At 35.1% G+C, this 72,089-nt stretch overlaps 1 pseudogene; it reads left to right on the forward strand.

The window, feature by feature from the left end:
• Positions 1-27,494: 27,494 nt before the first annotated feature.
• LOC150039235 (ras-related C3 botulinum toxin substrate 1 pseudogene) lies at positions 27,495-28,358 on the forward strand (annotated as a pseudogene).
• The last annotated feature ends 43,731 nt before the right edge of the window (positions 28,359-72,089 follow it).

Genomic DNA, 72,089 nt, shown 5'->3' on the forward strand with positions numbered 1-72,089 from the left:
TGGCATTTTGGTGAAAAGCGATTATTGAAGCTATTTAATTAACCTCAGATAGTTCACTGGCATAAGAAACTGAATCATCTGCCAGAATCATTAGCAATTTATAAGCTGAGTTCAGCAGCAAATGGTCATAAATTCGATCGCACGTAACCTTTCCAGTAAATGACACCAGTCAATTGAAATTTATGATGGGGAAATCACAGACTTTGACATTTACACTAAATATCTAGAACATTATGACTCTGCTTGCCAGAACCCTAGACATCACTTTCAAGATAATGCACAAAATTTTAAGTGAGAGAAATGAAGAAAAGTGTGAAGTAGTGCCTCTGAGAGTTCTCAAGAAATATGAGAGGCTCAATATTTGCTAATACTTCATTTTCTTCCACAGGACAATCTCATACTAAGGGACCTAGAAAGATAACTGCAATCACTGAACAGTGGGTGTCATAAAACACTGAGACATGCATTGTAGTATGGTGCGTACTCTGGTGAGGGAGATTGTCCGGCAAGCTTCCATTAGGTACCCATGATGAATGTCCTGAGAAAGCAATCAAACTTCATTTTCCGCATCTTTAGTGGCTATATGAGGTTATACTTAAAGCAAGTAGAATGTAATTGATTTTAGAAACTTGATTAAATTATCAATAGCCTAGTATAAATATAGCCAGAAAGATTTTAAATTAAGAATACATTTGTTTCATAGTTTGGGAATTGGGGTGAAGTAAAGAAGGATTACATCTAAAGCATATTAAGAAAACTTATTGTCAAGTTATTTTGTAAAAAACACTACTTTGGTCATTTTGATTTCTTACATAGCAATATATTTGGGGGTTCTTTCATCAGCATAAATAGAAGAAATTAAACACGATTTACTAGGTAGGAGTATCGTTCCTATAAATCTTGATTAATATTGTTTTATAAATGCAAGATATCACTTAGTAGAAACTGCAGTCAGTTGGTAAGTAGTGATAGAATTTTAGAGTGAATTTTCACATACTTTACATACCATATACTTCCAATTTCCTGGGGAGAAAATCTTGTGGCCTCACAAACAACTGATATATCACTAAAATAGCTGAATTTAAAATGTGTATGTACGTACATCATAAGAGTTGATTTAAGTTGTTATTGTAGCGGTACAACTCACAGTCAATTCCCTTTAGTATTAAAACCACGGGTAGAAATACGGCTCATATAAAAGTGTATCTTTAATTATTATTTTGTATTAAGTATATACAAAGCCATTTTTTTGAGTTTTTTATTTTTTATTGTAATTAATAAAAGGGTTACATGATATTTGCCAGATAGAAGGTGCATTAATTCACATACATTGATACCCTTTCACATGTCTTGGTACCCATTACCCTCCCCCTCACCCACCACCCACCCCCCGTCTTGGTTTTCCCCCATTCCCTATCAAATTTCAAATAACCAAATACAAATAAATTCAATATATCAGATACATAAGGCCATATAACATGAAGCTAATTGAAAGGACCTCCAGGATATTGAAACAAAAGCCATATAACGAATGATTGTTGTCCTTAATGTACTATGTTATCTCTCATCTCCTTTTCTGTCTCTTGGGTATCTCATATTGTTACAGTATCTCACTTTGTTATCTGATATACAAAATCACTTTTATTTGTGAATTGTACAGCTAGTTATTTTCCTTGCTTACTTCAGGTAAACTTTTAATAAGAATTATGTTTGGACATTGCTCCTTTACTGAAAGGCCAATAATATTTTTTTTAATTTAAGCATCTTTAATTTGTAGAACAAAATGCTATAACATGTATCTTGCATGATTGACATTATATGCTGATCTTGTTCCATGTGAGTATACAGTAATCAAGTATTTATGAGTTTGCTGACACCCTCTTCAGGAAGGGTGTGTCCACTTTAAAAGGTAGCCATCTAGAAGGTAGCCAATATGGGACATGGCTTTGTGGTTTCCTTCATGCATGGTCCTCTATGGCTTCCTCTCCTGCTCTGCTTTCTGATTATCCTGAAGGAAAGAAACTCTGCCAACAGTATACTAGTACGTAAAGTCAAGAAAATATGGATTTGAAACTTCTGCTGCAGTTATATGCAAAATAAGACATTTATTCTGTAAAAATACTTTGCTCACATCTGTATAAAAGTAACTACCACAAATTCCAAATGGGAATAAGGTCACCAGCTATGCCTTAATAATAAAACTATCACTGAGGATTACACACACACACACACACACACACACACACACACACACACTTCCATTATATTCACTTTTAAAACTGAATCTGTCACGGAAGAAAACATTTCTTCACTGTAGGACATTTCTTGAACCCAGCTAGCTGTCTGGATGAGAAATGTTGACTTTTTATTTTCCCAGCGACCTATATATGTCACTGATCTATATTATTTTCACCAAAATGCTCCATAACTTTCCATTGTGCAATATTCCCTGAAAATTCTACTTTCCCTGCGGTGAACACTTCCCAATGTTAGAATGTGTTTAATGTATCTTTATGTCTCCAGAAATAGCTCCATACTGGATTCCCAAGCAAGTGCTCTGAGCAAGAATTCTAGAAGATGGATAATATGGACAGTATAAAAACAACCAGACACTACTGAAAGCAGTTTAGAAACTTATTTCATGAAGACTTTGCTACTTTTTTCAGTCAGTAATTCTATTTCTCAGGTTCTATTCTAAGAAATACTGAAAGTGTAACAAAAACGTGCTTTAAGGTTATAACAATCAAGATTTAAAATAAAAACTATTTAACAACGAAAATACCTACTAACAGATAAAGCATAGCTTAACTCTTATATTCATGCGAGAGTTCAGGAAGGATATTTTGTGAAATTTAAACACATAAGAAAATTCTCATCGCAGTGGAAACTTTACTTCTACATTTTTGTTCCTTGATCATAGTTTGCAAAATATTGTCTCTTTAATAATAAGTCATTATTTTATTACTCAGAATATTCATTTCTCCAAAATGTGCTTGAATATAATTCCCTATTATTATTTTTCAGCTGTTACAAAATAATCTTTGTAAACTTGCACCATCAGGCATTTCTCACACTCAGGAAAATTTATTTTACCTTAATTACTGTTTTATCCTATTTATTCTAATTCTATATACTCTAATATAAATTTATAATTTATATTTCCTCATGCTTAAATAGTTATTTTCATTTAGTTGTTTCTGCTTGTTAGCTATTTATCTCTGACTTCTGGACTCAATGTAATTGGAACTTAAATCAAGTTTTTATTTTGGCACAGAATCACTTCTACAAATAACAATTTCTACAAATAAAAATTATGCATGCAATTTCATATGTTTCTTTTTATATTATTATCTCATTCATCTTCCTTGTCCGATTCTACATTTCTGGATACTTTTTAATTTCAAACTATAACAGAATTTTGTTTATGTGTATTTTATATCCATAATGTATTGTTTTAGTGCAAATCAATCAAAAAGCAAACAAAAAAAGCTTATTCTTTCCAATATTGAAGTCTCCCATATTTTGTACACAGGATTTTCTGAGCTACTTAGAATAGGCTTTTCTTCTTTTCATATCTATTTATCTATGTATATATGTATCTATCCATCTAACTATCATCTCTAGAACTATATATTTGTATGTGATTTGTGAGTATGTGATGTGTGTGTGCATGTGCACTAGTGTGAGTATGTGATGAGTATATGTGCATACACATGCATATATACACATTGTGCCAGTCCTGTGGCTTTAACTCAGGGACTGGGTGCTTTCCCTGAACTTTCTTGCTCAAGGCTAGAACTGTCACTAGAACTTAAGTAACAATTTCACTTTTGACTTCCGTGATGCTTAGTTTGATCTAAGAGTACCACAGACTCTGCTGCTCGCCCTGACTTCAAACTATGATCCTAATATCTATGAGGCTTATGTTCCTACCATTTAAAAAGCAAAACCATGGTTTTATGTACAAGATTGAAGATGAGACTTTGGTCCTGAAGTCTACTGGAGGTCAATGAAGAGCATTTTATTGGTGGAAGTTTAGTGATGGGAGAGGTGGATGAAGGATTCGTTGCAAACTCCTTGTCCTGCCATGGAGGTGAGGAAGACTTGGGAGAATCTTAGTTCCTCTGAAAATACATCCCTAGTAATCTATATTATTTGGTTTATAGATCATTATTTAAAATTTCTGTGCTTTCATTTTGAAGAGACTAAGGAGATTTAACTGGATCCTGTCATTTTTCAAACTTTCAAAATGATTACATCACCCAAATGTAGCAGTTTTACAATAGTGAAAAATAATCAGTTAAAATATAATTTGTGTCAAGGGAAAAAAAGTCATGCAGTAGTCACCTCTGAAGCTTTCAATCTATAATTAACTATAAGTCAGTGTCAAAAAGTAATATGAGCTAAAATATTAAGTGTTTTATGATTGAAATTTGGGCCTATGCCTACATAGAGTAGGAACTAGTGGCTATAAACAGAGTACTTGCTCTGAATGTCCTTGTTTAAGGCCTTAAATACATAAACTGATATGAATTTCACTTTGGAAATTTAATTTCTTTATTAATAAGTACTAAAGTATACATAAGTTATGTGGCAGTGGTAGTGATGAATGCCTTGGAGGAGAATTATTTGAAGAATACAGTACTTTATAATATTAATGCTGAGTGTTACACTGAAAGCAAATGTGAGAAACACAGCTATGTCTTTCTAGGGACTTCCTATGGTATTTATTAATATAAGTGAGGAGAGTGAAGGAGAAAGGAAGGAAGGAATCATTTAAAGATAATTTCAGAGATAAACCAGAAGATAAACTTTGGAGAAAAGATTTGGTTTTTCTGAGAAATTAACATCATATTTTTTGGTTATTTGAAGACTTTCTGCATTTCTTTTTTCATATATTTTAATGTAATTAATAGAAGGGTTACATTATATTCACCAGATAGAAGGTGCATTACTTCACAAACATTGATACCTTTTCTCATGTCTTGGTCCCCATTTTCCTCCCCCTACCCCAGCCCCTCATCTTGTTTTCCCCTTTCCCTATCCTATTTCAAATAACCAAATAAACGTATATACAATATATCAGATAACAAGTTAAAATGCTGTAACCATATGAGATAACCAAGGGACAGCAAAAGATATGAGAGTACTGTCTAAGGCCATACCACCCTGAAAGCACTCGATCTCCCTTTCTGAATTTCTATATGAAGTCCAGGATTTGTTTCCTTATCTCTGTGAAGAATGATCTTGGGATTTTGATAGATAGTGCATTGAGTTTACAAATTGCCTATGGCTATATCGCTGCTTTCATTGTACTAATTCTGCCACTCCACAAAATTCAGTTCTTCCACCTTCCATTACTTCTTTAATTTATTTCTGCAAAGTTTTATATCATTCATTGTATATCATTTATCTTGATCTCCTTGGTAATGTTTATTCCTAGATTTTTGAGGCTATTTTAAAGGCTATTGTGTATGGTATGTGTGGTATGTATGTATGGCTAATTTCCATCTGGCTCTTTGTGAGTATACCGAAAAAAGTTTTATATCCCAGTACTTTGCTGAAGTTGTTGATAAACTTTAAAAGCTGAGGAGTAGAATCTTTAGGACCTCTTAGTCTATAAATACATCATTTGCAAACTGGTACAGTTTGGCTTTTTCCTTGTCTTGTTGAGTATCTTTTGTCTACTTTCTGATTTCAAATTGTCAGTTTAGTATAATGTTGGCTGTCAGATTATTACACATGTCCTCTATTATGTTAAAAGTGCATTCATCCTATAACTACTTTCTTCAAAACCTCTATCCTAAGAGAAAGATCAATTTGAAAGTAAACATTTTTAAGATATTTAAATGAAAGTGAAAATACCTGTCATACATTGACAACATTTCTTAAAAGAAGGCATAAATTTGGTTGTGATGGGCAATTCAATTGTACAAAACACTGTCTTGAAACACTAAGTTTAAATCTTGATAGGTAAACTAAAAATGAGATGAAGTGAAGTTATTCAGTTATGCAAGAATTTGGTGCATATAATACAGGAATGCTTCAGGTTCCTTTATGATGGAAACTGATAAAACACCAACTGGTAGTAAAAGTTAATAACTAAATTTAATGTTCTACTAGGAACTGGAAAATATAGAGTTCACTTGAAACTACAAAGAATACTATTGTGTCTGAAGTGTTATTTTCAACTGTTCGTGGAGCAGGCACAAAAATTCATATGTCTAACTTTACACTGAACGTTTTTTATCAAAATGTTAAATCGCTGGTGCTGTTCCAGCATTCCTGGAATCCTAGCATCTCAGGATGGCTGAGATCTGAGTATCACAGTTAAAAGCCAGCATAGGCAGGAAAACACCAGACTGTGCCACAAAGTGGTAGAGCTCTAACACTGAGCAAAAATGGTAATTCCAGATATTATATAATTTATATTTTGATCAGTATTAGGATCCAGATCCTAATATATTTACTTATCAATTAGAGTTGTATGAATGATCTAACAAAATGAATTATTTACTGTATTTCTAGGAAATATTCAAATCAAATCAAACATTACAACAAACAAGGAAACTTTTTTAATATTTTTATTGTAATTAATAAAAGGGTTACATGATATTTGCCAGATAGAAGGTGCATTAATTCACATACATTGATACCCTTTCACATGTCTTGGTCCCCATTACCATCCCCAACCCCAACCCCCCATCATGGTTTTCCCCCCTTCCCTATTCAATTTCAAATAACCAAATACAAATATATCCAATATATCAGATAACAAAGTGAGATACTGTAACAATATGATATAACCAAGGGACAGCAAAAGAGATAAGAGATAACATAGTACATTAAGGACAACAATCATTCATTATATGGCTTTTGTTTCAGGATCCTGGAGGTCCTTTCAATTAGCTTCATACTATATGGCCTTATGTATCAAGGTTTTGCTCTATTGCAAATCTCTGCTAGTAGAGCCCAAGGGTTCTACTGATTATGACAAATGAGGGAAACCATTGAGCCTAAGTTCCTTTGAGTCTGGCTTACTTCACTTAATATGATTTTTTCTAAGTGTTTCCATTTCCTAACAAATGGGGCGATGTCGTTTTTTTCTGACAGCAGCATAGAATTCCATTGTGTACAAATACCACATCTTGTTGATCCACTCATCAACTGAGGGACATCTAGGTTGGTTCCATATCTTTGCTACAGTGAATAATGTTGCAATGAACATTGTTGTGCTAGTGGATTTAGTATGCCCTAGTTTCTGGATGATTGGGTAAATGCCAAGTAGTGGAATTGCTGGGTCATAGGGGAGCTCTATGTTTAGCCTTTTGAGGCACTGCCATACTGCTTTCCATAGTGGTTGAACGAATTTGCACTCCCACCAACAGTGCAGTAGTGATCCCTCCTGGCCACATCCCCTCCAGCATCTGTTGTTATTAGTTTTCCTGATCCTGTCCATTCTAACTGGAGTGAGGTGGAATCTTAGCATTGATAGCCTCTTCAACAAGTTGTGCTGGCAGAACTGGTTAAGCACCTGCAGAAAACTAAAGTTGGATTCTTCTTTGTCACCCTGCACTAGAATTAACTCCAAATGGATCAAAGACCTGGAGGTAAAAGCTGACACACTGAAAACTTTACAAGAAGGAATAGGAGATACACTAGGCCTCCTTGGCAGAGGTAGAAACTTTCTTAATAAGGACCAAGAATCACAACAAATCAGAGAAAGGCTGGATAACTGGGACTGCATTAAACTGCGGAGCTTTTGTATGGCAAAAGACATAGCTAGTAAATTAATTAGGAAGCCTACAGAGTGGGAGAAGATCTTCACCAACCATACAGCGGACAAAGGCCTCATATCTAAAATATATCAACAGCTCAAAAAATTGAATCACTCCAAAACTAATCTCCAAAGTAACAACCATCCCTTTAAAAGATGGGCCAAAGACTTAAAGAGAGTCTTCTTTGAAGAAGAAACAAAAATGGCCTATAGACACGAAGAAATGCTCAACATCTCTGGTCATAAAAGAAATGCAAATCAAAACAAGGAAACTTTTTTTCAGAAATATATATTTAAGATGAATTGTCCCCGTTAGAGTCGAGCAAAAAGCATACAAAATATTTTTTTTCACAAGAGGATTTCTTATGTGCTCATCCCTGCTCCTAACTGAGCTTACTTACAGGTCTTATCCCGGCTCTTATATTTTTCTTTTTGTTCATCTTCTTGCTCTTTTTCTTCGGATTTTTACTAGATTTTGTTGTACAGACCATAAGGCTTAAACTCAGACTCTCAGGCTCTAAAATTTATTACTAGAGTCACATTTGCTTATAACTTCTTGTTGATTAGTCATGCACAAATCGTAAGGGTTTGTTTTCCTAGGCTGGTTATTGTAGGTGTTCTCAGAGTTCAGTTTAAAAAGTAGCTAGGATTATAGACCTAAACTCTCCTTGTCTCTGTTTTTCTACATACAAAGCTTCACTCACCCTTTGGAAAATCTTCCCCCCCTCCACATGAAGTATTTTCTCTTACAATATCCTCCTTAAACCTGAATGATAGTTGGGGAAGGAGAGTATTTTAATATGATTAGCAAGCCCTCCTGATCCAGAAATCTAAGTATAACATTCTCGATTTAATTAAAAAATGAAAAATGATTTACCCAGAGTTCTCTTTGTCTTTCTTTCAAACATCTAGGTCCTCACCTTCTTCCTGATGGAAACCATCGAGTCTTTCCTCTCCACTGTCAGTTATTTATGTATGTGCTGCCAAGATTGGAATTGTATTTTTCTCTCTCCTCTGTACATCCATATCTTATCAGGGAAATCATAATTTGAAGGATTTAAGCTCATATGAGATTAATTACAGTACTTTCTATTGTACTTTAGCAACAGATGAAGTGGTTCACATCAAATACACGTGTTTTCCATTCTTTACTCGTGGTCTCCAAAGGAGGCACTTTGAAGTGCACACAGCTGAAAAATAGATGAGTCCAACTTTGGCTACAAATGCTATTTTTTCTCATAATACTATATCAGCACTTAATGTGAATCTGCTTTCAATTAACTGAGAGATATTGGTAGCTTCCCTACTGGACTTAACACAAGTCTTAAGGGGACCTAAAGATATACATTGCCCCAAATTTTGAAATATCGCTGCAAATATTGTAGAAAATATAATAATTTCTTAATTTCTCTTCTGTCACCACACAGTTATTGAGAGTTTAATGCACCTACAGGGCTGACTAGTTCTTTATTTTGTCATTAACTTATGTAATTAATCTGTTCTTTGACCTACTGAGAAACTATTTTATAGACCACTCATTCTTTATAAATGAGTAATTTAGAGTAAAATGTCTCCAAAGTGTTAAATTTATTTCTCTGTGTAATCTTGCAAATTGATTTATGCTTTTTATCTGTTTGGGATCTTATAACACACATTTAGGATGTGCAGTGATTAAATCTTTGTTTTCATCATCAAACAGCCATCACAATCCTAGACAAATGGGACCTACATAGCCACAAAATATTCCCTCTCTTGTCTAGTAATTTCAAATCTCATTGACAGTAGACAGTTTGAATAGCTGAGAACAGCAGAAATGCTATATTCATGGAGCTTTTAGCTTATTTCCTATGCTACACCAAATGAGAATTTTGAATGTTTTCATGGTGTTCAGTGATTCCTAAACAAGTTTTTTAGGTAGACCAAAATACATAGAAATTCCCTAATATGATTTTTAAAATACAGGGTCTCAATATACAAAAAGTCTGGGGTATAGTCCAAGAACCTATACTTTTTAAAACATTTATATGCAATTCTGAGGCTAAGCCAATTTTGAGAACCTCTACTATACTCTGTTTTTTCCCATTATATAATCAAGAAGATCATGATGAGTTAAACTGCTTCAATATTTAAACTATATGTGTGCCCATAAATTTCAAACTTTGTCACTCACTGTTAATATAATCCTGGTCAAATAATTTAGTTTTTTAGTGCTCCAGTTTCTTCATGAAAATGTATTTCTGTAAAACAAAATCAGTTATAGATATCTAAGATGCTTAATTTAGAGTTATAACCAGATAACTTAGTTGCTTTTTATTCTTAGTTTGTTTTGTATTGCTAGCTTAATATCATTTTAAGACATGCAGCATCAGTTATCATGTAAAGCATCTAAAATTTAAATGACATGTAATTGAAAACATACTGCGGTCTCTAAGAATGTGTCAAACAAGAGAGATTTAATAATAAGCAATGCTAAGTATATGTCAGTGGCTCTCACCTATAAACCTTGCTACTTTGGATGTTGAGGAACCCTGCAGTCTTGCAGTTTTAGGCCAGCCTGGGAAGAAAAGCCTGTGAAAGTGCAACTCCAAAATGATCAGAAAAATTTCTAGACTAACTGTGACATCAATGATAGAGTGCCAGATCAGAAAACATATCCACATAGCATGAGACCCTGAGTTCAAAACCTGAAAAGTAAAAATAAATGAATATTAATAAAATAAATTAAAATGTTAAATTAAAATATTGAAGACCTAAACAGAAACTTTTAAATTTCTAAAACAGTCACGGGTTAAGACCAAGGAAATAGTGATTTTCTGAGCATGCAATATAAGGAGAATGGAAGATCTTGTGCATATGTGTGTATCTGTGTGTGTATGCACACACACGGGTGCATACACATACATTAACATGTTATTGTCCTGGAGCCTTAGCTTAGGATCCAGGGCACTATTCTTGAGGTTTGTGATCATGTCTGTTGCTCTACCACTTAAGCCACAGTTCCATTTCTGACTTTTTTTGGTTATTTGGAGAAAAGAATGTCATGGTCTTTCCTTCCTACCAGTGCCCCATAGATTTCCCATTTTTGAACTGACTTCTCTTTTCCTTGCAATATACTTGCCATACTTTGGCAAAATCACTTCTCTCAAGTCTTCTACAATTTTTGTCCATTCTTATTTTGCAAATTACCTTGTCCCTTTTTCCTGCTTAAGCCACTCAATTTGTTTTTCCTCACTATCATTTTTACCTGTAGCAAATATAACTTATTGAATTATTGAAATATTGTATGTTGCTTTATCTATAAATGCATACTGTACAGGCTTCAAGAAACCTGAATCTATATTCTCAAATCCACCTCCATGTGACCACAACAGGGGTTAATATATAACTGTTTTGAATAAAAAATGTTTACAGAAAATTTTAAAGTTATGATCTAGATATTTTATTTTTTTCTGAGAGAAAAAAAAGAATAGTTTAAGAGATATCTGTGTAATAGCAAAAACCTGAGAAAGAGGACAGAAACTCTGAACTTTAGATGCGGCCAACTTTTAGCTCAAGACATGGAAGCATTGAAGAAATAATGGTGGTTTATATATCAGATAGAACTCAAGCCATACAAGAAGGGTGGTGATGTTCTATGTCCTATCTATGCTACACCTGGTGGTACAGTACATGATTATATGTCTGCGTGGATTTTGCACAGCAGAAGTAGTTCTATTCCTCATTTACATTTCAGAATGTTGGAGACAAATTTTATCACTCTAAAGATAAAACAGCAAAAAGAAACTTTACAAGAAACCAAAGACAACTTAGGAAATCTTACAGAAATAATTTTTAGTTTATATACATTGACTGTTTTTCTTCTAACTTAACTTAAGGGAGAGCAACTTACTCAAAATGACAAGGAAAATCATGTTCTAATTGTGCTATAAAGAAATAAATTAAGCTGGGCGTGGTGGCTCATGACTGCAATCCTAGTCACTCAGGAGGCTGAGATCTGAGGATCATGATTCAAAGCCATCCCTGGCACTAAAGCCCATGAGACTCTTATCTCCAATTAACCACCAGAAAACTGAAAGTGGTGCTGTAACTCAATGGGTAGCCTTGAACTGAGGAGCTCAGGGACAGGACCCAAACCCAGAGTTCAAGTCCCACAAGCAACAATAAAAAAAAATTAAATACGTCAAAACAGTTACTTTTACATATGTAGGGGCTAACCTTACCCCATTGCAAATCTGTGTTATTCAGTTATTTTGGTAAAATGTTTAAACTCACCAAGATAAGTAAAAAATATACCACTATCATTTCAGCTGGAATGGTGTTTTATTGCAAGAAGTGCCTAGAAACATCCCTCTTGAACTTCTTCCAAGACAGCTTATTCCCCATCTTAAAGACTATAAAATGAAATATAAACATAAAACAGTTTCTATTGCTCCCTAGACAGAATTAAAAACAAAGACTATACACAATCAAAAGATGAAAGATGGCAATTACCTTGTTTAACCTGTCTAACAATATCATTGCAGCTTCATTCATTAGATGAGGGGGAAAACCAAAATTATTATTTCTCTACAAATTAATTTTGTTCATTCATAAAACAGTAACAGTAAGGGGGTGGGTGGAAATGGGGACAAAAACATGAGAAGGAATGTTTGTTAGGTAATGAACCTTCTATCTGTCAAATATAATGTAACCCTTATATTAATTACAATAAAATATATTTAAAAATAAATGTAGCTTCACAGCTAAAAAATAAAAGTAGCAATGTGCTGATTTGAAGCATTATACAGGGAGTAAGTGCAAGCAACCCTATCCCATTAGGTTAGCAGGTCATTAGTTGAAATCAAGAATACATGTAGTCTTTCAAAATCAGAATTAATTATCACATATACATCGTATTATTGGCTATTCTCCCAAGTAATGGCTAATACAGAGTGTTTTAAAGGAAAACAGTACTAAAAATCTTTGCCCATGATTTTTTTAATCTGTGTATCTTCATTGGTAGGATATCTCTACAGATGTTTGTTCATCTTTTTTAAATTAGATAAATATTTCCATTGACACATTTTAAGAACTCTGTATTTTGCATGAAGCTCCTTTCTCAAATATTATTTTGCAATTATTTTTTTACCAGTTTGTGGCATATCTTTATTTTTTAACAGTCTGTTTCAGGAAAATGAAGCTTTTAATTTGAATACACTCAACTATTCAACATCTTCTTTCCAAATAATCCCTTTATTTTGTATCAGAAAATCATGTTATTTTTATATCTGATCATACAAAGATCATTCCATATATTTCCCTGTAATTTTACAATGCTCACTTAATTTATGCTTCTGATCAATTTCAAATAGAGACATTTTATTATCATTTTATTATTGCTTATTAATTGTTATTATTGTTTTTTTACTGTTATTTACTTTATTTCTTTATTTTCTATTTATTTTTATTATAAATTGGTTTGGGTTTGGGTTTGGGTTTTGTCAGTTGTCAGCTTGAACTCTAGGTCTTTTCTTTGTCCCTAAGCTTTTTTGCTCAAAGCTAGCACTCTACTACTTAAAAAAAAAATAGCTCTAGTTCCTGTTTGTAAGTGGTCTATTGGAGATAAGAGTCTCATGGATGTTCCTGACTGAGCTGGCTTTGAAATGCATTGCTCAGATTTCAGCCTCCTGCATAGCTAGGAATGCAGGCCTGATTATCAGTACTGGGCTACAGCAAACACTTTTCTTACTTTGAATATGCTTAACTTTATTGCTATTTTTCACACTATAACAATTTTAAATATGCAAAGCATATGTCCTGAACATCTAGTTTGCCTTGATATTTATCATGGATCACTAGCTCACACAGGAAATGAGAACAATTCATTAGTTGGATGCATTTAATTATTATACAACTGTTTTGTTCCAGAAACAGTTTATCTATCATATCTTCCTAAAATCATATTATTTTATACATATGAAAAAAATTTAGTTACAATGTGAACCAGCTTTTTATTGTGCATAGAAACTCTCTTGCTACATTTCTTTTTGACCAAATACATGAACTTAGACTATCTTCTGTCATCCACTGCTGCTATGTTGAAAGTAACAGCCACCTAGGAGAGCTGTGTCTACCTATGAAAGACCAGGTCTCCTTTTTTGCTTTGTTTGATTTGAAATTATTCTTTTAATTGATATATGACAAAGTTATGTGGTACCACATGAAATTCACACAATGCATACATCAATTAATGTTCAAGTCAAAGTAAGCATATTTATCTATGGAACATTATTATTTATGTGCAGTATAAGCATCCTATATCTTTTCCCTAGTTAGTCCAAATATATATTATCACTATTTATATTGTACTGTAAAATAAATAATAGAATATAAAATATATGCTGTAGTGCCTATCTCTAACTTTTCCCCACCCCTCTCTCTCCAGTCTTGATTAACCCATATCCAATTCACAGTGTCTACATGTGTTTAAGTTATCTGTATATGTACAATCATACTGGACTGTTTTTCTAAGTTTTTTTTTTATTCTTTAAAATCTATTTTCTTAATGAAGAGGTATTACAGTAGTCATGTCAAACTTTCCAGGCATTTCAAGGTACTATTGTTGACTCTTTTGCTATTTCTTGCCAAATATACTGTTGAATTAATCAAATACATATGGCCATATTAAATGTGAATATGTGACTGAATGTGTTTATCTGTTTGGTAACTATAGTGACATGTATACGTGTAACTTTACTTCCAAAAATGTAGTATCTATTTTATTTATTGAATTGTATATTTCTTTTTTGAATTGTTAGGTTTTTCTATTTACAGATCCTATCTTTCTGTTAAATTATTATTGCCAGCTGGGTACGATGGCTCACACCTGTAATCCTAGCTTCTCGGGAGTCTGAGATCTGAGGATCCTGGTTCAAAGCCAGCCCAAGCACTAAAGACACTAAAGACTATGAGACTCTATCTCCAATTAATCACTAAGAAACTGGAAGCGGCCTGTGGCTCAAGGGGTAGGGCGGTAGATGAGCTGAAGCGCTCAGGGACAGAGCCCAGGTACAGAGTCCAAGACCCAGGGTTGACAAAAAATAAATTTAAAATATATTAAAATTATTATTGCATTCTTATCCATCATCTTCTCGATAGTTTTCCTAATTTATTTTCCTAACAGTGAATACTAGATTTATCTTGCTTCAGCCTTTACATTTTTAAGGGTTTATTCCATTACATTGGAAAATTTTGTGTTATTTTACTGATATTTCAGAGGAACTATCTTGGCCTTAGGTTTTTAATTCTGCTGTCACTCTTGTGTGCTCAATTTTTTTAAGGGTTTTATTCCATACATGACTGCTTAAAGTGGTGTTTTTTCAAGTAGTATGCTTTCTCCCAGTTTGCATTCCATAGGTTTGGTCCAAAAAGTCATTGATATATAATTCAGACTAATTAATCATGTTTCATCTTTTGCTTATAGTGATCATGATGTTGGTTGCTTTCTCCATTCTGTCACAGATGTCGATCTATCTTTTTCTGGTTATTACTGAATTCTTTTTAAGACCAAGTATTTACTTCAACTACATATGTGTTAGTATTTATTATTTTTATAGCTTTATTTCTTAAATCCAATTTGCTTCTGCCTAATATTCTCTCTCATATTGCTTAGTATTAAGAAATATACATGTCTTTTAGCTTTATTTTTCTTTGATATTTTTTTCTGAAAGCCACAAGTGTGTTTCTGTATTCAGGATTCTGTATGAATATTCTTAGGTTTGATGATAGTCACCTCAAGCACTCATAGAAATCCAGTGGAAGGTCCCAACTTTCCAGCCCAAAGTGTTATTATGAAGTTCTGGTTTTCATGCTGTGAATGTTGACAGTAATGTAAATGTGCACAATTTAAAGACATGAAAGTGATTGTTCATCTTTTTTTTTCTACAGAGGTGGTCATTATTTATAAGCCTCATTAAAAAATAATGCTCAGGGCAAGTAAGGATTATAGAAACATTGCAAAGCTATAAATAAAGATACAGATATATGTGTATACCTACATAATATGTTTTCCAAGTGATAGAGTGATTTGCTTGAGTGAAAAGGTCAGTGATAGTACCCAGGCCGTAAGTTCAAGCCCCATGTCTGACAAATAAATAGAGTGCATGTGAGAGAGAAATTAATTATATATCTATATATATTTTCTAACAAGGACATAGAGATGAAGTTATAATTTGATGAAATTGTTTACTAAAGTATAACTTTTTAAAATTACTTTGCTTCTATCGTCCATTTTCAACTTCTGATATTTAATGAGTATTGTACATTTAAAAACTCTGTATTTTTAGTTTTCTCTCATTGAAGTGAATGTGGAGATATGGAAATATAATTTAAACGTGAGTGCTAACAATATTATATAGGGATGGCTTACAAGTGCCGATTAAAATGTAAGAGAGTATTGATCATTTTATCTTAAAATTAAGGACCATTAAGTTTCAAAAAATAGAAAATGAAATTTATGTTTCTTTTTTAGTCCATTTTTCGCTTTCACATAAATTTTAACTGATATATTCCTTTTTATATTTTGAAAGAATGTTTCTATACAGGAAATGTCATTTTAAAAAATACCTTTTAATATGTTCTCATCCCCTGTTGCTTCAACTCAGAGTTTTAGAATTGTACATTGAACATTGCTTGAGAATATATAATTTTGTTTATTCAATATTTAATTGAGTTTTCATTGGTTCAAAATTTCTAAAGTTGTGCTTTTAAGAGCCAAGGGAATAGTTGGAAAAAATCATATTAAGTGAGGTAAGCCAGGCCCAAAGTAGCATAGGCTCCATGGCTTCCCTCATTTGTAATAATTAGTACACATCTAGGATTCTCATAGCAGAGGATCAAAATAGCTCAAAAGCTATGTACATATGATCATACAAGATGAGGCTAAATAAAATGAACTCTAGGATATGGACACAACAGGTTTATCTGTGTGATTGTTGTTCTCAATGCACTATGTGAAGTTATTTCTTTTCTGTTTTTTTAACCACTTATGGTTAATCTCATGTGGTTCAGTATCTGACTTTGTTACCTGGTATATTGCATATATGTTTATTTGTTCATTTGAAATACAAAAGGGAAGGGGGAAAACAAGATGATTGGGAGGTGGTGGAGGCAGGGAAAAGGGGACAAAAACGTGAAAAGGGAATCAAGATTCAAAAAGTAATGTACCTACTACCTGACGAATATAACTGTAACCCCACTATACATCATCCAGACAATAAAGTACAATTAAAAATAAATAAGTGAAAATAAAATAGAATAAAAAAGCCAGCTAAAGTTCTGTCTTCCTGGGTCAAAGGAAGTCAGAGGATTAGGGAAGAATCAAGGACCAACAGTACAGCATTTTGTGGGCAGTTGTAACAGTTTTAGTTTTTGACACTGAAGGAGGTAAGAACATTTGGAAGGTTTCAGGCAGATGAACTGATCGGTGAAGAAGTTTAATACAATTATTCTGATTAAATAAATATGTTCACTGCTTTACTGAAAAAAATATGTCACTAAATAAATTTCTCACTTTTGTACTTTTATGATTTGTCTGATTTGTATGTCTTGAATACATTGTTTATTACTCAATGAAACATTTTTACTAGATCATTCATTCAAAGTCAGTTCATAAGTAGACATGTCATTTAAATTTATTTTTTATCTCAACACCTATTAAAAATATAAACAATCTCAGAATTCATTATCATTTCATTTTCTGCAGAATTTTAATAATCTGTTAGATTTAAGCTATGAATCCGTAATAAAAGAGAAAAGACAAGACAATTATATGTTCTATATAAGAATAATGACAGGAGCAAAAGTATCATTGTGATGCAAATAATTAATGGTGCTAACATGAAAATTCAGGAATAATATACTTGGTGATTCTTGGATGACTTATTCTCTTTAGAAGAAAGAGTAACTTGAAATGAAAAAGGAAATTAAATATAGTAAAAGATGCTTGGAGGATAATTAAATGGATTATACACATAAAAGATTTATCGAAAATCATAGGCAAAAAGTAACCACTACTGGCAGCTTTCTGTACATGGTGATCTCAGATAGAAAGACAGGACAACCCTATCCTGTCTTGTTAAACAAATCACATAAAATGTGATCTTTAATTCCAGGCTCCTAGGTCAACAAGATCAGATATATATATATATATATATATATATATATATATATATATATATATAGTTTGTTTAGGGATAGAATCTCATAATGTAGCACAAGGTGGCCTCATGCTTATGGGTTTTCTTACTCCACTTCCCAAACATGTGCTATGATGTTTGAGGTTAAATCAATTTTGCTACAGATTAATCTACAGTTATGTTTCAAGATGTGTATTTTTGGCCTAATGCTATATCAAAAGCATGAACAAAATCAGATTGTGATACTTCTGAAAATATTTTAGATATGCAATATTTTCATGAGTGACCCTAATAATCTCTATAAAAAGTTTTCTAAAGACATTTTCTGCTATGGACAAAAATTTTTATGAATCACACCACCTATTTGACATCGACATGTGGAGTTCTGGGTGTTAACACATGATTTACTTTTGATACTGCACTCATCTCCATGTTCTATCCCATCAGGATCAAAAAGATTCAAATCCCTGTAGGTATTTATTTTTTGGCTCTTGACATATGGGGCAAGTATGGCATTTTAGGAATTTCTGACATATTTCTCATTTAGATATCCAATAGTTTCTATCATAGAAATTTATTCTTAGTTGGCTGTCAGCTGTAAACTCACTCAAATACATCATCTTCTAGAAGACTTGTTATCCACTTTGATTTCTCTTTTAGATTTTGAGACTATTGTCTACATTGGGTAGATATGTTTCTGTGTATTGTTGCTTCTTTAGCAATTAGAACATGAAGAGTTACATTTAATTTTCATTGGTACATATACACACATTGATACATAGACACACTTACAACTCACCATCCCATGTCATGTTTAAACAATTTGATAGAACAATGACACATTATATACTCTGCACTCCTATAGTACTTTGTAATTTTTTTTTCTAAATTCCAAATGGGTGCACAAGAGGGATAATACTTAACATGCCCATTAAATTTGCATTGTTTCTTTATCAGATCCACCCCTCCCATTATTCTCCTCCCTTACTCAAAACTCATTTCATGTTTCCCTGTGTCTTCTCTTTTTTCTTTCTTTTTTTTGGGGGGGATGGTCAGTAGTGGGGCTTGACCTCAGGATCTGGGCACTATCGCTAAGCTCTTCAGCTCAAGGCTAGCGCTCTACCCCTTGAGCCACTTTCAATTTCCTGGTGGTTAATTGGAGATAGTAGAACAAAGCCTGGGCTGGCTTTGTACCACGCTCCTAAGATCTCAATTTCCTGAGTAGTTGGAATTACAAGAGTGAGCCATCCCCGCCCGGTTCCCCATTTCTTATTCACATATTTCTTATTCACACTGAGTAGTTTGGCTGTATTTGGGCACTTATTGTGCATCTAATAAACAATCTGTGTGGCTAGATTCAGTAGCAATATACACGGTGGTTATTACAAACAGAAGCTAAACAATTGGCTCTGTGGGAAAATGTAAGGGTACATGAGAGTATTGGCAATTTTCTGTGGTGTAAGTTTCTTCAGTATGATAGGTTTCTAGCAATTGACTTGGAAGTCACTGGATGCGAAGTTTAAGAGCCTTTCAGAATGAAGATGGTTAAAGATGTGGTTCCAAGTCACCTTTGGAAGAATGACAGCACTTAGGAGTGACAAATTCTTGACAGGAATAAAAATCCCAGAATTCCACAAGGCAATGCCTAGAGAATCATAGGAGGGCCATCAAAACAATTTCAAGAAGAAATTCTTGAATTTTTATCAGACTTACCAAGTTTGAAGTAGTCAGAAGTACTTATTCTTTGCTCCCATTACCTTTTCTGACTTGTCCTGACTTAGGGTTTTCTTTGCATGGGGAAAATAATCTTTCACTTTAAAACTGCTTTTCCCCTTGAAGTAGCTTTTTGTATTTTTATTTTCATTTAACCATAGAGAGTTATAAATTGCCACTTTGCTGTTTGTCAATAAGAGCTCTATAAACCAGTCAACTACTTGGAAAGATATGAGATGGAGACCTGAGATCGATTTTAGTTAGTATTTAGTTAGAATGATCACAGAGAACATTTTTTTGACAAAAAGCCCATTTCTAACCTTAAAAAAAAAGGAAGCAAAAGACTTCAAGTCTTTTCTGTCTAAAAGTACGTGCCAGTTTTCAAGAGCTTCAGCAATGTAGCATTGTGGTTTTCCTCTTTTCTGTGGCAGAAGAGGAGGAATCATAATATTTATCCTGTCTAACATGACCCAGTTTGATCTGTTTCTCTGCCTAAATCTCTTTCAGAAATTCTCTGTAGAATTTACTGTTACTATTCACATTGAATTATACATAAGAACACTTTCCACTGTATGTCGCCTCCATGTCAACACACACACACACACACACACACACACACACAATAAGAAACAAGTTTTAGCATTGTATATAAAGCTCACAATTTGACCACTTTCATTTGACTTCTAAGTATTTTTACTGGTTATCCATGTGGTAAACTATTTGTACTTTTTTGTAGATTTTTTTAATTACTGCAGTTTTATATAAATGTTTATTCCATTATTTAAGCCAGTGACTTGCATCTATAATCTTAGCTACTCTGTAGAACGCATTTCCAAGTAACCAGGAAAATACTGGACTGGAAGCATGACTCAAATGGTAGAAGACCCATGTTCATGAAAGTCAAACAAAAGCAAGAACCATGAGTTCAACCTTTGGTACCAGTACAACAAATAAATAATATTTACAACTTCACAAAGCAGGAAGACAATGTTTTTCCTACAGTATGGTCTATTCTGGGAATTCCTATTGTGGCTAAGTGATAAGGCTCTAACCAACTGAGCAAAAAAGAAGTAAAGCTTTGGGTCACTGCCTGTACTCTTAAGTTCAAGCTCCAAAATCAGCACATATATATATATATATATATATTCTGGATTACAAAATTGTTGACATTTTTTAAATCTGGTGTCTGTCACTATCCATTATCAGTGATGAAGGCATGTGCATGACCAAGTTTTTACATCCTATTTTCTATGCTGATAATTTGAGTTGTCTGCTTTATCATCCCTTTTACTTGTGTAGGCCACAAAAGATCAATAGGAACTTGAAATTAACTGCAGGTAGGTATTTAAAAAGAGTATTGCGCAGATGTAAGAATGCACATGTGATTATGAAGAAGAAAAGTCAATTTTGCAGAATTACATCATGCATACATCTTTTAGAATTGCTTTATCAATACATATGTGGCAGAAATAAGTAAAATAAACAAGAACCATTCTCCTTTTCTTTACTTTCTGCCATTCCATATTAGTTTTAATGAAAATATTTTGATTCAGATCATCCTGTGGAAAATAGGAAAAATATTTCCCTGAAGAATTTGTTGTTCAGTAGTTATTAAAGAGACACTGGATAGATGCATTTTTTCTAAGCCATTGATTTCACAATTATTATGCTCCAGTAAGTGAGATTTATAAAGCAGTGTTTCCATCAATACAATTCCAGGCAGGGTGCAGGGAGGGGAAATAAGATGAAAGATTTGAGCATTTATCAAAAAATACTAAAGGGATATTTTGTAGCTGTTAAGAAAGAACAGTGTGCTAATAAAAAATAACATAGTGTTTATTTCTTAGAAGCCAATGAACATGGAAAGTATGTTACGTGGTATTATATCTTAACCTTTCATAAACATTTGGTAAGATTCTATAAATTTCAATAAAAAATTGAGAATTGAAAATATGTCACTTGATTATATCTTACCTGTGATAAAAACATACAAAACCAAAGAGCTAATGTAAAAGCCTTATAAATTTAAAATTGTATTAAAATAAATAATCCTAGGCTGGTACTGTTGGAGCATATTTGTAGTCCTGGCCTCTTATGAAGCTGAGATGTGAGAATCAGAGTTGAAGCCAACCCAAGCAGGAAAATTAATGAAACTCTCCAATTAACCAACAAAAAGTCAGAAGTGGAACTATAGTGCAAATATTGGAGCCCTAGTCTTGACAGAACAGTGTCTAGGCACTGAATACAGTTCCAGTACTGAAATTTAAAAATGACAAAGTGGAAATTGGTAGAAAATGAAATTTCAGTTGGCTGGAGTGCAAATAAAACATATTATTTGACTGGACTATACAAAAGAGCACAATAGGCTACATGTGCCACAAGGCCAAAATACTGAGAAACCCTACTTTTTTTTTGCCAGTCCTGGGACTTGAACTCAGGGCCTGGGCACTGACCTTGGACACATTTTGCTCAAGGCTAGCACTCTACCACTTGAGCCACAGCACTACTTCCAGCATTTTCTATGTATGTGGTACGTAGGAATGGAATTAGGGCTTCATGCATCCTCAGCAAGCACCCTACCACTAGCCTACTCTCCAAGCCCTGAAAACTATACTTTCAAATGTCTCTGCAATTCTACTCAAGAGCTTATATACAACAAAACTAGATTAAGGGATTTAATTTTTGAAATATGAATGATGATTATTAAAAGTATGATTGTGTATTTTAATAGTCAAGTAAAAGAATGGGTGAATCAAGTCTAAAACTAGAAAAAATTACAGAAATGTTCTATGTGCCGTCACATTATCTGACTTCCAAGCGTAAGTGCACTTAAATTATTTTTAATGCATGCAAATATAAACAAATAGAAAAATCATCTGAAATCCTTATGCTACTATTTCTTTGCACTTAACAATTCTTGGTGTTTACTTAGAAAAATAATTACAAGTCTCTAAGAACAGGATTTGAGACAATTTATACTTTCAACTTAGAAAGTGGCAAAGTTTTGTCCTCCTAACAATATTTCCAGAACTCAGGATAATATTAGTAGATAGCCAGATAAGAAAAAGTGATGCATTATTCCTTGTTTTTATAAACTTATTCAACAATTTACAGAAGTAGAAACAGTGACAGCATAGATTTTACACATCTTGGATCAGATAATCAATGTCTTCAAACTAACAAAAATCTGCTTTTCTTACTTCAGGCGTTAACATATATGTGTCACTAAAGATAACTTTGCTCATTAGGCTCCAGTTTCATTTACCCTAAAGAATTACAGGAACTAGATTTCAGAAATTATTTTCCAAAGCAAGGAGCAGTGAACTTCCTTATCATAACATCTTTAAAATTTTTGCACTGCAAGTAGATGCAGATTGGATTGCAGAAACCTGACACCTCATTAAGATGAAATAAGGACAAGTGTGAACAGTGAGTGGTAGAATAATGACCTAGCTACTGTAATTCTTTTGACAACTTGTTAGCATCTCATCTCAAAGTCCAAAGCCTTGGTGCTGGTTAGAATCTGGGGCCTAGAGAGAATTGTGAATAATCTTACATATGAAATAGAATGTGTGAGTAGAATACATCTCAGACACTTGTGTTTCTTTTCAGGAAAAAAAAATGGCAGTATGTGATAATCGCATATGGTGAAAATCACATATGGTAGATGGTTAATGCATTGATTCTACCTCCTGTGAAAACATATGCAAATGACTGACAACAGAGCAAACACAAGGGGTAGCCAAAAGCAGAAATAGGGCTGTTCATATAGAAATAGAAATAGCCTCACACATTAGTAACTACAGAAACTGAATTTTTGCTCCCAGTCCAGACTACACGCATTCTTAACTTTCTAAATGCTACAGGTCATTAAAGATGTAAAGCAAACCAATCCATTTTGTTGCAGCAAGAGAGGCCAAAAAGAAACAGAAACTAATAATCAGAACTTAATTTTAACTAAAATTTATACTGATTAAAATTAATAATTTTGTAGATTCTCTTGTTTCAGTTTCTGCTACATGTAGAGACATAACTTTTCTTGTGTATAAAAATCACATAGAGGCCGGGAGTTTGGCCTAGTGGTTAAAGTGCTTGCCTAGCATGCATGAAGACTCGGGTTCGATTCCTCGGTACCACATACATAGCAAAAAGCCGGAAGTGGTGCTGAGGCTCAAGTGGTAGAGCTCTAGCCTTGAGAAAGTCCAAGGACAGTGCTCAGGCCCTGAGCTCAAACCCAGGACTGGCAAAAAAAAATCACATAGACAAATAGCATATAAAATGAATTATTGATGTAAAATAGTCAAAGTTTAATGGCAATCAAATCTCAGTTGTCCTTATGCTTTGAGTCTTGAAATATATTGAAACTATTATTATTAGTTTATCTATTTATTTATTTTGTCAATCATGGCACTTGGCCTTGGCACTTTCTGAGCTTTTCAGCTCAAGTCTAGTGCTCTACCAATTTGAGCCACAACTTCAGTTCCATGTATATGTATTTTGTTTTTTTAATTTAGAGCCAGTCTTAAGGCTTTAACTCAGGGCCTGAGCCCTGTCCTTGAGTTCCTTTTTGTTCAAAGCTAGCATTGTGCCACTTGAGCCACAGCGCCACTTCTGGGTTTTATTTATTTTGTTTTGATTTTCTTTTTTTCTATTGTGGTGCTGAAGAATTAAACTCAGGGTTTTGTACATGCTAGACAAGCACTCTACCATTAAGCCACATTCAAGTTCAAAACCTTGGGCAGTAAACATTTTGCTTTCCATGAGATTATGGATGTGCAAAATACTGCAGACTTCAAGAGAATTGAAGTAGCAGAGCCTGTCCCGTTTGTAGAGTTCAAAACAGAGGTATTCTTTAATAGCTGGAGGTGCAATTCAGTGACAGAGCTTTAAACTAGCATGACTAAGGCTAGTATCTAGTACCACAAAATAAAATGGAATGAAATAAGAGAATATATATGCATATATTTGCATGTGTATATGTATATATACATAGATGTGTATATGGTACCCCTTATAATATCAGGCTTCCCTAATCTCAGTTTAGAAGACAAAGTTTACCATGTCATGAGATAGGGCATCAATGGTTGTGAAGTTATGCACCTTTTATCTGGTGAATATAATGTAACCCTTCTATTAATCACAATAAAAAACTATTTTAAAAAAGAAGACAAGTTTAAATGCTATTTTATAACTTGAATAATGTTTGTTGAAGAAAACTCAACAAAAATTGGATCCTTGCTTTTATAGATCTTGTGGATTTATATTTGTATTAGTCTCTTATTGCCAATTAGCAAAACAGGGAAGGAGGGAGGGAGAGAGAAAGAAGAAAGGAAGGAAGGAAGGAAGCAAGGAAGGAAGCAAGGAAGGAAGCAAGGAAGGAAGGGAGGGAAGGAATGAAGGAAGAAAAAAATGAGAATTTGAATTAGAATAGTTTCTTACATATAAAACAAAATTTAAAAGATTTTTTTTTTACCAGTCCTGGGCTTGAGCTCAGGGCCTGAGCTGTCCTTGGACTTTCTCAAGGCTAGAGCTCTACCACTTGAGCCTCAGCACCACTTCCGGTTTTTTCTATGTATGTGGTACCGAGGAATCGAACCCGAGTCTTCATGTATGCTAGGCAAGCACTTTAACCACTAGGCCAAACTCCCGGCCCCAATTTAAAAGATTTGTCTGTGCAGAGAGAACAAATTACATCATTGTAATATAAATTATACATAAATATATGTGTTCCAGGCTACCCTGAAAATGCTATAGTAAATAAAAATAAATAAACAAACAATACTGTGTAGGGATAGTTAGTATGCTTGGATTTAATCCAACTTAAAGCAATATAAAGTATATATGGCATTTTACTACACTTATTTTTATTTTTGAAATAGAAAACATATTTTCCTGCTGAAATAGCAAAGCCGGGTTGTTTTGTCAATCCACCTCTGAAGTCTCATTCAACAAAGATAATAAATTCCTTCCTAAATTCTCTTCTAACTGCCTCAGCAGGGAAGAAGCAAGATGTCCTATAATGATGCTATTAACAAGATAGATTTTTTTTTAATGACGAAGAGAAGAGGTTGTCTTCATGTTCTGTTTCTATTAATACAATTCCATAGCCTAGGTAAATTATTTAAAGAAACAAACAGTCAAACTTGAGCCTGGTGGTTGACAGCTGTATAATACCTGCAGTTGGGAAATGGATGCAGCAAGACTATGACTTTGAACCCAGTCTAGATTATATAATATAATATTTTCTTAATTGGAAAACATTGATTTAGCCATACTATTCTAATAATAAGATTGGAAAAGCAAGATAATGTCTATTTTTAGTGATAATTTCCATAATATTTATTTCCATGGATAGTAAGTACTTTCATCTAAATCATTTTTCTTCTGCCTTTGTATCAGCTGAAAGTTACTTTTAGTGTAGGAGATAGGATGGACGTTTATCGCTCAGATTGAAACAGTAATTGTTCTGTCCTTATAACTGAAAAGCATGGCATTGAAGCATAACACTTTAAATGAATCTTCTGAAATAAAATTATGTCAGAGGTATGTAATCATGTGTCTCATCTTAATGAAAACTCCCAGTTCGCATTTTCTGCCCAACCTCTCTTGTGCATGAGACAGGATGGATTTCTTGAAACCCAGATGCATAGGGAGTTGTTGACAAGTGGTTAGGAAGTGACTATCTTGAGATAATTTGATTTCTCAGTTCCATATCAACAGCATACTGTACTTCTCACATTCTTTACTCCCATGCTTTTTGTGACATGAGGAATGTCTGAAAAAAATGTTCCTCCTTAACCTTACAATAATGGTCTCTGGGATTTCATAAAATTGATTCTTGTCCTATCTTGTCCTCTTGATACCTGTAATTCCTGCCAGAAATGTAATAGCACAGTACTGGTTCCCTCTCCCTGAATCTTACCAACAGGTCACATAATCATACAAGCATAAAAGTATTAAGGAAGCAGGGTGTATGTAATAATATAAATTTGTACTTCACTTTAGTGGAGGCTGATTAATATTCATGTTTAATGGGTGTTCACTCAGTACCCTTACATTTGTGAGGGAAATATTTGTATAAATCCTGTCAGATCAGAGGTTGATAGATAAGCAAATCTTGAAGACAATGTAGTATCTGATTTTTTTTTTTGCCAGTCCTGGGCTTGAGCTCAGGGCCTGAGCACTGTCCTTGGACTTTCTCAAGGCTAGAGCTCTACCACTTGAGCCTCAGCACGACTTCCGGCTTTTATCTATGTATGTGGTACCAAGGAATCGAACCCGGGTCTTCATGCATGCTAGGCAAGCACTTTAACCACTAGGCCAAACTCCCAGCCCAGTATCTGATTTTTCTGAGTACTAAAAATAACTTAATTCTTTATTCTTCTATTAGAGATGGTTGACATGCTCTTAACATGATTTGTTTTCTTTAGCATTATTAATGCCATATGTGTTTTGTTCAAAGGCTGTCCATGATGAACTTTGTGGATAAAGTGTTTATAAAAACATTTGTAAAATCACATAAGGTTAATGTTGTAGCAAATATAACCATTCATAATCAGTATTTAGTTTTGAAATACTTGATTATACACTGAAATTATTTTTTTTTAAAGTATCCCCCTATCTCTAGTGGCTCATGACTATCTATAATCCTTGCTATTTAAGAGTCTTTTTTTGGCTGTTTCTCTGCAGTTTTCCTCAGCTTTGGGTGGTGGCTGCTGTGGGGCTTGGGCTTCCAGTCCACCGAGGCTTAGTCGGCGTGGACAGTGGCCCTGGCACCTCGTGCTTTGCCGCCTACAGCCGCGCGTCTACCCTCCTGCCGTTTCCATCTTGACCAGCGAGCGGCCCCGATGCAGGCCATCAAGTGTGTGGTGGTGGGAGACGGAGCTGTAGGTAAAACTTGCCTGCTGATCAGTTACACCACCAATGCATTTCCTGGAGAGTACATCCCTACTGTCTTTGACAACTATTCTGCCAATGTTATGGTAGATGGAAAACCAGTGAATCTGGGCTTATGGGATACAGCTGGACAAGAAGATTATGACAGATTACGTCCCCTCTTGTATCCGCAAACAGATGTCTTCTTAATTTGCTTTTCCCTTGTGAGTCCTGCATCATTTGAAAATGATAAAGACACGATTGAGAAGCTGAAGGAGAAGAAGCTAACGCCCATCACCTACCCACAGGGGTTAGCCATGGCGAAGCAGATTGGTGCTGTAAAATACCTGGAGTGCTCTGCTCTCACCCAGCGAGGCCTCAAGACAGTGTTCGATGAAGCCATCCGCGCTGTGCTTTGCCCGCCCCCCGTCAAGAAGCGGAAGAGAAAATGCCTGCCTTTGTAAATCGCGCTCCTCTCCACTCCTGCCCCTGGGACCCTTTGTACGCTTTGCTCAAAACAGTGGAGCCTTCGCACTCAATGCCAAGTTTTTGTTACCGATTAATTTTCCATAAAACCGTTTTGAACCAATCAGTAATTTTAAAGTTTTCTTTTTAATGTAAGGGTTCAAACTCACATTCTATTAAAATTTTAGCCCTAAAATGACAAACCTTCTAAAAGCCTTATTTTTCAAGAGCCCCTATTCTTGCTCAGATTAAGAGTTGCCAAAATACCTTCCAAACTAAGTTGTGATGTGCTGAGAACACTAAGCACTAAACTGTCAAAAGGCCCAGCCGGGTCCTGGAGGAGACCGGAGCTCCTGGTGGCGGAGGCGCCTGGCTCTCCTGAAGGCCATGCCTGGCTAACCATTGAGCCGCTGTGCCTCTTCTGCGCCAGGTTGCCATTAACACATCCCAACCTTGTACTGTACGTCCTCGTGGAGGAGCGAGTGTGACACTCAGCTCTTTAGAGCAGTCTTTGATTTTGTAGTGAGCTGAAAAACAACAAAAATCAATTGCCTCACTTCCGTGGCGAACCGGAACAGGACTCGTGTGGTGTTTCCTCTAATGATGTGTTCTGTTCTAGTCGAGAGTGCGGGCAGTGGTGACACACGACGTGATGGCAGGATGAAGACAGTATTTGACAAAGTATGAAGTGGAGGTTCATTTACACTACACTGACTCGGAGTAACTCCACTGAAAAGAGCATGCCGGGAAAGGTTTTTCACGGTTCATTTCTGCCACGCAGCAGAGGAGCAGGATCAGCATTGCCAGTGTCTTGTCTTAAGCTGTTCCTTTCCTCCTCCCTGCTGCCCCTCCCCACATGGGCATTGCACTCACCCTTGAACTCGTCACTCCCTCCTTACTAACTTAGGAAGTGCTTTTCTTATAGATCCCCTTAATGAGCAATATGCCTCCTACTTGTACTATAAAATCTTTCAAATAATGCATTAGAAATTTTTTTCCTTCGTAGATTAGCAAAAGTGCATTCCTGTTTTCGCATTACTTTACTCAAAGCTATGAAGTGCTCTCCTTAGTTTTCTAGTAACTTAGGTGTAAAAATCATGTGTTGCAGCTTTACAGTTTTTAAAATATTTTAGATATTCTTAAAACTATGAACCTTAACATCACTCACTGTCTTGCCAGATTGCCAGCACTGTCATGTGACTAATCCCAACCCTCCCTCCCCAGGCGGGCCCTTCCCATCGCGCTCTGCCATGTCCCCCGGGGTCCGAGTTGTGTAACCCGCTAGTGCTGACCCGGTTCTGTACACCTTAACTCACTGGCAGGAGCACAGTGTTGGATCTTTCAACCACTAGAACAAAAGTTTTTTTAATTGACAGTTGCAGAATTGTGGAGTGTTTTTACATTGATCTTTTGCTAATGCAGTTAGCAGTATGTTTTGCATGTATGACTTAGTAAATCATTGAATCATAAAAAAAAAGTCTTTTTTTGTAGGTTATGGGACTTGAACTCTGGGCCTGGGAGTTGTCCCTGAGCTCTTCAGCTCAAAGTTACTACCCTAACTCCTGAGACACAGTGCGTGCCACTTTCAGTTTTCTGGTGGTTAATTGGAGATAAGAGTCTAACAGACTTTAGTGCCTGGGCTGGCTTTGAACCACAATCCTTGGATCTCAGCCTCCCTAGTAGCTAGGATTACAGGCCTGAGCCACCATGCCCAGGTCTAATAGTAAGATTGCATGTCAGGGTCCTTCATTCCCAGTCCCTCTTGAGGAGGGATGGGAAAAGCACACCCCAACTAGTCCAAGCCGCGAGAGGAGAGGGCCCACTGTCCTCCAGCACTCAGCCTTGCTTCTCCGGAGCACGAACAGAAACGCCACGCATTTTCATCAAGACAGGAATCTCTCTCTCTCTCCAAAACTCCCCTCCTTATATTGGGTGCAGGAGCCTATCAGCACAATAGGTGGGCAGGATAAAGAGGTCCACTTGTTTACCCCTACTACAGGTCTCAGCAGAAAGTTATTAGAATGGCGTTACTCGGCCCCCAACAATTGCACTTTATTTTTTGGGGAGGAGGGTCATTCATGGGACTTGAACTCTGGGCTTGGGCACTGTTCCTGAGCTCTTCAGCTCAGGAGACTCTTATCTCCAATAAAATACCCAGAAAAAAATCGGAATTGGCACTGTGGCTCAGGTAGTAGAGCAGTAGTCGAGCACAAAAAGTCTCAGTGACAGAACCCAAGCCACGGGTTCAAACCTCAGGGGAAAAAAAAGAAACAAAGAAAAACTAACAGGATTGGCCGGAATTGTGTACACCAATGAAGCTTTATGGAATGTCGTGGTCTTTAATGTGTTATTTGATTAAAACCAAGATACTGGCTCCAGATTCAATCATGAGAAAAGCACAGTTGAATTAATTCCTTCTAATGTTTTGTCTTTGACAGAATAATAATATTTTATCCATATTATCCATTTAAGCCATTTTTAGCCAAAGGAAGACATTTTACTTTGGCCCTACATATCAGTTAATTGTCACTGTATAATCAACTCTGTTTAAAATGTCATGGTTTGATGTGACAGTTCCCATATTTTTAGTTCTGTGAATCAGCTATTTGGGCCAGGTTCCCTTAAAATGGCTCAACTGTTTTGATGATTAGGAAGAGGTGGGGGGAAAGAAAGGGGAACAAAAACATGAGTATCAATGTGTAAGAAGTAATGCACCTACTGCCTACCTAATGTAAATATACCCCCTCTATACATTACCCCAACAATAAAAAATAAAAGGTAAAAATAAATAAAACTTTAAGAAATGACGCAACTGCTCAATAAAGTGTTGGCTGAGTAATCTAACAGAAAGCACATATGATTTTTTTTTCTTAAATTACTTTTGGCTTGGTGGTACATCTTGTGATGTGGTGATACTAACAAGAACAGAATTTGGCGCTCATCTGGCAATGTCAGCATTCTAGTCCTTGCTACTTTTCTTCTATGGCAAGTAAAGGCCAGTAACCTCGCATCGATATTGTCCAGTCCTCTTGGGCCATATTTGTCGCTGTCTCATTTCCCAAAGCAAATTCCATGTCTGAAACAAGTCATAAAGTAGAGAAACAAACTGAGCCTCTCAATGGGAGTAGCTCCATGCCCCACTGCAGAAAGCTATTCATACAGAGAGATGAGAAACCAGTGACAATTTTGCAATTGATTACAAAAAACATTCTAAATATGTACAGTACTGTAATTACCAATAAGACTATATCTATTTAGACCCTTGAAGTATCACACATTATTAGTTGACCTTGTGGAAATTTCTCAACCTCTCTGTGCTGAAATTCCCCAATGCATTCAAGTATATACTTTCATAATATTGTCCCATAGAAATGTTTTAAAGATTTAAATAATTTTATTCATTGTTATAATTTGAAGAGTGCTTGCACACATAGTAAAAGACAAACAGTAAAAGCCACTTACTGATACCATAACAACAAAAGCCCCTCATCCATACTAGCTTTAAAGATCAAGGTGCATTCTTCTATTTACATAGTCTATTCTTTTCTACACGCCTGTATCATTGTGCTAACTGACATCCTTTGTTGTCACTTTCTTTTTTCTAAAAGTCTAATTTTCATATATTTTTTAATTCTACAGTCATTGTTGGTTGTTTTACCTAGAGTTTTAAAAGGAGCTTTTATAGTTAAGGCTCTTGTGATATCTTTTACTTTGGGAACACCAAGCCTGCTTCTCACTTAGAGCCTTCACATCTGTTCTTCATTGTCCCCTGATCTAATTCATTTGAAATTGCAGGTCTTCATGGAAAACACACACGATTATCATGCCTGAAATTTCCCTCTAGGGCCAACCCATTGTGTCACTACCATATGACTAATATAGAATGCTATGCATTCTACTCTCTAAAATGTTTTCTGTCATCATACATGTCAGAATGTACGCATCATTAGAGCGTGAATCACCATTGTGGGTTTCTTGACATCTAAAGTTTGCCTTCTATATAATAGGATTTTGGTTGGTATTTAATAAATTTTTGAAAGCATTCTTTATGTCTAGATCCCCTCTGATGCCTGACACCCTAACCATATACCCTACCTAAGTTCCCAATGAACACAGTTTGTTCAATAAAGGAGATATAGTCTCTTAAACTTCTCTGTTGACTGGTATCTTCTAGAGGTCATTAGTGACTTTAGATGTTCTGGCTTTTTTGTATGTTTGTTTTAATTTCAGAGACAAGGAACTAAAATATCAATCTGAAAATGTTTGAAGATCCAAGAATACTGAATGAAACAAAACAAAAGTAACAGACATGCTTGAAAGCAGTAATACAGTTAGGTAACATTATCAATGTTAATGATGAGGAGCAATGAAGCAGATGATCCATAACAACAGATAATGAAAAACTATTTGCATTGAGCTATGAGATGCATTATCCAGAGCCCCAACTTGTAAACAGGTAACATTCCAAAGGTCATTTTAAATCAGGTTATTTCGGACTCAGAATCAATTATCTAGGAAATTATATAGCTGATTTACAGTGCTAACGATATTGAAAGATCACAAAACTGAAAAATTATTTTATCACTTGACTTGAAAAATAGCTTTCTAGTTTTCAAATATGCAAGTTTAGAAGCTTAATCACAGACTAAGCCATCCAACACAGAGGAAGTGAAAGAAGGAAAGAAAAAAGGAAGGAAGGAAGAGGAGACTATTGCAAAAAGAACAGGTACCAAACATGATTACATATCAGTAGATGCTAGCTTAATATTCTTTACCACATCAAATCTCAGATTAATCTTCTCCCATGATATCAAGATAAGAGAATATAGTGCCAACACCACCCAATCTGAGTGCTGGGATTGTGTGTGAAGAGAGGAGATAGATATAGAGAGATAGAGAGAGATATAATTACAAGGAGACTGAAGCAGGAATAGCACTACTTAGAATAGGAAATGTATAAAATTTTCAACCTAGGACAGCTATGGAATATGAATCCAATCAGTCATGATTAAATAAACAGCAGGGCCAGCCAACAATATTTTTAAACTTATTATTTAGTGACCACACATTTCAAAGTTTTGTACACTGTCATGCTCACTGTATAAAGTTAAGTACAACTCAATTATCATCTTAAAATACATTGATGCAATAAAACTATTAAAAAGTAATAAAGGGAAAGATGAGTCTGGAAAGCAGATCGATGTTGTCCTGGGTACAAGAGAAGGAATAGAAAATCAAATGATGAGTGTTTTTCAACATCTTCATGTAATCCTTTACATTGCTGATTGAGAAACAATTTGAGATTGGAACTGGATGAGACTACACTATCCCACAATAGAATCCTTAAAACAACACTTTTTGTTTCTGATTTATTCATTTATATATGTTTTCTGTTCTCTATCCCTTTCTTGCACAGTCAATGAAATTTGAAAGCAGTTTCCGATAGGAATAGGTTTCATGTATTGTGAGAGTTTGAGTAATACTGGAAGAGAATTAGGAATGAAGATATCTGAGTCTGGGGCATTGTAGGAAATGGGAATAGCTAACTAACTGCAAAGATCTCAAAATGGGCCTTCCTGATTTTTTTTCGTTTTGACAAAAAGCAAGGAAATCACTCTGTGAATTCAATTTGGAAAGACCAAGAAGTAAGTAGAATGATTAACTCAAATTTAAAAGGAACCAGAGCATCCGGGACCCTATTGCACATTATAGAACTTTCCTATTTCACTCTGTGTATGTGTGTGTGTGTGTGTGTGTGTGTGCATGCGTGTGTGTGTGTGTGTGTGTGTGTGTGTGTGTGTAATGTGCATTGTATGTAAGAAATAAAAAGGAAGCGAGACACACAGGTGACAAACAGAATGTTCAGCCAAATAGTGAGTAGTATTATCTGACATAGATAGTGAAATACTCTGGATATCATGTTGAAAGAGCTTGTGTATGGGAATGAGAGAAAATGTTAGAAGTCAAAGAATTAAGGTCCATTAAGAAAGACCTACAATGATGTGACTAAGAAACAATGGTGTTGTAGAAAATGGAAGTAACTATGGAGGTGTTAGCAAATGGTCAGACTCTAGGGCCTGAGAAGGAATGCTGGCTTCAGTAACTGAGAGGAACTGAGTTGTTTTCTGAAAAAGATAGTGGCAAAATTTGGAAGTTTTGCACATTAAATTTGAATTTCAGCAAACACTGAATTGACATTTAAAATTTGTCTATGTAGTGTATGAGGTGAGGCTGGAGCTTCAGAGAATAAAACCTTGTATGTAGAAGTAAAATTATCAAGTTAGTAACATATATGTGTGTGTGTGTGTGTGTGTGTGTGTGTGTGTGTCTGTATATATATGTATGTATACACACACATTCATAGCCTTGGGCCCAGATGTGATCACCCTGTGTTATCATCCATCATTTAAATTTATCATTGAGGATTGAAAGTAAATGTTTGTTTCATATTTGTTGGCAGTTGAATGAATTTTATTTTCAGTAACCCTCCATTACTTCCCCCATTATAAATACCTAATTCACATTTGTTTTTCATTTATTTGTTCCTATGTGTTATATCTATTTTCAAATCTATGTCTCCTTGTCTATGGCCACTTAAGTGTTATCAGTGACTCACCCTGGTAAATAAAACTTCTTGTTCTCTCTTGTGCTTAATTCAGATTCCTCCCTCACTAGAAAGTGGATTGCTTCCTCTCTATTTAGAGTTTTAATTTGTACCCTAGAAAGACATTAGGGTGTTGACCTCCCCCGTACGGAAAGTCAGTACAGCCAGTTGATGATCTTCTAGTTAGGTGACTGACTGATAATCTTAGGCTCAGAGGTCTGGCATGGAATTTTATGGAGGAAGTTGTGGTATATTAATCTGAAGTCTCACACATAATCCTCCAAATTTTAAGCACTGTGTAATCCCAAATATACATCTAAATACACAAAAGGAGGGATTTTTATATTCTATAAAACAGGAATTTATTTCAGTACTAATGGTATTAAGTATTAAGAAAAATGGGAAACAGTTAAAGGAGACATGTTTGGGAAAGGAGGATTCTTGTTTTTCCATATCTCATCTTTAGCTCTCTTTAAGCATCGTGGTTCCAAGTCTGTATGCATAACACTCCCTTGTACATTACCCAATATAAACATATGGTAAATGATATTGTTTTAAATAACAGTTTGTTCCAATAATAAATTTAGAACTTCTGTGAGGTGAATTACCTCTTATGAATATTTTGTGTCAGATATGTCTCTTGGTTTGACAGTATAGTTCTTATGTTATAAATTGTCATTTAATATATGCCCAAATTCCTTTCACCAATAATGTTATCCTTTAAAACTCTTTTTCTCCTTGGGTGTTTAACTTTTAGATTTTGTCTTGTTTGTATTGGTTTTGTTTTCATGACACTTTTCATATATTAGTTGGTAATATTATATATTTTATTTGGAAGTCAGATCCATTTCCTATGTTAGTCACAAACACTAGGCAATGCAGGAAGCCTTCATGAGGCTGTCTGCCTTATATAAGAAAGTCAGTAAAGAATCGCTAAGGAAATTCATGGAAAGAGAATATAAGCAGGTTGAATATATTTTTACTTTATTTCTGGAAAGCAGTAAGTGTTTCCTGTTAACTTTGAGATTTTTTTCAGATTAGAAAACAAGGTAGCAATAGAGTGAATTGTAAAATTTTCTGAAATATCCTAGTGGTAGAAATAATTTTACTTACTAATGCCAAGTGTGCCAAGGAAATCTCATTTATTGGATCTATCATCTGTGTCCAGTTGAGCCTTCTCTACTAATCTCAGAATACTAATATATTATTTTTTAAGTGGCATGCAGTGTAGTTTAGTGAGAAGAGTATTGACTTTCAAGTAAATAGCTTGGGCTTATAGCCAGCTCTCCCACCTAAAAGTCTTTGACTTTGGATATCTTATTTTGCTGAACCTCAGTATTCTCTCTTATGAAAGAAAGAGAATAAAAAGTAATATATAAGGTTATCATGAGAATTAAATATTTAATTCTGATAGCTAATACTCCAATTCACATATAAGGGAACAAATCATAATGACTATAATATGTAAAACCTGGTGATATTGTCTTTAAATAATCAATAATAGACATTTCTAACCTGTTCATGTCAATTTTTATAAAAAATATTTCATTCATAAATTATCTACTGACAAGAAAACTGTGAGCAGTAAATTGGAATATGCCGTACCTCATCTAATTGATGTAAAATTCTCAAAGATCTGCATTCAATTATTTGCGTTTAAATGCACCAAAACCTTGACATCATAGTACAGAATCGGGCTAGAATTGCTGAGGAATTCTCTGACAGGGAACAGTTATCTTGGACCAAAAGTTTACAAACACAAGACAAAGAAATGAAAGGAACAAAAGCCATAGAATGAATGATTGTTGTCCTTAATGTACTACGTTATCTCTCATCTCTTTTGCTGTCCTTTGTTATCTCATATTGTTACAGTATTTCTCCTGGTTATCTGATATATTGTATATATGCTTATTTCGTTATTTGAAGTCAGATAGGGAAGGGAGGAAAACAAGATGAGGGGCTGGGGTTGGGGGAGGGAAATGGGGACCAAGACACGAGAAAGGGTATCAATATATGTGAAGTAATGCACCATATATCTGGCGTATATAATGTAACCATTCTATTAATTACAATAAAAATATATGGAAAAAAAAGAAATGAAAGGAACCTGGAACTTGAATAGCTGTATTGGATCACTGTATTAACCAACTCTGTATTCACTGTCTTTTTTAACTTCATATAGAAGTCATTTTGTGCTATGTCTAGAATCTCTCTGTATGCCATATCAGTCAAGTTGTAGTTCCAATAATTTCTGAGAAACAAATGATTAAATAATCATCTTAACAAAAGGTAATCATCTAATCTGTTATTTCTAATCTCTTTTGTACTGTATTTTTTGTCACCCTTTTTAGATTTTTCTTAGCCTTTATTCTAGGTTTCTATGTGGTGGTTGCAATAACTGTGACTGTCTATTGTTTTGTGATGTCTTAGTGTCTTCCCAACACAACATAAACTACGTGACAACAGAGAACACACTCGTTCATATTCCTCAAGTAGATATAAAACATCATACATACAATTGAAAGTACTGTATTAGTTAAATTTTAAATCAGAAATCATGTATGATACGTAATTTTGAGTAAGTGGACTCATTCCCTTAGAATAAAATTACAATGGCTGCTATTTATTATCTGATTGGATTCAAGTTCCATATGTAATTTGAAGGCATGGAATACCGATTTCTATAGGATAGTTTGGATCATTAAAGAAATGTCATAGTTAAAATTTTTCAAACATGTCACTTCTTTGCTAAGAAAACTAGGGTCCCAACCTCTTGTGATTACTTTTAGGATGTGGAGACATAACAGTAAAGTATTTAGAGGTGCAATCCACACACAAGATTTTGAGCCATAATCGTTGCCATCTGTCACAAAATAGTCAGTTTTTGTTTAATTTACCAATGTTACAAGTGAGTAGTCTTATTTCTATTGTATTGTGAGGAATGTAAGACGCAAGAAAACAAGTAATGGTTCAAATACGCAAAAATGTGGTAAAGTGTGTGAAGATATGTGACACACTGTATATTTATAGTAGATTTATAACTCCAAAGCAGACTTTATTTCTAGTAAGCTGCCCCGTGAGTGGGTAAGGTATAGTCAATATGATACAAACAAAAGGAAATGTGTGAATTCATTTCAAATACTGTTCAAAACCAAATACAAAGGATACTTCACAAACATGAACAGAACAAAACAAATGTGTGTGTGTGTGTGTGTATTTCAAATCATTAAATCAGTTCAAGAAAGCTGAAAATACATTGGCAAAGTTGGAGCCATGTTTTGAAGACATATTTCCAATTATTAATTAACCAGGAGCTGTTGTAAGGAATGCATAACTTATGTATTAGTGCCTTTCCTTTAAATAGTGATACCTTTTTATACACAGAGATAAGATCTTCATTGCTAGCTGGAAGTTTGTGTCAGCAATCAGTTAGATCATTCAAATGTAAGATCTGCTGATGTGAGAAAATTCAAAGCTGCTTAATTATATCAAATTTTGAGGTGAACAGCATTCTTGATTTCCAGCCTCTCGTATCATAAGGAAGGGGCTGGGTGGAATGTAAGGGCTGCTTTTGCAGCTCCATGGTGGCAAAACTGCTGACCTAGTTGTTCTTTCATGAACCCATGTTGAACCCAAAGTGAAAACAATAAAATAAAATACAAATTTTGCATCTTCATGAAAGCATCCAGATGACATATTCTGCAAGGAAGGCATTTTTGAAACATAAAAACTTTCATACAATCTTTCCCATTTTATTGTATACAAAAGCTTACTTCTAACATTATGCAGAAATGAAATTGAATGCTGTTCCGAACTGCAGAAAATTATTTTGGATGACCCAGTCCTGAAATTGCTATAATCTATAAAAATAAAATGAGGGTTTTTGTAAATGTCTTGTTTTATTTACCATAGAAATCCAAGTCTACAAATGAGTTTATTAATTATTGTGCTGTGTCTATATTTCTGTGCTTGCCATAAAATAAATAATTTCCTTTCTTTCAGAAATGAGTAAAATAAATCAATGTGTCTACTTAAAGTACAACCAACAGGCTTTTAAAAGTCAAAATATATACACCATGCAAGATTCAATTATATTTACTTTAAAGAAAAGTTAAATACTACCATCAAATGTAAACAACTCCTTCAAGTGCTCTTGTTTGTACCCTTGAACATAACATTTCTCTCAGTCTTAAAATTAGAACCATTAAACTGCCTTTCCCAGAAAGCAAAATATTCTTTCTTCCCTTAGTACCCACTCACTATATTCTTTCATATTCATGATTCTGAAATCAATCCTTATAAATTTACTGACATTTCTATTTTAATTTAATTTCATTGTCAGAGTCATATATAGAGAAGTTACTGTTACATACAATACATATAGTGAGTACATTTCTTCTTGAACATTGTTACCCCCACACACATTTTTCTCCCTCTGTCCTTCCCCATCCCCCCAAATTTTAAAGTTCATTTCCAGCATATTGTATTGTGATTATCACTGTTATTTGACTCACCCTTTGTCCTTTGTCTCATCATCGTGTTGTTCTCCTTCTATTCCCTAATTCAAATACATGTGTATACTGTACACCAACTAACAAAATCAGACACAATGATAACAGGGGATAAGTGCTCTCATTGGTTTTCCACTTAGTATTTCCAATATTTCTACATTGGATAGAATTTTTTTTCTTGAATTTCCTATATGCCTCAGATGCGATTTGGTTGTCTCTAATCTCTATTTTTCTTTCTTTTCTTTTTTCCTTCCTTCTTTCTTTCTTCCTTTATTCTTCTTCCTTCCTTTCTCTTTTTTCCTTCTTTCCTTCTTCCTGTCCTCCCTCCCTTGCTCCCTCTCTTTCTCTTCTTTCCTTCCTTTTCTTCTCTTCCTCCCTCCCTCTTTTCTTTGGGATTCCCTAATGTTACCAGGTGGTCATTCTCTAATTTGAGAAGAGCTCCTAGCTTTTCTTCTTTTTTTTTTTTTTTTTGCCAGTCCTCGGCTTCGGCTCAGGGCTTGAGCACTGTCCTTGGACTTTCTCAAGGCTAGCACTCTACCATTTGAGCCTCAGCATCAGTTCTGGCTTTTTGCTATGTATGTGGTACCGAGGAATCGAACCCGGGTCTTCATGCATGCTAGGCAAGCACTCTACCACTAGGCCAAACTCCCGGCCCCTTCTAGGCAAGCACTCTACCACTTGGCCAAACTCCCGGCCCCTCCTAGCTCTTCTTTTGCTTTCATTATTATTCAAGTATAATCTTCCACTTTTTGTTTGTTGATACTGGGTCTTGACCTCATGGCCTTTCAATCTTCCTTTGATTTTTTTTTTTTTACCAACAACTGGTGTTCTATGTTGACACAGGCCTCCATTTTCAATGTTTTTCTGTTTAATTACACATAAAACTTTGGTATCTTTACTTTGGGTCTGACTATAATCCTATCTTCTTAGATTGCAGTATTCTGAATAGCTAAAATTACTCTTCTAAACTACTAGCACCAGGCTGTTCTTGTTCTTTTGTCATGAGATGGCTGTTGGTCTCATTCCTCTATGCCTACTGCATATCCAGGATCATAGGCATACACCATCGTGCCCAGCTAATTAAGACAAGAGATTTGCTGAGTTTTTGCTTGTAGTGGATCTCTGTTTACCCAATAGCTGAGATTACAGATACTAATCTCTTTACTCATTCAAAATGATTATTAACTGACAACTCAGATAATCACTGTAATAGAAACCAAAGAAACAGTGTGACAATTGCTGGGATCATTTCATAGTGCAGATGAAAATCTTCCAAACTACCTTCAATATAAATGCTATAAAGTCAGCATTTTTAAGAATAGAAGCAATGAAATCAGCCTCATTTCCTGTGTTGGAAAAATTTTGTCTTCATGATTTTCTTCACTTGCACAACTTCATAATTTGTATGATGAAATATGTTAACCTTTGTTTTCTACATCAGAACAACCTTCTTCCCTAGAAGTTAGTGGAGGGATGGCTTGACTGGTAGAGTGTCAATTTTCAGTTAAAATGCTCAAGGAAAATGCCCGAGCCCTGAGTCATTGACTTAGCCTTGACTCATGTGAACACACACACACACACACACACACACACACACACACACACACAGGCTGAAACCAGACAAATATCAATAAATTCTTTTTAAATTGTACTTTTCAGGTTTATTAATTGAACAAAATAATTTGATAAAAACTATGTTTATAGAAATACACTGTATTTGTGGATTAGAATATTCAGTACTCTGTTACAGAGGATGTGTCAGCCCTCCCCAAATTAAGCTATAAATTAAATGAAGCCAGCATCAAATGCATAACTGGAAATACATCAGATGAAGTAGACTGGTAGAAAGGAAGGGTCCATAATATTTCATGATCTATATTTTTTTGTCATTTGTGGGATTTGAACTCTGAGCCTGGGCACTGTCCTTGAGCTCTTCACCTCAACACTACCACACTACACCTTAAGTCACAGGGCCACTTCCAAGGGTCCAAAATGTTCATCAGATACCTGTTGGTGTTGGCCCCAATAATTATTTCATCTCTAGAACTTTATAAAGCAAGATAATTCTTCCTAGTGTTGAAGGCAGGAGATTTTATTCAAGAATGCTCATCATCTATATAGCAAATGTTCGCCTTTTAGGTCCTCCCTATACCTCCTTAGAGATGTTAAGAAATACCTGAAAAGAGGTCAACATCAAAGGGAGCCATAACAAAGTACTCCTGGATAGATGGGTGTGGAAAGAACTGGGCTGGCAGTAGACAACCACCCTTAATCCACTCACTCACTGTAAATAGTTATTTTATCAGTAAAGTCTCAATTAGGAGAACAATAGTTAATAGTCTGACAGTGAATTTGATTGAGAAGACCATAAGGATACATAGGGTTGATCTAATACATGAATAAGTCCAATCAGAGCTTAATAGCATGTTCAGGACCAATTAATTTTTTATCTTCACTGCATCTACGTCTGGATTTGGATAGGGAAATCAACACACGTTTTATTTTGTAGATTCATCAGCTCTTGTGAACTTTAAATGCAGTATATTTTAAAGGACAATGTATGGATTTTTTAAATATTCCGGAACCTAGTGACAATCCGAAATGGTCTAATTATAAAGTCAATATACCCAAAAATTACCTAGCTGAATCACCCAGCATTTTTATATGCTTCTATCATCATCTTTGAATGAATCACAAAAATTAAAACCTTACTGACATCCTCAGGTCCTTTTTCATTTCATGTGTTGATAAGCACGAGCATTAAACTAACAAGCAAACATATTTGTAGTTAGAATAGAAGACACAAAGATAAGCAGGCCAGCACTCGGTTTTAAGACTGGGGTATATTTACACTAAAGGAAATAATGAATCATTCCCAAAGAAGGACCACTGAAGTGTAGATACTTCTGTATCTACACTTTTCATAATTCTTAAATTTTGTCATACACAAAATAAATTGGACTTGTTGCACCATCTCCATAAAAAAACACCCAAACAAAAACATAGACACCATTTCATTGCCTGTAGTTTCAGAAAATTTATCCAGTTCAAGTTATTCTTCTGCAGCAACTCATGCTACAGGGTTATTTTTTTAAACTTATTCCAGGCACTTATACAAATTATTTTACATACACATATATGCTTGGCCCTTTTCCATACTTTACCCACCTAAGCAGCACAAAAATTTTATATGCAAATGCTTTGGTACTTTTTCAGATTTAAAACATGAAGTAAAAAATATCTTGAAAAAGGTCAAGCAATAATTGTGCTATGATAGATAACATTTTGGTTATTCAAAATGAACTTTTTATTTTTAAACCAAAGTATCTCAATAGGTATATAACACTGAATTTTTCCTTTGGAGAATTAAATGCTCAGAACCTGATGATTTGCTAAAGATGGTTCAGTTTAGAAAATGAAGTATGGGGCATGTCAGCTGTTGTCCCACAAGACATAGTATGAATCTTTATGCCTTTACAAAATAATTTATTTTAACTCTACAGGAGTAGCAGTGAAAGAGCATGGGCTTACTTTGACATCAGATTCCATAGGCATGCCCTTACCACATATTGTTTATAAGGGTTTGAGGACAGTTGTTTATTTCTGTGTGCTTCAGTTTTTCCATTTGTTAATAAAATCCTAGCAATCCCTACATTAATGTTGATATAAAGTGAAAATGAACTAATAATTGAGCCTTAGAAAATACCAACACACACTATGAACTTAGCCTAATAATTGGTTGTTGCTAGAATTGTTTTTTAACTTGTCACTCAATTTTCATTTCATACATATACAAGTAATTTTGAAAATATATGCATACCTATCCACCAAGAAATATATTATACATTTAATTTTGAAAATGTATCTTTTACATATTATATAGTTCAGATAAAATATTTTATATATTACATATTACACATCATATATATAAACATATCTATTTTGATCACTATAATGTCACACTTATTTGGTTATAGACAAAGAAAGAGAGAGAGAGACATTGATAGATTCTTTCGGAAAATGGGATTCTCATCAGCATGGAGCAAGTATCCAATATTTAGGAGATTAGAAAAATGGTACTACGTGAATTTCTTTTTTTCTTTTGTTTATTTCCCCCTTATGGTTTATACCATGTTGTCACTGTATCTGATTTTGGTTTCTGGTGTATTGTATATATGTTTATTTGAATTAGGGAAGGAAAGGAAACAAAATGATGAGACAAAGAATTCAGGGTGAACTATTGTAACAATGATTTACACCCAAGACTATATGTTTGAAATGAATTTTACAGCTTGAGGGGTTGGGGGGAAAGTAGGAGAAAAATGTGTGAGGAAGCAACAATAATTGAGAAGAAATGTACTCACTATGTATGTAACTATAATCCCTCTGTACATTACCCTGACAATAAAATTAAATTAAAAAAGAAAAAAAATAGTTACGAGAACTTATTAGAGAGGCCTGCAGTGTAGCCCAGTGGTAGAGGGCTTGCCTAGTATGCACAACGCCCTAGGTTCGATTCCTCACTCAGGGGAGAAGGAAGAGGAGGAAGAGGAGGAGCAGGAGGAGGAGGAGGAGGAGGAGGATGAGGAGGAGGAGGAAGAATTTGCAGACCAAGTCAGATGCTCCTATTTTCTCAAAACCTACCTACCCTTTAGCATCAGCATAAATTATATTTATTCTGAGTGTCACAATGGATTGCTTTGCCATCTGGTCTTTATTTTTATGCCTTCATGTCATTCTTTGTTTTCAAATGATTGATATTAGTTATTTTTAGAAATTTAAAAACATCTGAGGCACATTAGGAAAAGTTTGTTCGTTTAGAATTGGTATTTTCTCACTCCTTTATCTGTGTAGTTCTATTTACTCTAGATCAAATCCTGGATAAATATCTGTTCCACAGACAGTACCTCAAAACTCACAGCAGGCATGGGGTCCATATGTTCCTTCTCATGGCATGCTGTGCTTATTACAATTGCCATTAAATAACAGTTTGTAAAAATAACTTGTGTAATTCACCCTTTTGCATTGCGGGTCTCATGAAAGATGGGAAGTAGTCTAATTCACTGTTTCCCGCATTTCTAAAGCAAAGAACTTATTTATAGAGCTTTTAATGTTCATTGACTATGTTCAGTCTTGAGAGTCATGTCTTGTTTTTCTGGTTGCAGAGCACTTCGTACATAGTGCCATGTCATAAATTACTAAATAATGTCTTGACAAATAAAAACTTTAAAATTATTTTTGTTTCTGATTTTATCATCAGAATCTTACATGTAGGAAAAGTATGCAATTTAATAACTGGAGAAATCATCTTACACGTGTTGTGAATTAAATCAATGGCCCTAAAAAAGAAAATGACACTGTAAAAGAATAATCTGGCTTCTCTCTTAGAAAAAGCCACATCACAAATTAGATCAGTGATTAAAAAATGATATTCTGAAATGTTAATATAATTCCTAAAATACTCAATATCTATTTTGTAATTTTTTGGGGGGGATGTTAGTGGTGGGGTTTGAATCTGTGCCTGGGCATTGTGCCTGAGTTCTTCAGCTCAAGGCTATCACCCTGTAGAGCTACTGTGCCACTTTCAGTTTTCTAGTAGTTAATTGGAGGTAAGAGTCTCATGGACTTTCGTGCCTCCTGAGTAGCTAGGATTACAGGCGTGAGCTACCATGCCTGGCTTTTTCCTAATTTTTTAATGTATAAATTCAATTTTTTAAAACTTAAGCATAGGATAACATAATGCATTTCATAAAGTCAGTAACAATGCTGTCATCCTTATTCAATAGTTATTTTTAAATTTAATATTTTATCAGGTAAAAAATAGACATATTAATTTGAACAATGCATAGACGACTACATGATTATCTGTTTCTCTGTCTATCCATATCTCTTATTAAACTATATTTTAAAGAATATAAGGAGTAATTTTGGCAAAGTTTCATGACTATAGTTAAGATTTGTTTCAAAAAAAAGATTTGTTTCAATTTGTTTGATTTATTTATCACTTATAAGTGATCTACTATTAAAAATGATTCAACTACATCGCCACTTTGATTTAGCATTTAATAATAATTTCAACCACTGCATATCCATAGTTTTTAAAATCAAGTCTGATATGACTTAAAAAGGAAATCAATATAATATATTAGTACAATTTAACTAGAGGAAATGTTTCTCAGGAACACGTTAATGTCATAAATATATACAGTATACATAATCAGGTTTTATGGAGATAAATGAACAGATTAAATTTGTTTCTAGTAATGATCTTTTAAATGAATGTTCTTAAACTGAATATTATGTAACATTTTTATTTTGAGATCTATTTAACATTATTCAGAATAAAAACTCTCAGCTGTGTAAAATGACAATAAGGTAAGAATGTTGACTTTTTCCCTGTGATTATCTTACTATAATTTTACCTGTCTCAATTAATTGATCTCAATTGAGAGTAATATAGTGTTTACCAGAGACTAGGTATGGTGCCAAGATATGGAGACAGAATGATCAATGACACAATGTGTACAGATAAAGGGAAAAATATCTATTCTATTTCAGAGTAAAATGAATGGAGTTAATAATTCATTGCATAACACAAAATGGCTAGAAGGAATGATTTCTAAATATATTCACCTTACAGAAATGATAAAATTTTGAAGTGATTGGTTCAGAGTCCCGCAGTAGCTAGATATATGTTTACTGCTGAGTTATGCTTCTAGCCTGTTTTATTGGTTGGTTTTGAAATAGAATCTGTATTCTACCCAGTTATACATCTATTTTAGATTTGCATTTGAAGAAAGGATGATAGCTGCCAGCCAATGTATCTACCTAATAGTCATAACAGGGTCTCAAACTTTTTGCTGATAGAGGCCTTGTATCATGTTCCTTCCTATCTCAGACCCTGAAGAAGCTAGAAGTATAGGTGTGATCTCCTGGTATCTGACTTTAACTGCCAATTTAATTAATTAATTTATTCATTTATTTAATTTGTGTGTGTGTGTGTGTGTATATACTGATATTATATTTTCATAGTTGAGCACTACCTCAAGTGCGGTATTTTGCTGGTCAATAGAATCTAGGAACATGGAAGAACTTTCTATCTTGTCTTTGAACTTTGATCTTAATATTGGTTATATATATAACTACATATATATGGTTATATATAGATCATTAAATATTAAATATAAGTCAATAAATATTATATATCACTTTTTATATCCATATAGACATTAGATAGATAGATAATTGAGATAGATAGATAGATAGTGTTAGCTTCCTAAGTAAATATGATTACAAGCATCAGCCACTAGTGCCCAGTTTGAAAGTTCCAGATTTAAAAGCATAGAGTGGACCAGTGATTTAGGCTTTTGTTGTTGTTGTTGTTGTTGTTGTTGTTGTTGTTTTGGCTGTCGTGGAGCTTGAACGTAAGTCCTAGACACTGTCCCTGGGTCTTTTTACTCAAGGCAAGAACTCTCCCACTTTGAGCCACATGTCCACTTCCAGTTTTCAGATGACTTGCAAACAAAAGACTCAATTTCAATAACATTCCTACCTGAGTGACTGTTATCATCATATTTCAGTCTCCTAAGCAAGGATTACAGGCACCAGTGCTTGGTAATTTGGAATTATCTTTAATGAACAGATTATAAGAATATATATATGTATATATACACATACATATTATATATATATACATATATATATGATGAAACAACTGAATCTGGAATAGGGATATTTTCAATAAAGTTTAAATAAAAATTGTGATATATCAGAGAACATTTGATTCAGGCATTCAGTGGCTATGAGGCTAATTCTCTTTTGCCATCTGAGTTAACTCAAATAAGTCAATTGTCCTGACTTTTTAATGTCTGGGAAAATAAGTTGGAAGATGGGGATGGTTGGTAAGATATAGGGGGAAAGGAAGCCAGTCTTAATGACAGCCATTGATTTACCCTTTTTTCCCCATGCTGTTGACTGACATCAAATACTGCTCAGGATTCATTTGAATATAGTTAATAACTTACATTTCATCTTAGCCAATTTTCAGTAATTGTCTTTTTGCTTTTACCTTTGTGCCTCAATATATCCAGATGTCCTACACTAACAGAATGAAAGAAGCATTCTGTGAGTTTGATTTCATAAAGGATACAAGGAAATATCAATCCCGGGATTTTTTAGTTAAGATTTTCATTCTGGGATTAAAATGTATTTTAAAAACAAGAAATGCATGTACAGAACTAAATTAAAAGACATAACTAAATAAACCCAGAATTGTAATGGAGCTCCCTTTTAAAATTCACACTGACATTTCTGAACTTTTATATTTTTCTTTACTTGGCTATTTTCTCTTTCATCCTGTTACATTTGTGCTCAATTAACTATAATTACACATAATATTTTAAATTATTTAATTGAAATAAATATCCTTCTCACATGTAATTGGCACAGGTTAAGTTTAGCAGGTGATGTGCCTTTTATCTTTGTGCTCACCAAAACTTTTGCTATGTATTTGCACTTTTGACTGATGGTGATTTTTTTCTTAATGCTTAAATCCACAATTTGTTATCAAGAAGATAAGCTTTTTGTACTTTAAAAACAAGTGCATATGATCAAAGAACTAAAGAGCATTGGATGCTTATTTCTAGACTTACAGGTAAATTCTCAAATTTAAGTGTGGCAGACGAAGAATGTTAAGCTCACCCTGGGGCCATTTACATCAGATGTTTCAGAGGCCACTCATACTGATAGGCTGTAAAAGAAGTAAGCAAGCAACTCATGTGGATGCCGAAAATTATTACATATTTAATAGTCAGGTTCTCCTGTTCCACATCTGGCTATTATTAACTATTTAATAATAACAATAGAAGGGGGTAAAAGAGTACAAGGCCCTGAGTTCAAGCTGCAATAGCCACAAGTACACAAAAGCTTTGGAAAATAATGTCAACAAAGTACATTGTGAAATATAAGTGATATCACATCTAGGAAACGCTGGTCAAACTTAAGCACAGAAATAAACAGTGAAGGTGTAAGTGACTAATGATGCTTTTCAGTAGGAATTAGAGAGAAATGATGGTTGAGGAAATAAGTTTGAAAAAATTAAAATGCAGGGCCGGGAGTTTGGCCTAGTGGTTAAAGTGCTTGCCTAGCATGCACGAAAACCCGGGTTCGATTCCTTGGTACCACATACATAGAAAAAAGCCAGAAGTGGTGCTGAGGCTCAAGTGGTAGAGCTCTAGCCTTGAGAAAGTCCAAGAACAGTGCTCAGGCCCTGAGCTCAAGCTCAGGACTGGCAAAAAAAAAATTAAAATGCATAAAATCAAAAGACAACTGAGTAGCATGAAAAACCACTGGGCCAGAAAAAGATGACATGGCAGCCTAGAGTAAAGGATATGTAATGGGAAAAGGCAGATAACTTAGGTCAAGTGAAAAACAAAATTTGAGAAACAAGTGAAGAAAAAGGTAAATGGCATTCTCTTCTCGGCATTTCCTTCTTTGGAGGCTCTGGCTGTATAATAATATGGCAGATAGATTACATTCAAAGCATATTTTTCAAATAAATACAACCTATGATCAGAGCAATTTTTCCAAATATAGATTCAGATTGTAGTTCCAGGAAATAAGTAGGATAGTATTCAAATAGTCCTATAGTATGTGTCTAGAAAATAAATCTGCAGGTCAAAGCTGTAAAAATCATGTTGTAGTCCTTTGTTTCTATAGAAGCATGCATGACATCAAATTCAAGGGAAATATTTATTGATTTTTTACATATGCTTGGCAAGCACCAATAATTTCTCAGACATAGTGTAGGACTGGTAGTTACAAAACTGAGTATATATTATTGCTCTCTCAAGTTGACGTAAATCACAGTGTATCATACCATAGAAAGTGTTATATTATTGACCCAAAGAGGATACAATGAAATTATAATAAAGGCTCTAACTTGTAGAAATCAGTACAGAATTCTCCAAGGATTTGATGCTTGCATTATATCTTGATTCTCTGAAGATGAATAAGTTAGGAAAAGCATTTCTACTCAAAGTTACAACACATAAAAATGTCATAATCTATGAGAGATCTGACATCCAGGAAATTAAAATGGTTGAACAGAGTTGAAACTTTTACTGTAAACACAAGAAAGGAAAAGCATAGAGTTGGTTCTTGGCTTGGTTCCAAAACATAGCAGGTCTGGTAAAACTGTGTGTGGAAATTATCAATGTATATAATAGATCATGAATTGGCATTGGTTTCTTTAACCTAGAAAAAAATGTATTTCCATATCTGGAAAAGGAATAAAAAACTGTAAAAATGTATTAGGAAATGATTACAACAGGCTAGTTATTTTACCATTCCTGAGAGAAAGAAGTATGCTTCAGGAATGGGGCCTGGAGAGCAAATGTATGAAATTTTCCCCAGAGGCTAAACCAAAATGCTACACAAACCAGCAAGCTGGACTGAAGAAAAGAAGCAGGTTTCAGTTAGTGATATTTTTTTCCATTGGCTTTTCCACTCAGAGAGACTCTTTATTATTCTTAGTCACTCTTACAAACGATAATGATGTTAAAAATTACCAAATTTGGCATTCTAATTATTCTCTCCTTTTCCTCCCCTTTCTCTTTCTCTCTTCTTCCCTCTTTCTCTTTCCCTTCATGTAATTATACTAATAAGGGTACTAATGCTAATCTACACTTAACCAAATTATATTAAATCCTACTTACTCATGGAGTTCAGTAATGCTTTGTAAAGATACAGGGGGCGGAAGGAAGGAAGAAAGAAGAGAGGAGAGAGAGAAGGGGGGTGTGCTATATTTACATATAGTAAGGTCTGTACATTGCTGTCCTTCTACAAAATAGATTACAGAGAAAGAATGCCATCAGACTCCTTTTTCCTAAAATAGAAAATGTATTTTTTTTTCTAAAATAGAAATAGTCTTCCTATTTACCCTTGATAAGCTAAGGAGTTATGTGGGGAATCTGTATTGCTAAGAAAGTAGTAACCATTGCCCTGTTTGACATGTTACAATCTCCAAGTGCCTTTACTTTCTTCTACATACATGACATTCCAGGCTATAAAACCACGGTTGCATTCATAAGAATTGCTCTAAATAAATTGGAAAGGAAATCAACTGTCTACAGAATTTCGAATACCATCACAACACTCATTCCTAAAGTGGGCATTCATGAAGCAACTGTCAGAAACAGGCTCCTTTCAGAAAACAGCATCAGAGAGTTATTTAATTTGAAAGAAAATAATCGTCTATCTGCAATTGCTCTGTAGTGCACAAAGAAATGCTAGTTAAGATGGCAGCACGCTCTGAGCTACCCTGTTTCCATTTCAACATCTGAAAATTAAATTATGTGTCATGCTGGAACTTTATATTTACCAATTACTTCACTAATTCTAAACCTGTGTCCTGTTTCAAAATACACTGAGAGCACAGCAGAATCTCCACTGGGCAGTTTCATATGATGTTCTTGTGGCTGAAATTACAAAAGATAACTCAGAAAACCTACAATAGGTTCTCTTATCATTCAGAACACAGACTCCATTCAAGCAATTGAAATAGGTTTCAAATTCATTTCTTAGCATTTCCAGGTGTATTCTATTGTGGTATTATACCATTTTTTTGTCTCATTTCTGCCATCCCCTCTCCCACATAGCTTTATTGATTCCGTGACAAATAAGTCACTCAGTTTGTAACTACCGTGTTATTTGAAATTTCTATTCAAGGTTTTCTGGACCATTCTCCTTTACAAATAGAGTCACTTTCTTATTATTTATTCCAGTGAATATGACCAAAGTAGATACAGAGCAAGTGATATTAGCTTTCCTAGGGGAGGAATAAAACTGATTTATATTCTGCCTCTGGATCAGTTATGGAAGAAAAGTTCTGCAGATTGGAGATTTGTTTACCTTGCTTCCTTTTGCCATTTGGAATTCAAAATCCACTGTATATTATAACAGTGGGTGTGATGAAATCTTAAATTTGCTATTTTGAATATGAATGTAGTAGGTATCATTGGATGGCTCTCAGGGAAAATTGAAAAGAAACAACTTGGTCAAAAAGTAAATTAATATGTAATTTCCTACCTTTGCTAGCTAATTATAAAATGTTGATCTTTATTATTCACCATGTCCCCAAATCAATTTGTAAGCACTGGAAAAGTTTACTTGAAAAATAAAGGAAAAATATATCTAAATAAATTATATCTAGATAAAGTAAGGAAAATATGAAAGGATAAAGCAGAGAAATAACAAGTAGAACAAAATATAGCAAAGGAGGGATAGGTGTTGAATGAGAAGTATCTTGTGCAACAGAAAGTTGCTAAAGTTAAGTGGCCATTTCTGACTTTAAGGAATTCCTGCAGGAGTGTTTGTTGTAGTACTCAGAGTTCAGGAAATCACCAATTCTAGTAGTAATAGGTTACATGAAATATAATTCCAGCTTCCTAGTTTTGTTTTTTTTTAACAGTCCGTGGATCCATTAGTACTTAGTAAGTGAACATAGGTTACGACAGAGACATATCTGAGGATCATGGGAGAAAAGGAGAAATCTTAGCTGCAGAAATAGGTCAGGAGAATCAGAGAAAGTAATAAATAATATAACTTTGTTTCATATTTTGCCAATCCTGGGATTTGAAATCATGAGCTGTGTGCTGTACTTGACCTTTCATGTTCAAGCACTCTACCACTTATGCCCCACCTATAGCCATTTGGCAGTACATTGGAGATAAGAGTCACAGACTTTTCTGCTGGGGCTGACTTTGAACCATTGTCCTCAGAACTCAAGCCCTTAGGTAGCTAGTATTACAGGAATGAATCAGTGGGAACTGGCCATAGCAGAAGCCAGGAAATCAGAGGTCTTTATTCAGAAATTCAAAGATATTAACTGAATTAATGAATAACATGATTAGAAGCTATGAATGCTATTATTTTTGTTTTATGCTATGTCTTCCCTCATAAACTTCATGAATTAATTTTTTTTCTTTTTTTTCTTTTTAAGTCCATCGTGGTGCTTGCACTCTGGACCTGGGTGCTGTCCCGGAGCTCTTCAGCTCAAGGCTACCACCCTACCCCTGGGCCTGGACTTTGTCCCTTAGCTCTTCATCTCAAGGCTACTGTCCTCCCTCTTGAGCCACATCACCACTTCTGGTTTTCTAGTGATTAATTAGAGATAAGAGTGTCTCAGACTTCAGTTCCTGGAATGGCTTTGAACCACAATTATCAGATATCAGCCTCCTAAATTGCTAGGATTGTGGGTGTGAGCCACCACATCCAGCTGCTTTTTCTTTTAAGGAACTTCGCACCAGGGGCTCACACCAGTAATCCTAGCTAGATATTCAAGAGGTTGAGATCTGAGAATTGCAATTTGATGCCAGCCCCAGAAAGGAAAGTTTATGAGATTCACCTCCTATCACCCGCCAAAAAACTATAAGCAGAGTTGTGATTCAAGTAGTAGAATGTTAACTTTGAATTAAAAAGCTTAGGCCATGAGTTTAATCCCCGGCACAAAACAGAAAAAAGAAAGGAGAAAGGAGAGAGAGAGAGAGAGAGAGAGAGAGAGAGAGAGAGAGAGAGAGAGAGAGAGAGAGAGAGAGAGAGAGAGAGAGGAGAGGGAGAGGGAGAGGGAGAGGGAGAGGGAGAGGGAGAGGGAGAGGGAGAGGGAGAGGGAGAGGGAGAGGGAGAGGGAGAGGAAAGGAAGAAAGGAAGGAAGGAAGAAAGAAAGGGCCTAACCCTAGTGGCCATGTTGGGGAGATGAGGAAAGCCAAGAACTGCATTTGATTGTATTTGTGTACAGATGGTTCAAGTATCATACAGTCAGAACAGAATGACCACCTTGGTTTCCATCAACTCTATATCTCTGTTCTATTTAACAGCTGTAACTTTGCATCCTTTGACTTGGTTGCTGTCCCAAAGATTGATAACTCTGATCATCATTATGGCTGAAAGAGGTCAGTTCAATACATCAGTTTAATTCTATCATAAAATAAATTAAAACAAGGAGATGGCGATGGCCTCATATAAATGAGACAGACTACATATATTACGCATACACTGAAAACAGAAAGCATCATTTAGAATTACATTATCTGACTCCCTTATTTCTACAAATTGTGAATTCACATTCATAATGATGAAATGATTTGTTTTCTGTGACAGAATCTTTGGAGCAAAACTATAAATTTACTCACACAGGAATTTAATTTTGCAAAAACCTAATCCATCCGTCAACCATATTGGTAACTGATTCAATCTTCTTCAAGACTCTTCCATACTTGTATACACATACACAAATCTAATTTTCCTCACAGAGAGAAAAATTTAAAGACAGACTCAGCTGGGTTGAAATGGTTTGGAGCACGTGTATCTTTCCCAAGTACTGAATTGGTTAGAACTAAAGATTTCTGTGATCCTTCACCCTCTTGCTCACCATCAGGCCATCTCTGCACTGCCTGAGACCAGCAAGGCTAGGATTTACACAGAACTCCCTAACTCCTTCCGGCCAGGCTTAAAGTTCACTTCACCATACTACAACTCTACTTACCTGGAGAAATGTCCTAATTCACACAACTTCTCCCAAGTTAGCTACCATCTAGTAGAGACTTAAAGGCTAAGCTAATCTCTCTGCAGCTCTGTAAGCCTTCTTTGGATCCATCTTTAGAGTCACCAAATAAACATGCCCCATGCACATAGGAGGAATCCCTAATTGCCCCCCTTCAAAGTCCTTCCTTAGAACAAATGGCTCTACCCATGCAGTACAGGAAGGAAGACTGAGGCAAATATGCTAAACCTCAGACCTCTTAGTAAGCTGTGATATTTGTGAGACACAGTGCCAGTGTTTCTGAGGAGGTCCATTCAAGCTACTACAGAGAATTTATTGGGGTGAATCCTCCCCAGTACCTCTGGAGTTTACTCTTGATATGCTTTAGAAAAATATCTTAAAAATTTCATGGCTGGCTAGCTATTTTTGGAATAGAATATTTTTTCTTCACTCTTCTTTTACAACAATTCTAATCCATCCGTATCCCTAAAAAGATAGATATATCAGGACCAGCCAGAAGAAAATTAAAAGTTATAGAAAATAAATGTTCAAAGCCTATGGTATACTAAGAAATTGAAAGAGTTAATATGTGAATTGATCTGAGATATTGTAGTCATACATTGTACTAATTTAAAGTATTGCTAAAATATAACAAATCTGTTGTTTCATTTGGCCAGCATAATAAATTTTGTTTAAAATATTATGCTCTAGTAAAAAAAAAACACCTTCCACTGTTCAGTAATTTCATAACTGAGTTTCCTGAAAAGGCTGTTTGGTAGGAAGAACAAATAGTAATACAATTTATTTAAGAGAGCTGGAAAAAGGAGAAGGATGAAATAAAAAGAGAATGATTTTACCTTGCTATCTGATATATTGTATATATGTTTATTTGGTTATTTGAAATAGTATAGGGAAGGGGGGAAACAAAATTTGGGGCGGGGTGGGGAGGAGGGAAATGGGGAAAAAACATGAAAAAGGTTATTAATGTTTGTGAAGTAATGCACCTTCTATCTTGTGAATATAATACAATCCTTCTATTAATTACAATAAAATATATGGAAAAAAATGAGACCAAGAGAAAACTGGGGCAACTTTAACAAGTGAAATGGGTAGAAAAGCTTGAATGATTTTTAAAGGGTCTTGAGAAAATTGAACACTCCCACATAAAAAAATACAAAGGAATTAGAAAGACACCTGGGAACAAGAAGAAAACAGCTAGAAATTATTCTCGTATAAAAAATAACACAGTCCACATAGGAAGTTGGATTTGAGAAGCATTATTTTTACATGGCAAGTCTGTACACTTTTCTTCAGGGGAGTCAGTGGTAGTCCACTTAGGGAATTATGCAAATCTGTCAAAAAGCTAAGTCACTTTTATTACTGTGTGATTTGAAACAGAGCACATGTGGCTTATCTAACAAACTTAGGAAAACATATACTTTAGAGTATTATGTCATTGAAATGCAAATGGTATTTTTAATGCAGAAGAGAGTGGTTTGATCTTATTGTTTTATCCTTTGAGATACAATGTGTTCCTTGCACATTGTTTTTTACCTTGTTTGGAAACCAGTTAACACTACTTCTGACTACATACATTCTCTGTATCATTCATTTGTGGTATTGCTAAGATTTTAACATGGTTACTTCTTTTCTTTTTCTGCTTTACTAACTTTGATAAATATTTACTTGAAATCCACTGAAAGAGAATAGTATTACTAGCATGATTTCTAAATATACACCTCCATATGTTGTTTGGTGTTCATTCATTTACTCAGAAATATTCATGCAGCATTTTCTACTTGTCAGAGTATGTTCTAATTATGGTTTACATTAATTAGGATATAGAATATGGTACCTGCTATCAATAGTGTATAGTTTATGTGAAGGTCAGCTGTCATTGAACTATTCAGTGCATTTGTGCCAATAGAGATACCTGTGTACAGCTTGTTAAATGCAGTGGAGTAGAACATTGCTATATACCTGAGCCCAAGTAGCCCCCTAGGTACTAAGGAGGCTGAGATCTGAGGATCTCAGTTTGAAGACAGCCAAGGCAGAAGACACTTTTCTAATTAACCACTCAAAATCTGGAAGTAGACTTGTGGCACAAAATGGTTGAGGGAAAAAAAAACTTCAGGGCAAAAAAAATAATAGTAAATTCTATCTAGCATTTCAAATCTGCCTTATCTAACCAGGTGGAAGATGTCAGTCAATTATCAATCTGTACATGCTATGGAGCACAGGTCATCAAAACATTTCCTTTCAAAGTTCAGCTCACCATTTCCATTAATTGAAAATCCTAAGCTGTGTCCCACAGGTTAGTCAAGAGTTTTATACAAGTCTAAATATCGAATATCAATGATATGCTTTCATCTACATAATGAGATTATAACAATAAGGTGTTCCCTAGAAACCCACAAGTTGACAATACCAATTTGCAAATCGATTCTTAAAATTCCAGAAATAATTAAATTTAGTACAAACAGCACACATTTGCATTCGGAAAGCTACAACACACAGGCACAGTGACACACATTTGTGATCCCACATCCCCTGCCAAGGCCAAGAAGGGAGCAATGGCAATTTTAGGCAAGCTTAGGTGGAGGAAGGAGTGTGGGGTTGTGTTGTGAAAAACCTTTCTGAAAAACAAATTGCTGCCACCAAGTGGAAATTAATTGATAGACCTTATGGTAGAATTTCTAGTCATATCTGTGTCCTCCTGTCTTCGACTATCTCTGTGATTATAGTTGAAATTGCAATGATCACCACTAAATGACAGTTCTATTACATAGACATCCTCAAAAGTGAAAGTTATCTCTTGAGATAGGTTGTGCTGTTTCTGAAATGGAGTCTGTTTTGTAATTCTGACTTTCCATATTAATCAAATTAGCTAAAACATAAATAAAACTTTCCACACACACCAGATCATTTCATTTTCATATGATGTAATGTTTCATGTGCACAAGGTGCTTCACAGGCTTCATTATAGGGCCCCCAATTCACCTCATATTTCACTCATTCATAGTACAATGGTATTTCCCCCCTCAGAATGTACCATGTACATACCAGTATAGACACTTTTACTAACAAGATGTATCAACTTCTACTTTCATTTTCCTCTAAATAACCTCATTGAAAACATGTCCATCATGTCTCTAACACATCACTTTCGTATAGATTCTACCAAATAGCAGAACAACCCAATTTTCAAATTATTTTTATTATTACTTTTCTCTCTTTCTTTCTTTCTTTCTTTCTTTCTTTCTTTCTTTCTTTCTTTCTTTCTTTCTTTCTTCCTTTCTTCTTTCCTTCCTTCCTTCCTTCCTTCTTTCCTTCCTTACTTCTTTCTTTCCTTACTTCTTTCTTTCCTTCCTTCCTGCTTTCCTTTCTTCCTTCCTTCCTTCCTTTCATTCCTTCTTTCTTTTTGCTTTTTTAAATGGGGCAACAGTTACATTCTTGAGGTAGTGAGTATACTACCTCTTGCACATTGTTTCCCCTTCCCATGATTTTCTCCTACTTTCCATCCCAGTATGAATTTTCTTATTTTAATATATTTTTACTGTAATTAATATAATGGTTTCATTATATTTGCCAGTAGAAGGTGCATTACTTCACAAACATTGCTACCCTTTCTCATGTTTTTGTCCGCATTTCCCTCCCCCCTCTCCCCTCCCCTTATCTTGTTTTTCCCCCTTCCCTATCCTATTTCAAATAAACAAATAAACATATATACAATACATAGATAACAAGGTAAGATACTGTAACAATATGAGATAACCAAGGGACAACAAAAGAGTTGAGAAATAACCTAGTACATTAAGAACAACAATCGCATATTATGTGGGTCTTGTTTCTATATCCTGGAGGTCCTTTCATTTAACATCATCTTATATGAACTTATGTATCTAGGTTTTGCCCCATTTTAAACCTCTTCTAGGAGAGTCTGAGGTTTATACTAATTATGAAAAATGAGGGAAATCAATTCCTGAGTTCTGAAGGTGGTTTGACCACCACCATCTATTATTAGATTTATCAAGCTTTAATTGCTTTACAAACTTGTATACTATTGAATGTCTGGGATAAGAGCAATGTGGAAATATAGGGCTGTCAGATCACACTAAGTCAGAAAGTATGATTTCAAGTGCAGGTTGCAGATTTGAAGCAACATAAAGAGATTCTTGAATCCAAAAAAGGAGACTCTCCCTCATTTGTTTCTCATATTTTTTTCCTTTTCTTTTTCATCTTAATAGAATTAGTAGTAGGTTACACCTACAAGACCAAGCCTTATTACTAGCAGCATATCAATTTAACAACCTGGGGGGTAAAAAGAATTTCTTTCCATGAATATTCAAATTACAAACCTGCAGGAAAACTTGATTTAACCTGTTTTGGTCTCATGACTATAGCTTAAACCAATTATTTCTCTAGAGAGATACAATAATGTAATAGGTTAATGTTAGGTCACATGCTTACCTCTATGGAATGTATTAGAAAAAGTAAGGGAGAATTTACCAAAGTGATTGGACAAGTCAACCTATTCTTTCAATATCAAAGAGAATACCATACACTTCTTACTGTCTAAGTCATGGACCTTTGCCAACTATTTTTTCCAGTCTTGGGCCTTGAGCTCAAGACCTAAGCACTGTCCTTGGGCTTCCTCAAGGCTAAAATTCTACCACTTGAGCCACAGCACCACTTCTGGCTTTTTTCTATGTATGTGGTATCAAGGAATCAAACCACGGTCTTTGTGCATGCTAGGCAAGCATTCTACCACTAGGCCAAACTCCTGGCCTCTAGCCAATTCTCTTAATATATGACTCTTTTGTTGATGGTAGTGGTGGTTGCCAGGCTTGAACTCTAAACCTGCTTGCTGTCCCTGAACTCTTTTTGCTCCAAGCTAGTGCTCTGCCACTTTTAGCTACAGTGCCACTTCCAGTTTCCTGGTGGTTAACTAGAAATAAGAGTCTCATCTCTTCCAGGTCTGGGCTTTGAATCACAGTCCTCAGATCTCAGCCTCCCAAGTAGGTAGGATTACAGGTGTCAGACACCAGCACCTGGATTAGTAAAGAAATCTTTAACAGTGTTGATATTTATACTATTTAACCATATCTTTCTTTCTCTTTCATGTTTTCCTTTAGTTCTTAATCCTAGATGCCTTGGCCACACACTTTTTACTTTGGTGACAGAAAGTGTAGTATTGGAATATTAACTATCTTTGTTAAATTAAGGTATTAGCATAATTATGATGTATACAACTGCTTCTCATTCTTATGGTCACCTGTGCTTTCTTTCTCATCTCAGGGAATAGGAATTTCCTTGAGGCTATTGTAAAAATTTACAATCAACCACTTATGGCCTTTTTAATTTCACACAGGGGTAATTTTTTAAGAAATTAAAATTGAAATGACAAAAGCAAAAGTTGAAGCAAACTTCAGTGCTATGGACTAGCTCTGCAACATAGTTATGCAAAATGACTACTCAATAATGCGTCTATTGGAAAATAATTAAGTGGCCAGTGAGTTCACATTCACTTGTTAAAATTAAATCATTAAGACATATTAAGAAACAGTATTGCCAAACTCCAATAATTCATCTCTGGTCCTAAATTCATCACTTTGTTTAGGTGGGTTGGCTGTTTCACATTTGGATTCTTCCCAAAGCTTTCTTGATACATAGACATTTCATTTGCATACAAAAAGGCACACCACATGGATGGATAAACCAACCATCTGGCCCAGGCAATTTATCTGGATTATTACTGAACTGTACAAAACTATGTAAATATATATTCCTAAAATTCCAATTGGTCCCTTATCCATCTGTTTTATTGCCTTTCCCTTCAGTAACCCTGAGTAGACAGGATCATTTGCTTTCTTATCACCTGACACATAGTTTCACACACAGACACACAAACACCTTCCTGCTTTATTGACTCTTACGATTAAAAGTCAGAATATAAAGTCCATAGTTGGTGCAAAGCCAACTTCTGATATTCAGACTGAGTCAATTTTCATAGTTTATTAACATGCCTTTTGCTAGTCTCTAGTTGAATCTCCATTACATTGTCTCATTTTTTGTTCTAAATGCCTATTTCAAAATGTTTGCATTATTTTTCCTCCAGTCCTGGAATTCTTACATGTTGAAAGCAATTGCCTTATACTAATGGCATCTCTGTTTAATATTATAGATAAATTGCTATAGGAACTTATTATATAACATAGATTTCATGTTTTATAATTAAATCAGTGGGGTTCTACAGTACTGAAGTAAAGGATTGCTTCAGTTACAATGCAAGAAAAAATAAACTCAAAAATGGTATCTTTAATTTACTACCCTATGTCCTTATTGGTAAATCCTCAAAACCAAAATCTGCACATTTACAGAATGGAGGACTAGAAAATCGGAAGCCTGGCTAAGTTAAAATACTGACTCTTGTACTCATAATGGTATAATCTTGAGCAACTTTCCCTGTATGTATTTACTTATTTTTTTCTTTTTTGTAATTAATAAAAGGGTCACATGATATTTGCCAGATAGAAAGTGAATTAATTCACATATATTGATACCCTTTCACATGTCATAAAACAATCCATATCCCATAATAATTTTAAAAAAACTTAGGGAGCTGAGAGTTTGGCCTAATGGTAGAATATTTCTCTAGCATGCATGAAGAACAGGGTTCAATTCCTCAGTATCACATATATGGAAAAGCTAGAGGTGGTGGTGTGGCTCAAGTGGTACAGCACTAGACTTGAGAAAAAAGTCCAAGGACAGTGACCAGGCCCTGAGTTCAAGCTCCAGGACTGGCAAAAAAGCTCTTAAGACCTTACAGCAAATGCAAAATGCCCTGCAGGAAATTCATCTTTCATACTGCATTATATTTTAAGATGATAATTGTTGTCATAAATGTTCTTACCCACATTTCAGCTAGTTAAAAACTTTGCCTGCCTCAATAAAATGAGAGATGCCAGATTGTTTACAGATGAATTAATCATGACATTATCCCTGGAACTTTTAAATTACATCAATTACATTGTATTTAGCATCACAAATAACCTACATTTAAACAAATGGAATCTTTTCTCCTAGTAATAAAGATTAAATCATTAAGTACCAACACATGAATAGCAATGTATCTGCAGTGAACGGCTTCCTGGACTGATAAGAAATCTTGATTTGTCACAAAATACATGCCATCAAGTGGCATCTTCAGTCTTTGTGGAATTTGCGAACATTTGATTTCTTTAGAGTTTCTCCTATGGATTGATTAGAACATGGAGATGTGTTAAACTGAATAATGCTGAGAGTTCAGGAGAGCTATGTGAAGTAACTCCACATTAAAGGCCTTGTGCTTAGCCATCCTTGTGAAGCCTATATCAAGCCTGGCTAGTCTCTCTCCAATTTCATTTCTGATCCTTAAAATATTTTCATTTAGTTGATCAATATCTTTTAAGCAGTCACTTTGCAATGTGTGAATCAAGTCAGGCAAAGCTTTAAAGATGCTATTTACATTCTTTGAATGACATATGAATACAAGGTAAAGATTTAAATAAAGGCTCCAAGGATGGCACTCAGTTTATTATTTTTGTTACTCTTAGATACAATAAAATATTAATTAAATAGTAAGTCCTCCAAAAATAAAATGTCTCCTATTTGTATCCTTTGGTATAAAGGAAATGAAAAATATAAAATGACATTTGCAATTCATCGACATATTCCTTAGAACATACTGAAGTTTTATCTTCTGCAAATCTGGTGGGCTTATTAGGAAAACAAACAAAAATAAAAGAAATCAAGAGAGGCACCACCACAGAACCATAATTAACGTTCAGGTTAATGAGGTAATCAACACTAATTCCCCTTACAATGCAGCATATTGAGAAAGACCTGTCAGTATTACAGGGTGAATTTAGCAGTCTATGTGATCTTCTTTATTTATTGTGTCCTATACAATCAGGTTGAACTTTTTTGATCTTTTGAAGAAGCAAACCGTTATTAATTCAGGAAATAAAAGCAAAGTTGATGAAAGGAGACATGTCTGGAAATAGTTAGTGGAACTGAAGTTCTACCTTGCTTGAGGAGTATGTATACCTATACCTGCTTTTCCCAGTTTCATGATCAATAGGGGTCAAATGTATGGCCCAAATGAATAATGTTTGTTGCACATTCCAGCTATTTTGGTAGAGCAGCAAGAGCCATTGCAAAGTTGGTGGTAGCAGAGGGTGATGCCTCAATGTGGTAGCTGAAAACATCTCCTTTGTATGTTACCTAAAAGAAACCAGACAACCACAAAAACAACAAATTTGGGGTAAAAGCAGCTTAAGATCACCATTAGATCTCACTCAGGACACATGGGCCATGAATTGGAAAGCAAAAGTTGTACAAATCTCCTGTCCACTGATGAGTGTTGACTTCAGAGATGACTTAGACACCATGGACAATGTAGTTGATATCAGAGAATGAAAAAAATGTTAAATATTCATCTATAAATTTTAGATTTTGAGCTAGATGAACTTAGTTCTTTTCAAAAATTACACTTGAATGATACTGAAAACAATATGGAGATAATCCAGGTGTTAGGAAGAGGGAAAAAATGAGAGCTGAAGAGTCAGGCCTATAACGCTGGATTCTGAGCAGGCTGAGTTCTGAGGATTCTGTTTAGAAGCCAGCCTGGAAAGAAGCAACTATGAGAGGCTTATCTCCAATTGTACACTAAAATTCCAGGAGTTGAGCTATAGTTCAAAAGTAGAAAGCCAGTTTTGAGGGACAGTGCCCAGGCACTCAGTTCAAACTGCTAGAGAAAGAGAGACAGACAGACAAGGTGAGATGTGGTATGGCATATTTTTATTACAAATATTTAATGAATAAGATTTAGTTTGTAAACAATAAATAATTAGATATGTAATTATATCAAAGGAACAAAATATTTATACATATAAATAAAAATCATTACAGCTATGTTAAGATGCATGCATTATTACACTGAAAAACAGTCATGTTCAGTAGTAAAGTTATATATGGATTTTTCCCCCAGTTTTCTTCTCAGCATTTTTCTGATTTTCTACAATAATCTTGAGGTGAATGACCCAAAAGATTATTTATATTCTACCTTAATGATTGTGCTCCTCTTACACAAACCTAAAAAACAGCACATTTATTTTCAAGTTCTCCTTTCTTAAAATTGACGAAGAAATTTTAAAAATTAACTAAAGAACATTTCTTTTTCTATTTTCCACTTTTTTCCACACACATTCTTCAAAGCTATGCATGTCTTTATTTTATCATTGCTTGCATTCTCCTAGACTCCTATAAATATTTTACAACTTATAACTTATAATGATCAAAGAACATTATTTGTTTGTATTGAAATGTCATAACAAATTCTCTTACATCATACAATTAAAATGTAATAAAAAATAAAATCAGAGAAGGAAGACAAAAACAGTACAGAACAAGTACAACAAAACAACCCAAGACTAAGAACAATGAAAAATTATCTTTTACATGAAAATAAATTTAAATCCTGGTTTTTTAAAAATTGTTATTTCTGAATCTAGATGCAGGGGTCGCTCAGAGATGTGTGAGGGCAGCACAGACAGCAGCAGAGTCCAGAAGGGAAGCAAACGACCCTCTAACACCAGAGAGCAGATCACAGCCAAACCCTGATGAGTAAGTAGTCCAGCGCGTTCCCCAAAACCCACTAGGAAATCAGAGCTGCTGACAAGCTACAGAACTTAACCCAGACCCCTCCCACTCCGACAAAGAAAGACTGGCAGGTGCACAGGAGGGGGGGCAAGGAATTCAGAATCCTGTCCCTCCTCCCAACAGCCCCCTCCCCAGGCCATTGACTGGAGACTGACAGGCAGGCGGGCACTAAGACCCAGCACGCCACCAAAAGTGGCAGAGGTATGTCTGCTCCCACCTGCCCAACAGCCTCCTCTCCCAGGCCACTGAAACTGGAGACTGAGGGGTGCTGAGACCCTGCCTTCCAACAGCAGGAGGAGATGTGTATGAATCTGTGAGCCAGCACCTGACTAACCCAAACCTAAGTGAGTACCCTCCTACTGGGAGCCTCCAACAAGACAGCACCAAGCCCCCCCCACCAAGGAGTCATAGATAGACTCTCAGGCAAAGCAGCAGAAACACAGCAGGGAACTGAAGGGGAGAGCAGCAGGGGCCAAGCTGGCCCTCTGAGAGCCAGAAAGGCTCAGCTCCGCCCTAAGAGCCCCTGTCCTTAGCTGGGTCCTGCCCCTGGGAACAGGGCAGGAACCTTGCTGGTTTAGCTGAGAGCTCACAGAAACTCCCAAACCCCAGGCCCTCAGCTGGGCCCTGCCCCTAGGAACAGGGTAGGAAAATTAGCCATCCACTGGGCTACCTGAGACCAAAATGCACAACTCCATCCCATGGCCCACTGAAGGGTCACTGGTTGGGCTGAGAGCTAGCTGTGGAGGGGCACACAGTCTCTGGGAACAGGCCGACACACCTGTAAAAGCTGCAAACTCTGACCTAGTCAGAGGCTGAACTAATTGGCTGAGAACCACACATATACACAGATTCCCAGAACCACCAGTCCCAAACCAAGTAAAGACCGCCACCTACAGACAACAGAGCAAACATATGACAACAGTCCTCAATGCCTCTGAAAGTGCAATAATGAAATAAGACATACATAGACAATCAAAGTCCCACACAAAGCCCAAAAGAAAACATGAGTGAAGGGACAAGAGAGATGTCACCATCGCAAGAAATGACACCTGAAGAGACACAAAACATGACTCTATTCAAGGAGATGATTATGGACATGACTAAAGAGATTAAAGTAGAATTCTAAAAACAATTCCAGGAACACAGAAGGAAATAACCAAGGAGCTCCTCAAATTCAAAAGAGAAATGAAAGAAAAGATTAATCTCCTCTCAGAAGAAATGATCAGCTCAGTGTCCACAATTCAAGCAAAAAATGGAAGCATTAAGCAACAGATTGGGATGAAGAATAGGAACGGAACATAAGACACAAGAGTGAGAACAGAGAATCATCAGTCTGGAGAAATCAGTCAGAATTCACCAAAGAGAACTCCAGGACCTGGCAGATGAAGCCAAAAAAATCTAATCTTTGTATAATAGGGATCAATGAAGCAGAGTATATCAATAAAAGGAATGCAATCCTTATTCACCAAAATGATAGCAGAGAACTTCCCCAACCTCAAAAGGGAAAATACCCACATTATTGAAGGCTTCAGAACTCCAAGCAGGCAAGATCCTAGAAGGAACTTGTCTAGACACAGCATAGTAACACTAGACCCAAATACCAAGAAGCTGATCTTAAATGCAGCAAAAAACAAAGAGCTATATTACAAGGGGAAAAAATTAGAATAACTGAAAACCTCTCCACGCAAACCCTAAATGCAAGAAAAGCATGGAAAAATACCATTCATTCCCTGAAGACCAACAACTGCCAACCCAGACTGATATATCCAGCAAAACTAGCATTTACATTTGAGGAAGAAACAAGAATATTAAATTCCAAAGAGAAGCTCTAGGAATACATGCACACTAAACCAGCATTACAAAAATATTAAATAATCAATAACAAATTGCAAAACAGCAAGAACCCCCATCAAGAAGCAATCACCTATAAATCACTAAACACAAAAGGGAAAAAAAGTGAGAGAAAGAAACTCAGAAGTAAAAATAAATATTGACAAAGGACACTGACCATGTCTCCATAATTTCCCTAAATGTGACCGGGCTGAACAATCCAATCAAAAGACACAGAGCAGCAGACTGGATTAAGAAACAAGACCTATCCATATGTTGCCTCCAAGAGACCCACTGCCAAAGACAGAAACAAACTCCAAGTAGAAGGATGGAAAAGAATTTTCCACTCCAACCCACCGTGCAAAAAAAACAGGAGTAGCAATCATAATCTCTGATGAAATTAACTTCTCAGTAAAATCAGTACATATTAGTAAAGGGTACAATCCAAACCCACAATATTACAGTTATAAATATTTACTCTCCCAGCACAGGAACACCCAAATTCATCAAGAAAACTCTCTTAGAATTACAGAACAAGATAGGCTCACACACAATCATAGTAGGAGACTTCAATACACCACTCTCATCAAATGACAGGTCAATTCAACAAAAGATTAACAAAGACACCATCAACTTAAACAACACCTTAGCCCAGCTGGGCTTAACAGATATACATAGAGTCTTCCATCCAATGGTGAAACTTTATACATTTTTCTCAGCAGCACATGGAACACACTCCAAAACAGATCATATAATAATTTATACAGAAAACAAGCAGATACAAGAGGACTGATATAATCCCACGCATTCTACCTGATCACAGAGTAGGAGTCAGACTAGTTCTGAACATTGTAGTAAACGTCAAAAAACATTCAAACACTTGGAAGCTGAGCAACACCCTTCTGAATAACTCCTGGGTTACAGATCAGATCAGAGAAGAAATTCAAAACTTTCTTGAATGTAATGACAATCATGAGACATCACAAAGGAATTTATGGGAAACAGCAAAGGTATTTCTAAGGGGCAAATTTATCGCACTAGGAGTGCATATTAAAAAGACAAAAGAAGAGGATAAATAACCTAAAAAAGAAACTGAAACATCTAGAGGAGCAAGAAAATGTTAATTCTAAAAAACTAGGACAGAAATAACAAAAATGAAATCAGAAATATCAGAGATTGAAATAAGATCCACTATACACAAAATTAATAAATCAAAAAGTTGGTTCTTTGTAAGAGTCAACAAAATTGACAGACCCCTGGCAAGATTAATCAAAAAAAGGAGAGGGGAGCCTCAAATAAACAAGATTAGAGACCCCATAGGAACAATCACAACCAATATCCAAGAAATTCAGTCCATTATGAATAAGTACTACCAGGGCCTATATTCAAAGAAACAAGAAAATCTAGTAGAAATGGATGACTTCTTAAATAAATACAGGCTACCTGCAATGAAAAATGACAAGGTAAACAAACCAATTTCATACAATGAAAATGCGGAAGCAATCAGGGAAATGCCAACCAAAATTAGCCCAGGTCCAGATGTTTTCACTGCAGAATTCTACAATACATTTAAAGATGAAGTATCACCTATACTCTTGAAACTCTTCTGAGAAATAGAAGAAGGAGCAATACCAAACTCATTTTATAAAGCTAATATTACTCTCATCCCAAACCAGGGAAAGAACCAACAAAAAAAGAAAACTACAGAACTGTCTCTTTAATGAACACAGACACAAAATTCCTCAATAAAATACTAGCCAAAAGAATCTAGAAAAAAATTTAAAAAAATTTATACAGTACGATCAAGCAGGCTTCATCCCACAGATGCAAGGCTGGTTTAACATTCACAAACCAATCAATGTAATACATCATATCAATAGAGCTAAGGCTATGAATTGTATGATAATTTCTCTGGAAGCAGAGAAGGCATTTGGCAAACTACAACACCCATTCATGTTGAAAGCACTAGAAAAAATAGGAATAAGAGGTACATTCCTTAAAATAATTAAAGCCATATATGATAAACCTACAGCTAGTATTATACTAAATGGTGAAAGACTGGAACCATTTACCTTAAAATCAGGAACTAGACAGGGATGCCCAGTCTTTCCACTTCTCTTAAGTATTCTGCAGGAACCCTTAAACAGAGCAATAAGGGAAGAGAAGGACATCAAAGGGAGGGATCCACATAGGGAAAGAAGAAATGAAACTATCCCTATTCGAAGATGACATGATCCTCTACTTGTATGACCCAATAAGCTCCACTCCCAAACTCCTAGATTTAATAAACTACTTTAGCAAAGTGGCAGGATACAAAATTAAACATCAAAATCAGTAGCCTTCTTGTACACTAACAATACATAAACAGAAGGCCAAATCAAGAAAATGGTCCCATTTGCAATAGCCCCCAAAAGAATAAAATACATAGGAATTAACTCAACCAAAGATGTAATTATTTAAAAAAAAGTATAAAAGTCTAACAAAAGAAATTAAAGAGCACACTAGGAAATGGAAAGACATCCCATGCTCATGGGTAGGGAGAACCAGTATAGTGAAAATGGCCATATTGCCAAAATTGATATACAAATTCAATGCAATCCCCATCAAAATGCCAAAGACATTCTTTACTGAAGTAGAAGATGCAATGCAAAGGTTCATCTGGAACAAGAAAAGACCTAGAATAGCCAAACAATTCTAGGCAAAAAGAGCAAAACACGTGGTATTACAATACCAGACTACATATTCTACTAAAGGGCCATAATAACAAAAACCACATGGTATTGGCACACAAATAGACCAGAATGTCAATGGAACAGAATAGAAGATCCAGAAATAGAACCACATACCTATAATCAACCTGTAATTGACAAAGGAGCCAAAGATATAAGGTGGAACAAACACAGTTTATTCAATTATTGGTGCTGGCAAAACTGGGCAGCCACATGAAGAAAACTAAAAATTGATCCTAGCCTTTCGTCATGCACAAACATTAACTCAAAATGGATCAGAGACCTCAATGTCAGACCAGAAACCCTGAAACTGTTACATGATAGATTAGAAGAGGCATTGGAACTCATAGGCTCAGGCAAAAGATTCCTGAACAGAATCCCAGGGTCACAACAGATTGGAGACTCAATAGATGGGACTCCCTAAAAATAAAAGGTTTCTGCCCAGATAACAGCATAGTCCCAAAGGCAGAGAGACAGCCAACCAACTGGGAAAAGATATTTACTAATAATACATCAAACAAATGCTTAATATCCAGTATCTACAGGGAACTCAAGAAACTAATCGCCTCCCAAACCCAACAAACCATTCACTAAATGGACAAGGGAACTAAAGAAATACTTATCAGAAGAAGAGATTAAAACAGCAGAAAAGCATATCAGAAAATGTTCATTATCCATGGTAATAAAGAAAATGCAAATAAAAACAACCCTAAAATACCACCTTACCCCAACAAGAATGGCCAAGATTTTGAACTCAGACAATGAGATTTGCTGGTGGGGTTGTGGAGAAAAAGCAACCCTACATTTCTGGTGGGATTGTAAACTAGTTCAGCCATTCTGGAAAGCAGTGTGGAGGTTTCTTAAAGAACGAAAATTGAACTTCCCTTCTATCCCGCCATACCACTTCTGGACATCTACCCTGAACATCATCCCAGGATATGATAAGGACACCTACTCAGCTATGTTCATCTCTGCACTATTCACAATAGCCAGGCAATGGGAACAATCCAGATGCCCTACTGCAGATGAAAGGATACAGAAAATGTGATATATATATGTATATATGTATAATGGAATTCTTTATAGCCAACAGACAAGATAAAATAATGGCGTTCGCTGAGAAGTGGATGAATCTAGAGCGAATCATGTTGAGTGAGACAAGTCACATCAAAGGAACAAAAGGCGCATGATATCCTTAATATGTGGCTATTAGATCCAAACAGTGCAAGAGCGAGGACTCAATATTTGCATACCCAATGCTATGGACATGGTACTGGATATATAAACAAAACTACATACACATAAAACTTATGACTCTATAGACATAATGTTTTATTATGTAGATTAATATGCATCTATGACATACAAACCCTCAGCCTAATTTTGATTATATTCTAAAATCTAATTGCCAGTGATTGTATATAGAGATTCCCTTCTTGAATACTTGTTTGTTAAACATGCCATTTGAAATATGTTATGAAAATCAATGCTAATAAATTATTTAATAAAAAATAAACAAGCCGGCTAAGAAGTAATAAAAAAATTGCTTTCGTTATAGTGGTGAAAAATCAAACCCAAGGCCTTGTTCAGTCTAGCCTTGAGCTAGACTCCATTTCTACATCTTCATTATAAAGTAAAATATCAGTTTTCTGATTTCATATTTTTAAAATGGAATAATATAGATGAATGTAAAGGAGAAAAGAATGACAAAGAACAGCAATGTGTGGATTAATTACCGTAAAAATTCACACACCAAAAATTCATCACTCCATAAAGCATAGTTATTTTTATGAACAGTGTTAGAAAGAAACTGCAAGACACTTTCTGAAGGGTTTAGACCTCCCTTTGTTTGCAACGTCTAATCTATTCACTGAACTACCAAGGAGCTGCATGAGTAATCCCCAGCAGCAGCAAATATGATTACCCTGTTGCTTTCACTAGGGTCTTGGAATAAAATCCCAAACTCTAAACATGGCAAATTAGGTTCCATGCTATTTATACCTTTCTATTTCTCTGCAGTTTATAGGAACCTGAATTCTATTCTCCAGGACACTGGCATAGTTGATTTGCTGCTTCTTCAGAACACTTTGACCTCTGCTCTTACATCTGCTCCTCGAGTGTTCCATTCATCCAGTTCACAAAATCTTCCAGTCCCATAGTTCTCATCTTTTACAGCAATTTCCCCAGCAAACTCAAACCTATTTATTATACCAGATTATGTCCTCAAGTATGAGTTATGGGAATAAGCTGCTTTTCTTGATAAATTTTACCTGTCAACAACCTGCACTCTGTACACATGAGCTGTTTTATATGAAAAGTGTTAAGTTTTTCCAGGACAGGGGTAACTACCTTTTTGTGTAAGACAAGTGTTCAGCATAGTGAATGCTCAATAAATGAACAATCTTAAAGATATCAAAGTAACTCTCCTCCATGTCAATAAATCTATAACAATATTTATTTAAAATCATGTTCTTTGTGTATATGTGCATGCATATGTGTATGTGTATGTGTATGAGACAGACAGACAGACTTTTCCTCTATAATAATAATGCAGTGTTAGTGGACTCATTTGTTACCTCTGTAGTAACTTACTGTACCTTTTCATACACTTTCATTCATCCTTTGCTTTACTTCTGGGTCTTTATCAGATTAGAGTTGATTCATGTTTATAATTCTTCCTTCTTTACAAAAAGTAAATGAGCGGCAATCTTAACAATTAATCTGTCTTTGATGATCAATGTTAATTTAGTTCATGTGAAATCAGACTTTTTAAAAAAGGTTTTGTTTGATGATTTTTGTTTCTTTGTTATTTTAAGTAATATCTCACGCTCCAGTGAGTAGAGGGGAAAAAAAACCCACATGGTATCATGTTTACCATAATGGGTAAGTATTTGATGCAAAATGGCCTGTTGGACATGTATTCACGTTTTCTTGGTCCCCAAAGTTTCCAAGTAATGGCCTTGAATTGTAGAGCCCTGGATAACTCACTACACAGGGTCTCAAGTAAACAAAAAAGTTCATATGTTCTTGAGAAGGAAAAATATTTCTAATATCTGTGTATTTCATTCTGGAGTCAAGATAGCACACTAGTCTGGATATGGAGCAGATATCTATTACACCTCCTGGAAACAGTACTGCTTCTAGTTCACCCTAGGTAAAAGGCATCCGAGCTCAAAGAATGAGCTCCTTATAGTACACAAAACACGGTTTGAAATGCGGAGTTGGTTGTAGCTCACTTGGTGGAGCATTTGTCACATAAATAGAAGGTTCTGGGTTCAAAACTAGTATAGAACTGAAGAATTAAACAGAGGATATTACTCTATAGAATTCATCATCCATTTGATCCCATGAAAGAGCCATAAACTTCCAAGTTAATTAAGGGCAGCATATTGCCCTGAAAATGGAGAAGGAAGGCAATCAATTAGAAAGTACCTCGGCATCCCAGTCTTTATTTTCCTACACAAAAGGGCAATATGAGACCCTGTTGCCCACATTCGTCTTCTCACAACACACTCACTTTTGTTTTCTTACAATGTCATTTACTGGCAATGTCATTTCTGCTTCCAGTTCCACTGCTCCATCAAACGTCATTCTTCCATTGCCATAGCTGCTTCATTTTTTCCCAGCTTTATTATCATATGTCTTATACTTTCATGGGAAAATCTGCTAATCACCCAAGATCATACTGACAAAATTCTTTTTTTTTATTTTATTGTAATTAGTAAAAGGGTTACATGATATTTGCCAGATAGAAGGTGCACTAATTCACATACATTGATACCCTTTCACATGTCTTGGTACCCATTTCCCTCCCCCCCAACACCCCCCACCCGTTTTGGTTTTCCCCCCTTCCCTATCAAATTTCAAATATCCAAATACAAATAAATTCAATATATCAGATAACAAAGTGAGATACTATAACAATATGAGATAACCAAGGGACAGCAAAGGAGATGAGAGACAACATAGTACATTAAGGACAACAATCATTCATTATATGGCTTTTGTTTCAATATCCTGGAGGTCCTTTCAATTAGCTTCACATTATATGGCCTTATGTATCAAGATTTTGCTCTATTGCAGATCCCTGCTAGTAGAGCCCAAGGTTTCTACTGATTATGACAAATGAGGGAAACCATTGAGCCAAAGTTCCTTTGAGTCTGGCTTAC

This window comes from Megascapheus bottae, unplaced genomic scaffold (genome assembly GCF_031878675.1).
Source record: "Megascapheus bottae isolate mThoBot1 unplaced genomic scaffold, mThoBot2.hap1 HAP1_SCAFFOLD_110, whole genome shotgun sequence".
NCBI lineage: Eukaryota > Metazoa > Chordata > Mammalia > Rodentia > Geomyidae > Megascapheus > Megascapheus bottae.